The 58,262-nt window shown below is 45.9% G+C and overlaps 5 protein-coding genes across 6 annotated transcripts; 2 read left to right on the top strand and 3 right to left on the bottom strand.

The window, feature by feature from the left end:
* Positions 1-1,303: 1,303 nt before the first annotated feature.
* Positions 1,304-2,723, bottom strand: LOC121600160 (surfeit locus protein 6 homolog). The gene is made up of 4 exons (XM_041928499.1): positions 2,359-2,723; positions 1,870-2,259; positions 1,629-1,783; positions 1,304-1,549 (listed from the first exon to the last, which is right to left on the bottom strand). The coding sequence occupies exons 1-4, from the start codon at positions 2,459-2,461 to the stop codon at positions 1,328-1,330; spliced, it is 870 nt and encodes a 289-aa protein (XP_041784433.1). The 5' UTR covers positions 2,462-2,723; the 3' UTR covers positions 1,304-1,327.
* Positions 2,724-2,886: 163 nt separating this feature from the next.
* LOC121600134 (26S proteasome regulatory subunit 6B) lies at positions 2,887-4,654 on the top strand. The gene is made up of 4 exons (XM_041928464.1): positions 2,887-3,023; positions 3,134-3,217; positions 3,308-3,858; positions 3,947-4,654. Exons 1-4 carry the CDS (start codon positions 2,991-2,993, stop codon positions 4,515-4,517), a joined length of 1,239 nt encoding a protein of 412 aa, XP_041784398.1. The 5' UTR covers positions 2,887-2,990; the 3' UTR covers positions 4,518-4,654.
* Positions 4,655-4,744: 90 nt separating this feature from the next.
* Positions 4,745-15,659, bottom strand: LOC121600165. 2 transcript variants are annotated; one of them, XM_041928516.1, is made up of 5 exons: positions 15,456-15,659; positions 13,141-14,869; positions 12,843-13,022; positions 6,519-6,634; positions 4,745-6,430 (listed from the first exon to the last, which is right to left on the bottom strand). In XM_041928516.1, exons 2-5 carry the CDS (start codon positions 13,484-13,486, stop codon positions 6,362-6,364), a joined length of 711 nt encoding a protein of 236 aa, XP_041784450.1. In that variant the 5' UTR covers positions 13,487-14,869; positions 15,456-15,659; the 3' UTR covers positions 4,745-6,361. The 2 variants fall into 2 exon arrangements, with proteins under 2 accessions (XP_041784450.1, XP_041784443.1); XM_041928509.1 differs by lacking the exon at positions 15,456-15,659 and having other exon boundaries at positions 13,141-15,443.
* Positions 15,660-34,298: 18,639 nt separating this feature from the next.
* LOC121590623 lies at positions 34,299-40,185 on the top strand (the record flags this gene model as incomplete). The annotated part of the gene is made up of 4 exons (XM_041910440.1): positions 34,299-34,407; positions 34,543-34,728; positions 38,106-38,428; positions 38,529-40,185. Coding segments are annotated over 3 exons (411 nt in total), but the record flags the coding sequence as incomplete, so codon positions are not given.
* A 193-nt stretch (positions 40,186-40,378) lies between these two features.
* On the bottom strand, positions 40,379-57,668 carry LOC121587705 (O-acyltransferase like protein). The gene is made up of 13 exons (XM_041904751.1): positions 57,410-57,668; positions 56,490-57,317; positions 52,047-52,240; positions 51,748-51,968; positions 51,248-51,540; positions 50,624-50,703; positions 49,455-49,553; positions 49,011-49,354; positions 48,458-48,652; positions 48,042-48,211; positions 47,756-47,932; positions 41,905-42,101; positions 40,379-41,589 (listed from the first exon to the last, which is right to left on the bottom strand). Exons 2-13 carry the CDS (start codon positions 57,229-57,231, stop codon positions 41,473-41,475), a joined length of 2,829 nt encoding a protein of 942 aa, XP_041760685.1. The 5' UTR covers positions 57,232-57,317; positions 57,410-57,668; the 3' UTR covers positions 40,379-41,472.
* Between the last annotated feature and the right edge of the window lie 594 nt (positions 57,669-58,262).

Raw genomic sequence — 58,262 nt, 5'->3', positions numbered from 1 at the left:
GTTGCTTGCAGCATGCGCACAGTGGACGCGACTAAGCATTTTACTATGCCATACAACATTCCACACACTCGTCCCACTATGGTGTGGTGGGGTGATGCCGGTCGGTTGACGTAAACGCGTCAGCGTCGGGCACAAAAGCAGAGAGTACGGCACAACGCGTGTTCCGCCACCCTGGCAACCCGTGCCTACTACGATCTGGTGCCTTGCGTGTGACTGCGTGTTGGTTCTTCCTCCTTCCAGTAGGGGTGACTGTGACGAGCGGGACATTTAGCGGCTCCGAAGGGTAAACATAATAACACCCAGATGGGGACGGCCGTTTTTTTTTTAAACATTTTTTATTCTCGTAATGCTTATGCACACTGCCGGCGACACTGGTAATCATCGAGAGGTCACGGCGCCACCACACCAAAAGGGTCAAGTACGTTAAGGGCGCCCAACCGACTGACTGGCTCGGCTGCAATGCATGCAAACTGTGCACTGTATGTGTATTTATCGTGGACTTTTTTTGTGGCATGCCCACCCGTTTGGACGTCTCGTGCACAATTTGGTCCGTCAGTGCCCCACAGTGTTCCGGCGTGCCTGCGTCAGCAGGTCTTGTCTGCGCCCAGTATAAATAAACGCGGATCCTGAAACTAGCTCATCCTGTTTAAATATAAATAAGACAAACGATGAAGTGAGGAGAACAAAAAAACAACCATAACACTACCGTCACCTAAATATAAAGTACAGGCGCGTCAGAGAGGGTGGCGGCGCTGGTGGGGATGGTGTGGCCCGGACGTGTCTCAAGTGCAAACTAGAAGGAGGGGATACGGCGATTAAAAGGCGTCGTGTCCTTTCGCCGGTTTGGCGCGACCTGTACGCCTACTCCAGTAGGTGCCTCTTTCGAGCACGCTCTTTAACCGGCTCACGCCACACACTCGTGGACAGCGGCCTATGACGTACGTTTCGTAAATGACGAACAAAACGAAACGGTAAGCAAATATTTTTAGAGTTCATTCAACTGGTGCGGAATGAAAAACGGAAACGGAATGGGTCGCAAGTTTAGAGTGGAGCAGTGTTACGGAAGCTTCTCGTACAGTGGTTGTCGCTGTATCCATCATCATGTCACATCATTACCGTGTGTGTGTGTGTGTGTGTGTGTGTGTGTCGCCCAACCAGTCATCCATCCCCTTACCTTCCCTTAGTTTGTTATGATTATTATTGGCACGCGCGCTCATTAGAGATGCGGAAATGGTGGAATAAGTGGAAAACCTGCGTGGATGTTCGGAGGAGAACGCAATAGTTTACTATTGCGTTAGTTTAATAGAGTTCAATTGCGTATATATTTCTAGAAACCAGGAATTACTCGTCCTTTCTTGGCCATCTTCTTCAACTTGGTGTTCTTTTTCTTCTGAGCGCGCTCCTTAATGTTGGCTGTACGCTCCTTCTGTCGCTGTTTCTGCTGGTGCTCGATCTTTTGTGCCCGTTCCTTCCACTGTTCCTTTGATTTCTTAATCTGCTTCTTGCGTTGGACCAGTTTCTTCGTGAGCAGTTCCGGATCGTCGCGGACCTGTGTCGGGGAGAGAGTTACAGAGGCAAACATTAGTGGCACCATTATTTCTAACATAATCCAGCTGGACAAACATTACCTTCTGACCCGACGTTTTGGCCATTGCCTTCTCCCACGCCTGTTTCTTCTTAATTTCTGCATACTTTTCAATATCGCCCGATTCCTTCAGCTCCGCAAGCTGCTTCTTGTTATCCAGGACCTTCTTCAGCAGTTTCCTGGTGTCTGTTTCAATTCCTATAGGGGATAACATGAAGAAAAAAAACGGCAAACGCATTACTAGGCCTGTTTGTCGAGGAAATGCCATGAATCCAAAAACATACCCTTCTTCTTTACATCGCTCTCATCAAGCTGCACCTTGGAGAACACAATTTTGCCCTCCGCGTTGAAAATTGGCCCCGCTTTCTTTTCCTGCTTCACGACCAGCGGCTTATGTTCGATCAGCTTGCTCCTTTCCTTTTCCTGCTTGATCACCATCATGCTGATGTTTTTCAGCTTTTTCTTCATCTGTTTCTCCTTCTTCAGCTTCTTGCGCTCGACTTTGTGCGGGTCTGTGCTTGATTTGCGTCCCAAGTGCTTTGATACGATTTTGTTTTGCTTCACTATGTTCTGGTGCGTCCTGTCCTCTTCGGTATCATCCGTATTTTTCATGAGTGGTTTTTTCGGTTTCTCCACTGTGTCGAGCAGATATTCAGAGTCATCCTCATCTTCATCTGCAAAAAGAAACGTAGGATAGATGTTCGAGTGCGTTAGTTCGTTTCGTTAAACAGCATATTTACAAAAAGAAAGTCCCCGACCGACCCCGACCGTACCTTTCTTGGCTTCCGGTATGTTGAACAGCTCCATGTAAAACTCCATTTCATCGTTTATCGCTTGCAGACGGGTTTGCAGCTCGTTAGTCGCTTTCTTACCCATTTTGGATCTATTTATGAGGGACGAAACTAGACACACACGTGAATTTATTTAATGATACAGATTCCCGGCACAAATCGTCTTAATTTCCGCGTGGTGCCGATCAAAACAAATAGCACACAGTGGTGTAGTCGTGCATGGTACCGTTTTGGCATGACGTGTAGTGATGGTCACCAGAAAACAGTCGTCATCCGATCCAATCCGAGAACCTTTGTTCCGATATGAACCGAAAGCTAAACAAAACTATTTTATTGCAAAAATATGAACCAAGTTGGTAAACAAATGTGACTTTTATGCGTGCCACAGCATGCTGATAATATTTTCCACAATTTATTGCAATAAAATAAATCATTCCACTTCATTCAAAAATACACATGCGCTGTTCTGTTCTATTCACCTTGGCCGTCGCCGAACAAGCCAGCTGTCAAATTCTGTTGACGCTAGCTCATCCGTCAAAAATCATCCGAGTCATTGCATTATTTGTTGCCGTTGTCCGCTCTTTACTTGTTCAGTTTGCAAAAAAATAGTGAAAATGATTGACGCCGAGATGGTTATTCCTGATAAGGTAAGTGCGAGGGTGTAGTTGCACCTGTGGGCTTGCTAGCGGCAGTCGAAGTTAAACGTTAGTCAACGGAATTAAGCAACGGCGATTGGTTACCATTCCTACCCGCACAGGACGAGTCCGACACGCGAACAATGAAGGACGTAGTGAACCCGCTGGAAGAACCGCTGGAGGAGGATCTTTACATAAAATACAAGGTAATACATTAGTACAAATGTCGCTGTGCGTAGATTACAGTTCACCGCCCTTGCTAAACCCACGTCCACCGATGCTCGTCCACCCCACAGAAGCTGCAAAAGATGCTCGAGTTCCTAGAGGTGCAGGAAGAGTACATCAAGGATGAGCAGCGCAACCTGAAGAAGGAGTACCTGCACGCGCAGGAAGAGGTGAAGCGCATCCAGTCGGTGCCGCTCGTAATTGGCCAGTTCCTGGAGGCGGTCGATCAGAACACCGGTATCGTCGGTTCGACCACCGGATCCAACTACTACGTGCGCATTCTGTCCACCATTGACCGGGAACTGCTGAAGCCGTCGGCCAGTGTCGCCCTACACAAGCACAGCAATGCGCTGGTGGACGTTCTGCCACCGGAGGCGGACAGCTCCATCTCGATGCTGAATGCGGACGAAAAGCCGGACGTGCAGTATTCGGACATTGGTGGCATGGACATGCAGAAGCAGGAAATCCGCGAAGCCGTCGAACTGCCGCTTACACACTTCGAGCTGTACAAGCAGATCGGTATTGACCCACCGCGCGGTGTACTGATGTACGGACCGCCCGGTTGCGGCAAGACAATGTTGGCGAAGGCGGTCGCTCACCACACAACAGCTGCATTCATTCGGTACGTAAACAAGCGCCATGTTTCATGTTCAGCCGGACAGCTCAATGCAAATGTAATGCGTGTTTGTTTTCCCCCCCTATTTCAACAGTGTGGTCGGTTCCGAGTTCGTGCAGAAGTATCTCGGCGAAGGGCCGCGCATGGTGCGCGATGTGTTCCGCCTCGCGAAGGAAAACTCGCCCGCCATCATCTTCATCGACGAAATTGATGCGATCGCGACGAAGCGTTTCGATGCGCAGACCGGTGCCGATCGGGAGGTGCAGCGTATTCTGCTCGAGCTGCTCAACCAGATGGATGGGTTCGATCAGACGACGAACGTGAAGGTGATCATGGCCACTAACCGGGCCGATACGCTCGATCCGGCCCTGCTGCGTCCGGGTCGTCTCGATCGTAAGATTGAGTTCCCGCTGCCCGACCGGCGACAGAAGCGGCTGATCTTCTCGACCATCACGGCGAAGATGAACCTGTCGGAAGATGTCGACCTGGAGGACTTTGTCGCCCGGCCGGACAAGATCTCTGGTGCGGACATTAACGCCATCTGCCAGGAGGCGGGTATGCACGCGGTGCGTGAAAACCGATACATTGTGCTGGCGAAGGACTTCGAGAAGGGTTACAAGAACAACATCAAGAAAGATGAAACGGAGCACGAGTTCTACAAGTAGACACAGCAGCAGCGCTGGGAGTGGCGTGGCGGCATTGACGCTGGTGTATTCACGTTCGCTTTAAGGTTACACGAATGTACACGAATTCTGTGTGTGGGTTCGTCTCAATAAAATTAGCTACGATTTTGTCTGATAAACGTCGAGTTCTGGTTTGACTCGTTTGAAACATTTCGGACGTTACGGAAGCTGAAGCAATGGAAACACCTCCTCCACATGGATGCAACTATATAAGGGGTATGTATGGTATAGTATAGTATATATATATAATTTTCTTTGTTGTTTAACATTGACAATCCACAGAGTTTGTTATTTGGCATTTTTGGAAATGAAACACACACGCACACATACACATACATATACTCTCACAATTACTAAATGCTAAATGCTTTGAAACCGCGACAAACGGACCCGTCTCGATGGCTCGCCTCAAGCACACGAAGTGAAGAGAAGGCGAAGCCCTTACGTTTGTTACATTTTGAATGTTAGAATCTCTTTGTTATTCTCCCTCTCGTGCATTTCAATTGTATATTTGCGCGCACGAAGTCTATTACCAACGTGCTTTGTTACACATCTCTTGCTAAATTCGTCCCTCGTACACTGCATCAAGCAAACCCTCGAACGAACCCCACAAAGAAACCGTTACTTGGGTAAGGATAAAAATTACATGCAGCGCGATGAAAGTTGTATATATATATCATATCATATCATATCATGTCATTTCAACATCGGTATATAGGTATTGTATACATAGCTACTGCTCGTTTGCACGTGTATATAGTAATCGATTAATGGGATTATTTGTCCTCTTTTTTATGTACCTTTTTGGGGGGATTACCAAAGACCCGTTAGATTTAAAGTTTGCATTTATTTAAAAGTTTATTTCAACAAGATGCTTTGCTTAGCTACGCATTTATATATTCATTCCTTTATGACCCGTTATGTGTATGTGTTTTTGTTGCTTATTGCTCAATCTCATCTCATTGTATCAATCAACCGGTATTCGACCTAAACTGGTGTTGCGTTATGCTTAATGCTTAATTCTCTTCCTCCGACCCAACATTATGGCTATATAATTAACAAGGTTTTAGCTTGGCCAACCCAAAACCACAAGAAAATTCTCATCAACCCTCTCTCTCTCTCTCTCTCCCTCACTTTGTTACTACATTCCAAAACTGTTTGGTTATATGAAATCTAGCCACGTTTTCCTAACTACCAGTCGATGCCGCAAAGGACAGATGCCGCGTAAACAAAACAGTAAAACGCAGCCAGTGCCTTCGCCCGACCTGAACGCGATGCTGCGGCTGGGAAGCTGTTCAGATTTCATAGTCACTTATTGTCTGTGCGTGGGTCAGGGTGGTCCAGAGCGGTGCCCGGATACCTTCGCACACCTCCTTCTGCCGCTGCACCCGGGGTGCCTTCTTGCGCGACCCATATCTAGCCGGTGGTTTGCCGTCCTTGGCCGTAGCCGTCTTGGCCGATGTCGTCGTCGTTTCGTCAAAGCTGGTGGTACTGGTACGTCCATCGCGTGCTGCATCCCTTCCTTCCCGTGGCGATCGTGCTGATGCCGGGCTGATGACGCCGCTACTACACGCTGCGTGCGTTCGGCCCAGCCCGGTCAGATTCGTCTCGCTGTGCGAAACGGCCAACCGTTTGTGTTTGGTGTTGCGAAACCGTTTCCGCTTGCCACGGACCAGCTCGAGCACCGTATCGTCCCGATCTTTGCCGTACGCACCGTAGGCGGCGGTTGCGATCGTGCCGGTGATCGTGTTGGTACGGATCGGCAGGAGCGGTCCGGTCAGTTCCGTTGGGCTCGGTGCCCTCGAACCGACCGGACTCTCCGAATGCTAGCACTGCTCGTTGTCCGTGTCGGAGGGTGGATCGGTCAGCAGCATGTGGGCGGCGGGCGAATCAAGCTAAATCGAGCGAAGGCAATGTAGTAGAAGGAAAGGGAGGAAGATTTCTTCGAGGATGGAGCAAAACAGCACCAAACATCAACCTTACCTGGCTGCTGCCATGCGTATCACTCTTCTCCTCGTACACCGTATCCAGATCGAGGGAAGGGTATCCGCGGCTCAGGCTCTCCCTCGACTGTAGCAGAATCGAACGCTGATTGCCGACTGTTGGAGGAATAAGCAAAAAAGGACGAAGGTAAAATATATTTGCATTAGTTACGGAACAACAAAAAACGAGCAAGATGGTTGTTTCTTCAATCATCTGTAGTACAGATGTCTTCTGGTCGTTTGAATCAATGCGACCGCTCTAACGATGGAGGAAAGGACGCGAATGAAGGCATCTGCCGAATGCATGTCAATACACACACACACGCGAACAAAAAATCCAATCTTTATTACTCTTTTCCTTACGAAAAAGGATGTTTTCGTAACAGTGCGACGTTGTACGATGCATTCCGAACAGGCTGGGGCGGCAGATGGTTCTTTGTTCCCATTCATTCGACATGTCTTCCTGAAGTTAGTTAAACCCGACAGAGCGGAGCGTTCTGGAAATGCGGACCAAGCGAAATTGCTCCAGTGCCGGACCAGACAAGCTCCACAGCATTCTCAGAAATAGGCAGCAGCCCACCATGAATGGGTACACCGTAATAAATGCTGCTGTTGCTGGCGACGTTTTGTACTAAATGCTTCAGAGTGGGCTTGCGAGCCCGGAAGATGGGTTGCCGTCGTCCGTGCTAGAATTGAATTCCGCAAAAAGGACGCCTGGCTTCCATCGTGCACCATCATCTTTGCGGCAAGCTAATTTGAGCTTTATTCCACGAACGGCACTTTGAATACGAATTTAATTTAATTAGATGTGCCTTTGGATAGGTGTTCGGGGGCTCCGTGTGAATATAGCGAGTTGTATGGGAGATTGAGTATTTGAAGGGGCAAAGAGGTTGGATAATGCTCTAAAACAGTGTCTATAGGTTGTTTTATACTAAGAAATTCTGTTTAACATTTATTTACAACATTTGTTACCCCATATAAAGGTTAGGGTTGAAATTCTTCTTTCAATTGCTGTGCCAAACACCGTTGCCTGTACCCACTAGTGAAAGTGAGCTTGGCTTTCAGTGACTTATTTTTGCCATAGCATTATAGTCAAGTCCTACGTAAGGGGACACGGTCTATTCAGGACTTAAACCCACGACGGGCATGTTGTTGAGTCGTACGAGTTGACGACTGTACCACGAGACCGGCCTAAAGAGGGTCGAAATAGTTTAAATAAAAGAAAATAATCATAAACATAAACACCCAACACATGTAAACATGGCATAAGTTCAGGCGCTTATCAAAACAATACCGTTATTCTTTTTTTAAATATGTCCAACATTTCTTCCAAAAGTAAATATTTCCCCAAAAGTTAGTTTCAAGCCTTATGTCTACATGAATAATACAAGGAAGAAGACTGAAATAGATCTGTATGTCTATCAATCTTTTGCTTACTGCAGCAATAGCTCCCACACAATACCCTTCATTATCAGTGACCGAAACGCCCCCAAACACCGATCCTCCGCTGATGCGCTCAATTGAAATGAACGATGATTCTGCTTTTCCAGGGATACGTCTTGATTGAAGCAAGAATTAAATCGCCAGAAATAGAGCGAACTTTTTATGCGGCGAGAGCGAAGGAAGCACCGAGACCACTGAGACGCCCTATACAATCTATCATCGAGCCAGTTACCATTTGGTAATAAAGAATCAAATCGCATCGAAGCGGTGGCAGTTAGCATTGCCTTCCAACTCCATCCCAACCCAAACAAGCAAACAAACAAACAAACACGCACCACACTCAATTATTTTGCATCATAATCCTCCACCATCCACCGAATGGAAACAACAGAAAAAAGCAACAACAAACTAGTGCCAAAGTAAGCATTAGCGTCGAACCGACGATCACGACTTTCTAGGGTCAGCCTTCGGGTCAAACCTAAAGGGACAGCAAAATGAGCCGTTTAGCGCGCTTCCCGCAGAAGGCAAAGAGGCAAAACACAATAAAAACCAGAGCAACATTCTTGCTCCTTTCGCTTGCACAATCCTCATGTTGGTGGATTATGATGCTGGGAATGTTTGCCAACTTTATAATGGTACGAGAGTCGTACTGACCTCGCACGATAGGGCGTGTGCCTGGGGATGGGTTTGACGAACCCACCTCCCAACGGGCACGATCTAAATGGGAATAATTGCCACTTCGTTAGGTAGTCTCTCTCTCTCTCGCTTGGAATTGCAGGGAAAAAGAGCACCGGACCGAGCTGATGGTGAATTCCCTATTTTTTTACGTTACTTTGTCTCGTTAAGCGTACCTCCCAACCACACCACATCAAACACCAGGCGCCAGGATGCCACACCCGGAGAGGCCATGAAGTCGACCGAAAGGCCGATGTAATGCTGCGTTACGCGAACGAATCAATTATTTATTTATACACACTCGTTTATTTATTTACTTGCGCATTCATTACGCGCAAACGGTGGCGCGTGGTTAGTCCCACGCGAGCGTTGCTGCAACCGCAACCAAAGCTGCGAGTGAGTGAGAAAAGCTGAGAGTGTGGCCGTGAATAGTTGGCCGTCTGACAATGTTATCCTGGTCGCCATTCGGAGGTCGGGGGCGAAGGGGTGCCAGCTAATCAGATCACCATTATGGTGCGGATGGTTCCGCACAGCCGTTCGCTCCCGACAATCAGAAGCTCATTAATGTCGGCCACGTGGTGGATCCACGCGTCAAGTGTGTGATTGTGTGTTGCAGCTGTGCGTGAAATGAATTTGAATCAACGTTTGAAGTTGTGTACACATGCGGAGGGCTTAACGATAGTGTGAGAGAGTGAGATAAGAATTTAAAGAGAGGATGATGAGCACCAACGACGAATAAAGTTCACATCGTTTTATAGTTTATCTAGGATGGAGCATCAATGTGAATCCATCCATATGGACTTTGTTTTATCTGGCTTTAAATGAGCTTTATGAGGTTTAAGGCCATTGATACAACTCTCACACACGAAACTGGTACCCCTGTTAACCCTTGACGTATCGTTTGCATGGACACAGCTAAACATAAATCTTTCCCAGTATCAATAATACACCCACGGGGCAGGGATTTTCCGCCAAACCCACCAGGCCGATCCAATCCGCTACCGGAACCGACGGAAACTTCTAACGAACGATTTACCTTCCCTTTTGAAGGCGTATCAGATTCTTCCGCCAGCGAGTCCGGTTTGTTTTGGCTTTCAATCAAACAGTGGCAAATAGTGTACCGTTTACTCCGGCTCCGGTTCGATCGGTTTTCTGTTGGGCGCGGAAACTTTAGATCGATTGCAAACTGGTAAAGTTTTTTTTTCCTCCCATGTTACTGGCGGGGAAGTTTGTTCGCTGAATGGCAAGCTTTTAATTAGTTTCAAGTAACCCATTAAAAGGTAAACTATTACTATGCTCGTTTTTTCTCCCCCTTGCGAAGTGTTGGGAGAGTTGAACGTTGTTTAATGGTTGAAACTAGTTGAGTAATTATAGCGTGCGGCAGGAACCGTATCCGTATCGATCCTGTTTCTCCGATGAATCTTTGAAAGTTTTCCAATTCAATTTTGCCAAAGACAAATATAGAGACAGTGCATTGCAAATCAGCTTGCATTCCCTGGCTGGCAGCATGCCCACGGCCACTCCACAAATGCTGAAATGTGGATAGTTTCAGTATTGAATTTTGTTTGCGTAACGTGGTGGTTCATTTGGCCGGAGCTGTAGCGATTTTCTTAGAAGTAGGATCTATATGTATACGGTGGGTTGTTTGCAACGTTACCAATATCATTCCTCTCTAAGGTCGTGTTTCATTTGGGGCAAATGGAGAAATTATTTATCCGAGCCTGGGCTTTATTATTTAGCCTTTGATCCGCTGTGGTTCTGTGGTCTGGGTGAGTTTAGAGTCTGGGGTTTGTTATTTCCATTCCACTAATGGAGCGGTTCGGGATCTCCTAATGAATAACCTTGGGCCCAATAAATAACATTCCTTTTCATGGGTTGCATACTGTGGGCTCAGGGCACGTTTTCAAGGATACAAATATTACACTTATTACCTATTATTTCAACCTTTTTTATCGTATATGATGCCACACTTAGAGAATGACTAGTTTTATAAGAATATTTCACAACAAAAAAATCTTGAAATATGAAGTTGACTAGTCATCTTAGTAAAGCTTTTAAAATATTAAATATATAATTTCTGAAAGACCAATAATGATGATCGGACAAATAGCGTTATGAGGTCTAATTATATCGTTATATTGTGTCATATTATCCAATATGGTTACTAAAGTAGTCGAATAAATCAATCCTTGCTTGCTCAGATGGTTGTTGGCTCTATCTGGCATAGAACCAGCGTGTCTATCAAATATACTACTGGGAACATACAATAATTACGAGCTTTTTATTGTTAAAAAAAATATGTAAAAATTTATACAATAGTGTTGTTAATTCCAGAACGTTTCGTTCGATAATACAGGGTTTCCCACGATTTTTTGGTCAGTTCCCATGATTTTTTGGTGCGTTCCCACGATTTTTTTCACAAAGATTTTTGGTTCGTTCCTATAATTTATAGGTATTTTCCTATTAGATATCAATACAATTAGACCAAAAAATTCTGGGAAACGGCAAAAAATCGTGGGAACGCACCAAAATAATATGGGAACCCATCAAAAATTGATGGTAACTAACCAATAAATCGTGGGAAACTCTGTATATTGATTGAAACTGTCGCAACTTTCACATCACTATGGTCTGTACTTCCATACTATATATTTTGTAATAACACTATAATTACAACGAATCAAGCTACTCAAGCTTAAATAAAGTGCCCCAGGCAAGACAAATGGCTTACCATTCCTAAAGATTTGCAAGATAATTCAATAACACAACACTTAAACACACCCAATCAAACAGTTCATGAAAAATGATAACGATTGGTGATTCCGAACCCAAACTCAATCCATTGCAAATTCGCGTTTGCCTTATTTTTTTCCTCGCGTAAACATGCCAATGCGAAACATAGCCATCGTTTCACCCACCAGAAACATCGTTCCAAACCCCGATATCGCCACCCCGGGGGCCACGACGATTTGGTGCTCGTTATAGAGCGCGTCGCTTATTAATCTAAATAAAGGATCCTTTGCGCTAGATAATAAATCTCAATAAACCTTATTCAGCGCGCACACAGACACCGACACCGACACACACACATTGGCGGCAAGCGTACAATATCCTTCCAGTCTTTCACGCTGCACAGATCTCCCGCAACGGATGAATTGTCCTCCATTAGATGTGATTCATGTGCTAGCGTTTTCCACCGTTTTCCACACCGGATCGCATCCCCCCCATCGCCTCGCACGCTAACGATCTTCGCGACTGTGCAACTCCCTTAGCAGCAGCAGCGACTGCTTTTTAAAGACCCGGCAACCGCAGCCCGCAGGGAATTGTTAGCCTATCGCCCATGGGGACGGAGGTTTTGCCCAACAAACTTACTCCCGCGGCCATTCCGGGCCCCGAACTTTATTTACAAAACTTTGCCTAATTTCTATCACAGCTCCCCACCCCTAAACAGCTTGCACCACCCTTAGACACCGGACAAGCACGGCGACGGCTGATTGATGCACAAACAACGTGGCATTCATAGCAGGCGACCAATAGAACCTCCTCCCCCACGCGGGCGCCAACTTTGTGCAAATGTTGTAACGCGCCGTACACGCCGCGATGAAATAATTGAATCAATTTTGTTGACGCGCCAGAAAAAGTTTTGCATCACCAGCACAGCCAGCAAGTTTGGTTTGTGGACAATGTTTAATTAATTGAACTATTCCCCGGCTGGCTGCTGCAAAGACGCGCGCACTGCGAAGAGACTCCTCTGCCCGCATTCCAACGGAAACGAAAAGTGGAAACATACTTTTGTGAAATGCTTTCGCAAATTTCGCGAAAACCATCTACCCGAAATTCTTTGCTGCGCTCGTACCTCGTCGCGTTGTAGTAGCAGGGCCTACTGAGGGAAAACTGGAATGATGCTCTCATTCTCTCTCACACTGTCTTCTGTCTTTCACTCTACGCTACTTTCAGTTGTTTCGTTCCATTGTACTATCTTGTCACTACGGCGTTCCTTTGTACGCGTTCGACTGCTGCTTCACGATGAAGCGCTGTGCGTCCCGCACGCCTGAAGGCACACGCGAGCATACAAGGATTTTGAGACAGAGTTGATGTTGCCCTCCAAAAGAAACTATCCAAATTCTCCAAAGTAAAAAAAAGCCAGTTACCACTTCCCACACTTTCCCGGGGAAAAACGGCGGCGTACCACCGGCACAATACTTACGGTGGTGCGAATTGAAGCGAACGAGCGTAATGGTGTTTGCCTTGAGATCGAAGTTTCGCCGCCGGTCACGTTCGCGGGCAATCTTGGCACGGCGCCGCAGGCAGCAGATGACGAGCAGGGCAAAGATGGGGAAGCCAACGATACAGGACAGGATCGGTACGACGATCGTCTCCGGCGAAACTGTGAAGAATGGCGGGTAACGAAGCGGGGTTTTTGTTTGTTTTAATTTAAATCCAACAAAGTAAAGTAAAAAACTAGTACCACAACGTACATGGAGCACGAGACACCTGTCACTCACCTGTTGGATAGATTAATATGTCAACCTTTCGGGCGGGCTGTTCGGTGGGTGTGGTGGACGTTGCGACCGTACCGTTCGGCGCTCTCGGTGGCACGAGGGCCGACGCTAGCGTGCCACTGCTACTATTGCCGTGCGCCATCGAACCAGTTACGTGTGCGTACGATCGAGCCTCGGTCGGCCTACTGACGGTCGCGTTTCTGGGTACGGTTTTGCCGAGTACGGTACCATTGATGGCTTCATTCCACGGCGCTGTAATGATGTCCTTTGTCCTGCTGCTGCTGCTGCTGCGCTGTAATCGTTCGCTGGAGGCAGTCGCTTCTATAGCACCATCTAATTGCAATAACATTGTAACAACAGGCTCACGTTTACCACGAAAACACGGTTCGCACACGTTTCGTCGTTCGTTCTACAGTGTTCCGTTCCCGGGCAGCGCTTGCTGGCAGACGCTTGCTGCCTACACTCATTTAGCTTCTGCTGGGGCGGATGGGGCGGATGTCACAGCCGGGAAGCGGTGGGTGAAAATACGTAAACGTGCTTCAATTGATTGCGTCCCGTCGAGTGGGGCAGGTTAGAACAAACAAAAGCACAAAAGACAGGAGAGGAGAACTCCTCCATCGACCGATTCGGGAACACCGACCATCAGCAGCAGGGGTAAATAAATAGAATCGGTTCACTTTCGCTTTTAGCACAAAACCAATTTAGCTTGGAGCTTGGGGCCCTCCTTCGGGGCCGTGTAGAATCGAACGAAATCGAGTATTTGCTGTGGTGGAGAACAGATGGGAACGTCGAAAGACGGACGAATTGTTTTCCGTAGATAAGTTTTATTGCCTTTTTTCACCTCTTCCGGTGAACTCTTCTTTTGTGCTGTTTTCCCCCTCCGTTTTCTACCAACATCCATCCGCCAGACACAGGAAGGATCGCTTCCCTTTGTGTGACCGATCAGATAAACCTTCTTCACGTTCCATTTGCCAAATCAATCAATTTCGTGTGCCGTGCCGCACAAACACTACGCAAACACGCACACGCGGCGCTCCGTTTCCAACGTTACATGAAACTTTGACCGCACATACACACTCTTCACGCAAGCAAGATCAAGTGAGCCAAGCCCAGGAAACACAGGCACCATACCACGTGGGCTGCACTCTCTCTCTCTCTCGGTGGTTGTGGACGATATTTTCGATTAGCTCGAGCTTTTTGGTTGTTTGGTTTGTTTGTTGGGTTTTGTTTCTTTTTTTGTTCGATCGAAGCATTAGCTGGTTTTGTTGATTTATCCGCAAATTGCATGCAATCGTCGCACCATGCACCACACCACGCGACTCGCCTCAAACGAACCTTCACGAGCCTCTTACACAGCACTTATTACACCCCGCACAAAGCGACACAATTAACTGACGAGACAGATTCATTCAGCCGAAGTTGCCCATCCCAAACTGGGGTAGAAGCGCGCGCGCGTGTGTGTGTGTTTGCGGTCCGAAAGGTAACTTACACGCCGACGACGGTGCACGAGCGACTGGGCTGCTCCATCGCTTCATGCGGCATCGCGTATCACACTTTTACAGCAAACACTTTAATATTCACCATGCATCCAACCTTCTCCCATCTTGCTTCTTTGTACGTGTGTGTGTTTGTGTACGTGGGTTTAAGTGGAAAAGGTGAAATGGTAGTTAAACGAAGCTAAACGTACCGCACGGACAATCACATGTGTGGTCTGGTGATGATTGCGCGACGCCTACAGCGAACCGAAAGGGAAGCAAAGTTATATCATTGTGCTGGCTGATGTAAACTGTGAAGCAGGTTTAATTACACTAGCAACACGGAGAGCACACTTGTGTGGAAACAGGGATGCACAGTGGTTGACGATAGTTTTAGGGTGTTGTTTTGTTGAACAAAAATAATTCACTGTTGTTGTTATCGTTTGTACTTGCTGTAAACTAAGCGGGAGCGGATAGGAAAGAGAACCGAATCACTGGCGACCACGCGAGTAACTGCAAGCCAACACCAAACAGCAGCAGCAGTAGCGGCAGCCGTGCCGCGCTTCGGCCCTTTCCTTCCACGATCGGTACAGCTGGTCGGCTGGTCGCGGAAACGCAAACAACGAGCCGTTCTTCGGACTTCGGGGAACTCCCTTTCCCTACATGCCACTCAACCACCGGGTGCCACCGAATGAAAATCGATTGTGAAACACACGCGCTGGAAAACGCGAAAATCGGTCCACAGTTGAACCAATGCGTGTAAGCAATGGAAAGCGTGCGAGCGAGAGAGCGAAACAGGAGAGTGCGAACGAGTGTGAAAAGGAGAGCAAATGATACACGTACCCTTCTTCCTTTCTGCGGCCGGGCTACTTCGACGACGACGACAACAACTGGTGCGCGACAGCCAGTTAGTAAATGCTACTTCGGTCTGACTTCAGGCTGACCGTAGTTTTCGGTTGCCCTTCCTGTAGTGGGGGGGGGGGAATGGCAGGATGTGGTGGAAATTTCGAAATGGGAGATAGAACACATCAACAGCCAAAGTGAGACCGCAACTTCAAAGTGTGAAACAGAGAGATAAAAAAAGAACGAGCGAGAGAGAGAGAGAGAGTGAAAATGGGAAAATGAAAGAAAGGGTGAGAGCGAGAGAGGATTCGTTACATTTCGGAATGTTTTGTAGCGAAGCTGGATTGCTCCCCCCCCCCTCCTCACCTTCCTCAAGGACCAACACCATCCTCCCTTTGGTCCTTTCCATTCCCCCCGGGGAGCGCATCATCGTTGTTCTTCCTGTTCTCGCCTCGGTCGCTGGTCGAGCGTTTCAGCGTTCGGATGCGTTCCGATCTTGGCCTGACGCAAAACCACTCCCTCGTTATTGAGGTGGCATCGCATGCACAGTGCTGCACGGGTTTTTGGCGCGATGTTGATGAGCATCGAATTCAACCTAACAAACTTAACGGTCTCTCAAGAGACATCAAGCAATGAAAAATATATTTAAATATTATAAACTATTAAAATCTCCTAGGCCCAGACCTTCTCAAGTGTCATTTTGCAGTTTTTCAACATATCATGGCAGTCTTTCAACATATCATGCTTTAGTTTATGTTTAAATAAAGCTTTTAGTTTCTTTTCTCCAATTTCATGTAGGTATTTGATACAAAAGAAAGTGTTAAATTCTTTTTCAACATTTAACATTCAACTTAATGTAGAAATGACTCCTTTAATATTACTACTAAAAATCGACTGTATATTGACGTAACACATTAACTAAACTCTACTTGATTGAGTGTGAATGATCTAATGACATTTGACTTTAAAAAATCTGTTTTCTAATGGTTGATAAGTTGGTTGTTTCATACATTTTCTCGCTTTCAAGTATAACTATATCGTTTTGAACACTGTGGAGATTAACGAAGAATGGATTAATCACATGTGGAGCTGCTATGGTGTTTTAAAATAGAACTAAGCAATAGTTTTTGCTTATTTGTTTATTTCCATCTTAATAGCGATTTTATGGATTTGAAAAGTGTAAATTTCTGTCAAATGGGAACAGGAAATTGAATAAAAATTCACAGTCAACAGTTAACCCTCTCTAATCTGAGAACTCTCCGATTTGAAAACCCTCTCTTATTTGAACATTTTTGACAGTCCCTTCATTTTCAGTACATTTTTGCGGCTCTAATTTGGAAAACCTCTGCAATCTGTGTCCCTCTTATTTCTGTATGGTGTTGCTATGGTTATTGAAAGAATTATGCCCCAATCTGCAATCGTGTTCGTAGTTTCCTATAACAACAGCCAAGGCAGCATATTAAATTTTCCAAACACATTCTAGTTTGTATGAACTTTTCATTCATTTTCAACCTTTCTATTTTGAAATCCACTCTTATTTGATAGTCCCATCGGCTCTCAAAAAAGAAAGAGTTAACTGTAATATAAATGCAAAATGATAATAATGAAAAATAAATATTACAGTTAGTTGACTTGAATTGGGCCGACCCCATGGTACAGTCTCCAACTTGAACAATTTAACAACGTACCCGTCGTGGGTTCAAGCCTCGAATAGACCGTCCCCCCGTAAGCAATAATACTGGATAGCCTGTACAAGCCGGTATGTCCGCGTAGGACGTTACACTAATTAGAATGTAAGTTAGTTGAGATACAATATGACCTCACTTGTTGGGACAGTGAGATCGCTCTCGATAAATTGGGCTGTTTGTTTCATTGGAATGGCTTTGCTTAATAGCTCCATGATTACAATGCCGGTGTTTCTTCCTGTCAAAACTGCCTGCCTTGGTGGGAGATAACCCAACTATTGGCACCGCGCCAACGAGTGAACAAACCAACCGAAAAGGACTCAACCAGTGAGGCTCTACTGTAGTTCACATTCAAGTGAAAATCGTCATCCTATCGAGTGTTTTTGGTGGTTGTAGTAAATTGCTCATAAATTGTAGAATGGCAACTGGCGGTGAAAATTGCAACCGACCGTATCGCTCGTGGCGGATACCGAGCGGATACTGTGTGATCCATCTTCCGGTTTCGCCAGAGCATCTCTCGCACTCGAAATCCCAACGGATGCCGATCCGTTCATATTTTCCATCTGAATGACAGGTTTCGTGCCGTTGCCAACAGTATCATTATTACATACAGTGGCCGGCAAAATAAAGTGGCCACTACATACAATTTAACATGTTTTAATTTTTTTTCCGTGAAAAATGAAGTTATTGTACTGCTTTATTTTTTGAAACATTGTTTGTGATATGCTTAAGAATGCGCAGTACCATAGCATGACAAAAATGAGAAGTTTGCTTCAAGAAAAAATATTTTTTTCAAAATTGATCGAAATCATTGTGCCAAAATAAAGTGCCCACTTTATTCATTCTACAGAAAATATTTTTATGAACAAATATAACACCAATTTTATAATTTATATGCATTTCTCTCGCATTCTTTACATGTTCGAGGATCTTTGACGTAATTTATTTATTTTTTTATCTGCACATATTTGGCATTGGTTCTTCTTAAGAGCATTTCAGAGCTTTAACATATTTGGTATTTCTTAATCACGTCATTTTCACCACATTTGGATCAAAATGTGCACACTAAATCTCGATAGGATTAAATTTAAGACTAAGTGAGAGCGATTAAAGGAGTTTTATTCGATATGATTAAAAAAAAATCTTCGTGTATAACTTGAGTCGTCTTCTTGTTGTAACATCAATTTATTTACTAACTCCGTATTTTTCACAGAAAACAGATAAATTCACATAGTATGCTTATATAGGTATTAGCTTTCATTACGCCGTCGATTTAAACCATGCTCCCCACTTCTCGTATAGGAATCCCCTCCCTGGTCATCACATTGCACTTTTCATACATATTGGTTTGTTGGATCGCGTCTAGATATTTTTGAACATCAGTTCTAATTTGGACTCATCTGTCCAAATATCAGTTTTTCAACAATTTAACGATATATCTGCATGTTCTTGATCATATTGAAGCCAATTGGCTTTGTTAGTCTTGCTGTAGATCGGAAGAGGACCTTGAAGGACGCCACATCTAACGGACAGTAAATTACGAAAATGGCAATGTGATAACTAGGGGGTGTTCATCTTTAGGAGTAGCGGGAAAACGGGTATGAATCGAAAATACAACTATGGCTGATACCTATTTTAACATTCTTCATCAATACTTTGGGAAAAAATGGGTTTTGGAAACTAAAAACATGTTCCTACAGGCTAACATCTCAACACACATATTCAATACAAAAAACATTTCTCAACTAGTATCGTAACAAACACCTTGCATGTCCTCCATAAAGTCTAAATCTTGGTGCCATCGAGAATTTGTGGCAGATTATAGGTGCGAAGGTTGATAAAACTGGTGTAACAAACAAATAAATTTAAATTTAATACCCTTGATAACGCTTGAGAAGAATCAGATGCAAAAACTAGATGCAGAACTAGATAAACCATTAGAAATGGGAAAAAAATACGCCAAAGATCCTCGAACATGTAAATAATGCGAGAGGAACGCTTATAAATTATAAGTTGGGTGTTATATTTGTTCAGAAAAATATTTTCTGTAGAATGAATAAAGTGGGCACTTTATTTTGGCATAGTGATTTTTATCAATTTTGGAAAAAATATATTTTCTTGAAGCAAACTTGTCATTTTTGTTATGCTATGGTACTGCGCATTCTTAAGCATATCACAAACAATGTTTCAAAAAAATAAAGCAGTACAATTACTTCATTTTTGCCAGAAAAAAATTAAAAAATGTAAAATTGTAAGTAGTGGCCACTTTATTTTGCCGGCCACTGTACATGCCTCGCACTCGGACGGGAAATTGGCTACACACAGCAACTACGGGGATAGGGGGGGGTGAGGGATAGCTTAGTGGCCTTGTTGGTGTTGTGTAAGGGATGGGGGACTGGGATGCGAGAAAGAGCACACGCAGGGCAGGAGAGGGGAGGGAAGCACGCAGCACGAAAACAAAAGGGAAAAAGATGCCAGTGAGCAGCAGCAACGGCAGCAGCAGTGTGTGGTAGGTGTAAATATGATTCCTTGCAAACTGAACTACAATACCTCAACCCCCGTTAGTGCCGTTCGGCCCCGGCCACCTTCGGCAACGCTGTTGCCCTGCCGTCTCCTTACTTACGATCCATGCTTGCTTCGCCCAGTACAGGCCCCCTCACACCACAACCTTAGCACAATAAATCTCCACCCGTGGTGCTGGCAGTAGTAGAAGCCGCCGATCCGATTTAGCAGCATTGGAGCGGCGACCGGGGCTACTTTGGCATTTGGCTTGCGGCTTGGTTTTTGTGGTGATTATTTTCCGTCCGTGTTGCGTTTCATTCATTTCTGCCTTTTTATTTTTATCCTCCCTCGTTCGGTCGTGTGTATGTGTGTGGGTGGGTGTGTATTTCTTTCGCCGTCTCAGGACCGTTGCGACTAAAGACGCTGCTATATACTAAAGGATGAAGCTTTCCATCTGGCAGAGGGGGTCGTGGCGTTGGGGTGTAGAGATTAGAAAAAGGCAGTGGCACAAAAAAACGGCATTGAATGGCGTGAAAAGTATTACCAGCGAGGAGGAGCAGTAGAAGGAATGTTGAGTAGGAGAAGCACAACAGAAAAAAACACTTCGCCCGGGAAAAAGACGAAGTGGATGAAACCTTAGTACGACAACAGGAACATGAAGGTGGCACACGTTGACTAATGGCTACCAGATGGGCATGGGGTTGTGCTAAAATATAAAATACGCTCCCGGGGGGGCAGCGGGGGATTTGTGGGCGTCTTACCAGAGTGGTGGGTAAAACCGACACACATTTGCAATACACTGCAGACAGGCGAGGCGAGCAACATTATGCACGCACGTGTTAATGACAGCACCGAAATGGAGGTGGCGGGAACGTTGGAAAATTCGTTGCACTACACGTTACCTTGGCTGGGGGTATTTTCCGACATTTAGTTGGGTTTTCCGCACATTGCCACCTCTTTTATTCGTTCTCTCTCTCTCTCCCCCCCGTCGGTCTTCAGGAGCTCTATGCCTTGAAAAAGCAGAGCGAGACAATGCTAAAGGAGACGGGAAACTCATGGTCCCTTCACTTGTTTCACGGAACTGTAACTCGCTAAAACAAGCGAAAAACTTATTGCATAAAATGTTATCTTTGCTGTCGGAGTTTTTGAATTTCCCAAGAACTGAAACCGGAAAGACGGAAATAAATGCCTCGAGGGATAAGGTACAAATTGAAAGAAACACTATGGGAAAAGAAAGGAAAAAGTATGCTCGTTTTTGGAAACTTAAATTCCCTCTGCAAAGGAAGTTATAATTGGGAAAGAAATGCGTTTACTTTGAGCACATTCCCGGTGGAATTGTTTGGTGTGCAATGGAACCAACCGAGCCGCCAAACTTTACTTCCCTAATTTCAATTCGAAACTCACAGAAATCCGCCAGAAAAACAATATGAAATTCAATTCACCAACAATCGATTGTCAACTTCAATCTCTGCGCAGTGGCTCGATTAGCAACAATTCGACCATATTGCTGGTCCGATGAAGCATGAAGGGATTTTTGGCGTTCGTCTACCACACTACCCCGCTAGATGCTAGACCTCCCTCTAGATGCTAGATGCTAGAGTCTGCAAGTAGCTAGCTAATCGAGATAAATGAACCATGCGACTAATCGAGCGTACAGAATCGGGTCGGTGGCCACCACGGGCAGCTAACAAACGGTGGCGGATCGTAGTTTTCACTCTGCTCACTTACACTGTTTACTCACCGGTGTTCACTTAAAAAGCGTCCCCGTTATGTGCTTACACGGCTGTGCTTTTTTACCTTTTTTCATTGTGCCACCGAAAGGCACAAGTCCTCGAGCGACTGCTGCTTCTCTCGAGGACGATGCCGACTAGCGCAAAGTGGGGGGAGTGGTGAAAAGTAAATAGCAAAAACCACACTGACACTCACACACACCCACACACACACACACACACACACACACACACACAGTCACACAGCTTGAATGGTGGGCAAACTGGTTTAGTGAACTAAAATACGAACGTCATGCATGACCTATCCCTCCCTAACCCCACCATTCTCCATCTACATGTGAAAGTAATAAATGGAGAAAAGGAAAGGAAGGCGCGAAAGCGAAGGAAAGGAAGCCGTTCCTGGCTCAACGACACTGTGTGTGGGAGAAGTTAGTGACATCTTTCTTTTTTTTTTTTGTTGGCCTCCATTTTTCGGTTGGGGAAATGGTTAAGCGCGCCTAGGAGGAACCGGACGAACATGCTGGGGCATGGCTAAAGTGGACGAAATATGTTGTCAATCGACCGTTAAAAGGACACTCGACACTCGACCGTTGGCAGTGGGGAAGCCCGCGGGAAAAGCGACAAGCAGCAGACACCGAGCAGCCCTGGAAGGGGATTATCCTTGCGCTGATGACGTAAAGCGGATGAGATGAAACTGTGTCATCGAATCGGTGGCCTGGTGGGGACTGGAACAGTGCGGTACAAGTTTTGTGCGACGAAGCTAGTGGGACAATTTATCCGACGTATACGAAAGAGTGGAATTTACTGATTTATAGGGGTTTGCGTTCTACTACAGTAATGAACTGAGGTTGATGGGTCTTGCTCTTACTTTGATCGTATGCTGAATTTTGCACCTAGTTTAACCGCATACATGCTACAGCCTTATCAAAAAGACATCACGGAGGAATTGCAGTGTTTTAAATATCAGGGAGTAGGACTTTAAACGTAATATGTGGAACTGACTATCCTGCTATTAGTAATCAATGAGTCACTGAAAGCCAAGGCAGACCTTGACCGACATCGGTTGTTGTGCCAAAGAAGCGCAGAGAGAAGCATCAGTATTTTGAGACCGACAATATGGTCACAGACGTTTCATGATGCCACAGTTAAAGACGTGCGGAATAAGGGTCGGAATGTCGGGTCGGTTTTCCAGCATTTTAATACCACGGATTAAATAAATTGTTTATTATAAAACAGTGCGTCTAATCTAGTGTTACCTTTATCTTTGTTACTCTACACAATATCCTATAATGGATGACAAGACAGCTAACATACATTTTCCAGATTCGAGTTGGGATTTTACGGGTCCAAAACCTAGTGTTACCAAATCGAAAAGAGTTTACGGATTCGAATTGTAAGTACGATGTTGACAGTCGCTTAACGTGTTCGAAAAATAGTGTCACGATGTTGAGCTGGCTTGAAAACCCCTGTAAATTAAGTGGCTTCAGCAATTGTTTGGTGGACGCATTATTAAGCATGGAACGGAATGGAACACATAATGGAAAAATAACAAAAAACTGTCGACTGTTGAACGAAAAAGTGAAAAGACCAAATTAATTATTGCTTTCAAATTAAATTTAAATTTAACAATTATTATTCCAGTATCCCAAGCCGAAACATTGCACAAATCTGTCGTTAGAATTCAATAATCAGTAGAAAGATTTGCCATTTTAGTGCGAGTATTATTTAAAATAATTGAAAATTGAAAATATTACTGACACGTTACAATTAAATTCTTAGAGGGTAAGTCACTCGAGCTACCTGATTAAACAAGTTTTAAAATACATTATTTTGAAGGAATGAAGGAAAAACCTCTGTTTAGAAATCACACTTGCTCTAAATAATGACCTAAAAAAAGAATCTATCGATATAAGATTTATCCTAATAATTCTGCACTAAAATGTACACAACGCGCTGTGTGGTTGTGTTATCAGTGTAATAATTATAGCATCAGACTTTTTTTAACTAACAAAAACAATTGTAAAATGTTCAATTAAATTTTCAAACTGTTGCTGTCCTGCTACCGACCAACATTCCCGCCGCACTGTAACTAATCCGATGTGCTGCCCCATTCCAAACATTTTTGTGTCATGTTGTGCCCAAGCAATCTGCACGTTCTGCGTCGTATTCACGCACACTATTTTCTGATGACACTTTTGCGAGAGGTTTTAATGGGAGTGAGCTTTATTTTCTTCTTTCTTTTCATCTGCTTTTCTTTTATTTTCATCCACTCCAGCAACAGCAACAGATTTATCATGCTGCGGTCCGGGTTTGGGGTTATTTTATTGTGGCTTTTTCCCATTTTGCCCAACCGTCAGCAGTCAGCAGGAAGGACAGAAGAACGTGTGCAAAATTCAGAACATATACTAACAGCTCCTCCCAACAACAAAAAACCCCCTCCAAACCCACCCTATCACTGCTGGAACTTTTCCCCAACCTAGACGATGGTAAAGCTCCGTTTTTTTTCTCAATAAATCGGGAGATGGGCAGCAAATGAAGAGCAAATGTGATTACTATAATCCACCGTGCCAGGTTGGCAATTCAATTTTCAAAACTTTTACCCCTGCCCTCTCCCGTTCGTGATCCCTCTACCGTCACGAGTGAAGCATTTTCCCCTGTTATTTTACATGTCTGCCTGGGAGTGTACCATCACTGGAACGGTAGCAAAGAGTGTAGTAGATGCTGTTGAAGTTTTGCCTCGCTTTGATGACTTCAAATGCATCTTGCCTCACCCCGGCACTGGCGACTGGCAAGGCAAAAGTGAGCCGTAGCCGTTGAATAACATTAGCTTACGGTATGTGTATATGTGCGCGCCAGTTGCCGTCAGCAGAAAGTGCTTTACTCTATCATTCGCGGGCTGAAGATTCCGTCAGCATCAGCATCGCGGCACAGAGCCTGGGAAAAGAAAAGGATACGGCAACGATACGAAAAGGGTTGCAGTGTATAGCGGATGTAGTGTAAAAAGAGGAGCAAGAAATACGAATAAACACAGTTTATGCCTTTTTCCCCCCTGGTCCCTCGCATTCAGGCAGGGGTTCATGCAGCTGCGGGCAGAATGGCAGGTACGGAAGGAAGGCGCAATTGCTAAAGTTTTTCATCAGTGGAAAATGCTACTCAACGACTACTCCCATCAGAAGGGGCCGCTGCCAACAGAGCATATGAAATGTGTTGTGTTTCTATTTTCCACTATAAACTTCACAGCCATTGCATGTCTGCGTCTGAGTGAGGGTGAGTGTATGTGTTTCTTGAGCGCATAAACTTCAGCTTCGTTGGAGGTAATCAATCTACCAAAGAACTTTGACGGCTATGACTCTTTGTTCTTTCGGGTGCTCAATAACGGGTGCCAACCAGTGCTGCGCTATTTTCCTTGTTTTAACTTTTCCACAAGGGGTAAAATGTTAAAAGCACACCATAAAATGCACTTCAACGAACAGAAAAACGTTGTTTTTTTGTTTTTGCATTTGAAACCTATTTTTACTTTTGACTTTTAAAAGCAAACAGAAATGGAGCTAAATGCCACGCGCAACACACATGTGAATAAAATCACAACCAATCAATACCAATCGCAAACAATACATTCTGCGCAGGTGAAATTTGCATCGCCATCCGAAGCGCCACGGACCATAACTTTTCACAGAAGCAATAAAACGATCATCTGTTCAACTTAAACCAAATCTACCAACCAAACCACATCAACAAAAAGAAAGAATGAAAAAACGATACAAGAAATCGATACAGCAATTTAAATAAAAGTGCCATTAAAAGTGGAAAAGTGAAGAGCACACAAATGGGGTTGGGAAAAAAGGTTTTCCCTGAATGACGGAAGTGTGCAGTGTGCGAAGAAACGCTACCTACACACCACACCAAGGTCATTCGATCGTTCGCACATCATGAATTGTGGTCCAATTTTTCTGCCCACACCCCATCCCATTCCCAACGCATTACAGTCACAGGGTTTAGCACTGAAAGGCTCACCCCGGTAGATGGTGGGAAAAGTATGGAGAAAAACGGCGAGCGACAGGAACCCCACTGCGCCACCGTTTACGGACCGGGTTTCGCATCATCCGTGCGCCGTCAACACATCATCAAATATTATTGCAATCAACTGACGAGATTTCAATATTGCTCGCATGTGGCTGGGCGAACGATGGAAAGCAGGCAAAGGCACACAGAGAACGTGAAACAACGCTCGTGGGTCTCGCTCGCATCACCGCGCCAACTTTGATGGTCGACATAAAAAAAGCCCTCCCCGCTCAACCGGTGACAAGCATTCTGCCATCAGGGACGTCACGAAATTTGACGATATTTGACGTCTATTTACCTTTTTGCCCGTATTTGTCATCATTTTTGGTGATGCGATGTGAACAAGAAAAAAAACAGAAGCACCCCGCGAACGACTCTGGATCATGGGTGGGCTTTCTCATGCCCACGGTGCCCCGGCCCTTTGATGTTGTCAACGTGGTGCAAAGAAAAAGAAACTCTCACACACACACACACACTCCGAGCGGGGACTGATGTTACGGCTCGAAAACATGACGGCAACTGTCCCGTTTTCGGGCTGGATGAATCGGAAAGGCAACAATTAATTAGGAATTCTGCATAACTTTTCCAATCATCTCTTTCTCTGGCCGGTATGCTCAGGTATCCGTTTCGGGGCGCTGTCGATAAAATATGCAAACTTTGCCCACTTTACCAGCCCTTCTCCGCTCGACATGCCCCAGCATTGTCCGTTGTTTGGGGTTTGCCTTTTCCTGCCTTTATTCCTGCGCAGTGTTGTTGTTTTGTAACGCTTTACAGGGTCAGCAAATGGGTGGTTTTTTTCCCTGGGAGGGCCCGCGCTTACGGTAGCGTATCGTTGCGTGAAAATTCCCGCACCGTAGTGTTCTAACCTAGAAAAGGGCGAACAGAAAGGGGCTAAACTAGTACAGACTTAAGTCCCCTCCCCCCAAGCACCAAACACCAAAAACATGGAGTGAAAAGAAAAGCAAAAACAACAACAAAAACCCTTCCCATTGTGGGGAACCATTGTTTAGCGCCGCTCCAGTGTAAAGATAACAACGCGCGAGCTTCGTTTCGTGGGTTTGACTTTTCCGGTTTACTGGCACGTATGTGTGTGCGTGTGTGCACGCACCTTGCTTGACAAAATCAAAGTCAGGCCGGCACGGTAAACCAGAACGCACTCCAAAGATATAGGTCACACAAAAACAGTAACAATACACGGACATTATCCCGAGAACGATTCCAAACACCTGTACCGATCTAATCCCAAACCGGCTTCAACAGTAGATGGGGAGGTAGATGGTAGGCTATGTGCTGTGCCAGCTGCCAGTATTCGCCTTTTGAATGTTGTAAATCCATTCACGTGAGAGAACGGGCGGGCGCTTCCCTAGCAAAACAGTCAAAGAGCCTCCACCACAGAGCCGGGGGGGTTTTATAGTTTTAAAGACTTACAAAATGGGCCAACCGAGCCGGGTCCTAGTGCGGCCCAGTTCCGAAAAGTCGAGCAGTCAACACACCCCGCAACACTGCTGTAGCATTTGCTTTGTGCGCTACACACTCACTCCGTGCTCTCCGGTGGCACGAGCAGTGTTCTCTGTACGGGATTGCGTGTCCTTCGAAGTTTCCAGCAAGGTTGACTTGGGTACACACCAACGATGTTCGCTTTCCACCGAACAATGGCTAAAGTTATGTAAAAGGAGGTATTTGAAGCACCGCCATTGTTCGGACAGCAAATGCACCAAATTGTTTGTGTACTCGTGTTATGTTCTCGACTACAACGGCTTTCCCTGCTGCTGCTGGAGTCAGCTGTCAGACGTTGCACAAACTGGGAAACCCGTTTGCACCGGGATCGTAGCATGCTGAAAGCCCGCACTGTATTGCAACCTACTACCGCCATGGCAACCGACAACAGGACGTACGTTTTTGGGAAGGTTTTGGCTTTGACAGATTTCGAAACGGGTGGCAATCGTAATCGTACGTTCGTAGACGGAGAGAAAGTTGGTCTGGCTGGCGCAAGAACGGTTCGACAAAACGGCTTATCAAACCGACAGACACACACACACACATAGACTGTCACTGCGTTTAGCATTAATTTTACAACCTCTAGCAGAAATCTCATCCACTCCGAAAGCGTAAAGAATGCCGTCTACCAAAACGGCTAGCGATAGCGAGGAAGAGGGACATAGACAGAGCGAGAGAGAGAGAGAGAGAGCTGCACTAGATTCACAAGTTGTTTTAATTTCAAATTTGATTTAAAACTCATCCAAGTGGAAATTTATGGCAGCTGTCGTTGTTGCACTGCTGTTGTTGTGAGGATGGCAAATTGTCACCTTTCCTCTATCGCTTTCTCCGTCCCGTCCCACGCCCAATGGCTAAAAATACAGTGCCCGATCTGGAAAGGATGCCACGCGTCGTGTGATTCATTTGCTTCGAATGAATATTTATAACCTGTGCGCTGCACATGTCCGTTCACCCGTCCGCATGCAGCCGATAGAGGGGTACAACTTTTCCCTAGCAAAAAGGATAATCGATGCATTATTGATTTAAAGCAGCATGTGCAGCGGGACTCCAACGTTGGCACCTTGATAGCGAACAATCACCCAAAATCGGATTAGAGTGAAAGTTAGTCGCTCTAACTCGATTGGATTAGAAGGCGGCGGGGGGTTCCCAACACGCTCAAACACTCCCCCGCTACCACCGATGCCAACGACATGCCAACAAGGGCAACCGAGCTCTACCATTTTCCAATCATTCAGCAATCAAAACTAATTTGCACACCGCCGGTCGTTATAGCTGGAGCTGTAATTTTTTGGGGGGAGGGTTGGTTGGGAGTAGAATTACTGCTGCTGAACGAAGCTAAGCCTTCCCCGCCTTCCTCCCGAGCTCTTGCCCGATCGATCGATCGATTCGTCCACCGGGATTGTTCGAAGGAGGCAAATCGGGAGCGCTCGATGTGAAAGCAATTTTATGCCAATCAAAGACGCTTTAATTTAAACCCATCAGCCCCCATAATCGATAAAGTGTCCCGCAGGATATTAACGTCGAGTTCGCTTTACACGCGTGTGCGTATGGAAATGTTCGGCAAATTCCCATCCAGCCAGCATCCACGCCACGTGGCGAGAGGATTTGCCGGTACGGCATGGGAGCAAAGCGTAGCGCAAATCAAAGCAAGCGTAATGCATATCATGCGCCCTCGCTCTGTCGTTCACTGGCGAACGCTATTTCTTTCCTTTTTTCCCTCCCGTGCCCAATAGTGCGTGTTTCAATCCTATTGTCCTGGGGGAGATTTTTCCTTTCGCTTTTCGCGTAAAGGTCCATGTGACGTGCGAAGATATACACACACGGCGTATCGTATTTAGGAGCTGTTTGCCAAAAAAATCTAACGCAAAATTGAACATGAAACAAAACCATGCTAAGCAAGTGTGTGCTCAATCACAACGTACCACCCGATTCGGATGGGACAAAAAATCCTTCCAAAATCGCGCTTTGGTCGCGACACACACACACACAAAACTGTATCGAAAGACCGAACAGCAAAACAATTTCCAACTGTCACCTTCCTAAAGGAGGGCTAAGCTTGTTTTTGTTTTTTTGTCTGTAAGCCTTACTTGTAACCTAACTTTTCTACTTTCTTTCTATTGTTTGTACACAATTCGGTTACACTAGCTGTGTATGGTGTGTGTGTGTTTGTTGGGGTGCCAGTTTTTGTTCCCTTTGGTGCCCAAAACTTCTGGCGGGCACGGTACACCAAAATGGGCTGTGCATGGAAACTTCAATCGAATTAAAGGGGCAAACCAACGCAGGCAGTAAAGTATGCTCCACGTGCCCCTAACCCTCCCCCCCAACCACCCTCGCTACCACTCCGTACCGGTGACGGCAACATGACCCTACTCAAAGTGATCCTGCATTATTTGGGCTGCGTTATTTCTTTAAGCACATTTTCGTTGTTTTTTTTCTGTTTTGCTCCTCTTTTCTCTACCAGTTCCACTCTGCCAAGCGAGGCTAGGATAATTCAGACAATGTGTTTGTGAAAGCTTTGCCCCATACTGTTTGCCGGTGTTAGTGAAAGGGTGAGTAAGATGCTGCCACCGTTTCTAGACTGTGTGGTTTTTCTAACCCTTTCTCCATTCGCCCTCTCCCCTTTTTTCGGCAGTGCATGATTATGAATAAGCTATCGTCGAGCGAGCAAGAGAGAGAGAAAGAGAGAGAGGTGCGAAAATTTGGCCAAACAAACTGTAATCATTGGAGTGTGGCAAGGAACAGAAAACAACCGGCTCACATTAATGTTTAATGTTGGCAAGAGGCACGCGCCTTCTGTTGCATAAATTAATCAAGCGGGGAGCAAGTCCGTGACGTATGAGGAGACCCTTTTCTCACGTGCAGGGGCGGCTTAGTTAATTTCATTTAATGTTTTACATTACACATCCTTTCATGGTTTGGTTGTGTGAGGTCTGTGTTTATGTTTTTATTTTTGAAAAAAAAAAAACATTGTCGCTGTTTCATAGGGACACACATTCATATAGCTCATGCAATAGGGTACTGTTTAATTTAAATGTTGTAAGAAAATATTGAAATGAAAATACGAAAATCTACTAAAAGCGTAATAAGGCGTAATAGGATATTATGTTTAATGTTTGCAAAAGGAGAACATAATTTAAATAATTTAACCACACTTTGGCCCTGGAAGCAAAGGTTTTAATACACTCAGTTGCGTGGTACAAATAAGGCTAGCTAACATGCGAAGCGCCTGACTCGTGTTGGTGAACTCCACTGAAAAATGGATCAATTTGATTATGTTTGTCAGTGGTGTCAGTGTCTTCGATTCCATTCACCAGCAACAATAATCGGCGCATGTTTAAAATTGTAAGTGTTATTAGTAGTACCATACGTGCTCGACGGGTCGGTCCCATGGTTCAGTCGTCAATTTTAACGACTCAATAATATGCCCGTCAAGGGTTTATTGTTTATTTGTCATTACTCTCCGCCTTACGGTTCAATAATTTACTTAACCTACACCTAAACCTGACGAAACGCAAATTAACACAGTGCCTGTACTAGGAAGGAGAAAATGAAAAAGATTTAATAGAATGTAAGGATAGGGAAGGGAAGGAGCTGGAGAACGAATTAAAGTCAAATAAATGGTACAGGTTGTTGAATCGACGCAGAGAGACAAGAAAAAGATCGTTTGAACCATATTGAATGCGCTTTGGAAGACTAGCTAGGAATGGACGAGAACGGAGGGAACGGGAAGGGACATAAAAGGGAATGCGGGATAGAAGGGAAGACGCATCAATGTCACCGAGAAGGAGTCCTGCGATAAAAATAGCCTAAGCGCGACCACATCTGCTTTCAAGCCATTCCACGCCCAGCATACGGGTTCATGGGTTCAAGCCTAGAATGGACCTTCCCTCCCCCCCCCTAGCAAAGATTGTGACTATCCGGCAGCGTGGTAATGAATTAAGTCTCGAAAGCCTGTATAGGGGCCAGCTTGTTCGGGTAGGACGCTACGCAAAATTGAACAAGAAGAACAATAGATGCGCTCGACGGAGTGATTGACGACGCTACGTGTGAATTCATACAACTAAACGCAAATTCGTTCATTCGTGGCGACGATCGTCGGAGACTCATTTTCATTCACTTAAATGCATAGACGTTGGAGGTCCCATGGTACAGCCACGAACTTGAAACGACTTAACAACATGACCGTTCTGGATTCAAGCCTCATATGGATCGTCCCCTCGTAGCAAGAATTAACCATCGTGTTGCTCGAAATCCTTTATAATTCGGCACGAGCGCGTAGCTTGTTACGCCAATAAGAATATGCTAAAAATAGCACAGACGATAAAATAATATCCGTTTAATGCCCAAGACACTCAAGAGGGTCATTTTAGCGGCAAGAGATTTTCAATTTTAATTCCCCAAAGTGGAACTGCATTGCATTTTTAACTGCCATTTACTACCACCACTCACGAATTCGTACACTTATCGCGATGCTTGATTAATTTAAGCTATCTCATCTGTTGCCCAGACTGGGCAATTTTATTTGGAGCATGTTCGGGTTTTTATTCGTTTTATTTTTATTTTTTGCGATTCCACCCCAAACGTTATTCTCTCCGCGATCGGGTTCCGCCCGTTCGCTTTCCGTATTATTTTATTTTTGATTTTTTGCTCTTTGCCACCACCGCCCCCTTTGCGATTGAAGATACGGTCAATTTATTAGCACCCACCGAAATAATACCTACTTTCCATCGCTCCATCCTCCCTTTTGTTCCCATAATTATGATGCCGGGATCGCTAAAGAATAAAATGAAAGGTTAATCATCGGCCACTTTCCAGCAGCAGCTTGCCGGTTGGTAGCTCATTTACATTTCCACCAGCAAACCAGACGCACGAGCGCGATCATTCTCCCAGCGATCGAAAGGTGGAGCTGCTGCTGCTGGTGGTGGTGATGCGACCGAGATGCTTTTATATGGCCTTCTTTAGCCGGTCTTTATTTGCCCATTTTGTAAGCTATTTTTATGGCACGGTTCGACGTTTTATGAGCCTCGCACAACGACCGGTTCAGCCGGGTCTCGTTCACACCTCAGACACGACGGATTTGACGGATGTTGAAGTGTGGAGGGGGGTTGGTTTTTCTTCAGCTTTCAGTTTCCCCGTTGTTTACGGCTAATTATCTGCCCTGATGCACTCCCGGAATCGGTACCATTCATGCTGCGTCGCACTGAAATCTCGACAAAACCTTAAACGTAAAAGTCCCAGTGTGCCGATGTTCCGTTCTGTCTTCAGGCCCTTTCAGGCACAAAGCTTGGTCAAAACAGCTGTTTTCCGCGTCCAACAGCTTCCCCGAGAGCAGAGCCCGGGTGTAGTAAAGCGGAGTAAATGGAGTTACTCCTTTTTGCTTAATGGCCGGCGGACGTTGTTGGCCGTGTTTTTATATTCCGGTTCGGCGCGCGGTTTTTCCTCCGCCACCTATCTATCGGACCACAGCTGCTACCGTTCTCACCGATTACTTTCACCTTTTTCCCAATGCAACGCTCACCGATCGAACCCGACCGGACGAACCCCTTTCCACACAAGCCTCCTACCTTGCGTTCAACGTTGCCTTGACGGAAGGACACGTCTGCGAGCGGGTCGATTCGATTGTCCCAGACTCCCAAAGGTCGGCAAAGATTTTTACAGGTTCTGCCAGTTACAAAATCGCATCACATTCACATCTCAATAAACACCGGAGCATTCAATGGCGGAGAAGAAAACAAACGCCACCGCTAGCAACAAAAAAAAGCACCTACATTCCCTCGGGAAACACGGAAATTCGACACCACGAGAGAGAGAGAGAGAGAGAGAGAGAGAGTAGCACCCACAGGAAGGTTATTGCTCTACCGTTTTTGTTTCCTGTTATCCGGTTTCTTAAAGGATTCGCTAGCGAAATGATGAAGCAGGCCTGCCAGCACCAGCTACGCTTCGCACTGTATCACTCAGTTCGTGCCTGTTTTGTTCCGCGTACTTCCTTTTGTCCGATCCTGATAAAAAGGGGAATCGGCGTCCCGAGGGGCGTCGTGCGCATGCACCAAACCTAACCGCGGTCGGCCGGTAAACCGAACCCATAATGCCGAACACGAACGTCCCTTTTTCTTCCCTGGTCGAAGAGCAAGTCGTCCGAAAGCTTCCCGTTCGAGAGCTTTCGCCAGCGTCATACCGTTCGCAACGGAAGCACTACGCCGCTTGGTAGTAGTAGCGGCTCAACCGTCCTGCGGTTCCGGTGGAATTTGTCCTGCAGCAGTAGCAGCAGTAGCAATAGCCGATTGCGTTTTCCCGCCGCCAACAGTCGGTTGTCGGCACCGTTGTCGGGTTAAAAAAGGGTACTTAACGTTTCGACGAATGGTTGTGTGTGTTCGATGCCGGTGAAAGTGAAGTGACCGTGTGCAAAAGAGCATCCGACAAAACAAACAAACTTCCCTTGCCTCTGCCATCGCGCTCCGTAACACGCGCTCAAGTAACACGTGCCGTGGATAAGTGTTTGCGTGCCGGAATAAGTAGATCAGCTCGAAGAACGCACACACCAAGTGCTTTTGCCGGGACCGGGAGTGATGGCCGAAAGGAATGGCGCTGTAAAAGGATCGCTTTAATTGATTCTGGCAAAATCGCTCTGTCCCCTGTTTATCCGCGACCGTTTTGTCGTCGCCGTCGAGAAGAAAGTGCTTTCAACATTCTTTCCCTCGTTCGAATCGATTGTACTATTTTCGGTAGCACATACACACAAAAAAGGAAGCTAGTGTGTGCGGATACGGTGGTGCTCTTTGTGAGTGAAGTGCTGTTTGAATGTTTGGAGCAGCAGCTCGTTTTGCATAATTCAACATTCGCAAACGGAACGGGGTTGTGAGTGTGAGTTTAGGTGCTGCGGAGCCGTGAACCGACCGGCGGGTTGTGCACGTCAATAAAAATTAAGGAATTTGTGCAAAAACTACACCGAAACACGCGCGTGTCGATGGCGGGTCGATATTAAATTCTTCCAAACCTCCACACCCACTCACACACAGCCACACAGGATACAGGATTTGTGACGGTTTTCCGTCACGGCACAAAGTCCCATCAACACGCCATCGTCAGCCAGACTAGTTTCGGCTCGTGTAGATTTTTATTGTAACCACAAGCACAGGCCAAAAGCTTTGCCCAAAACGGATCACAAGCGAGTGTGTGTGTGTGTGTGTGTGTGTGTGTGCGTTCGAGAATCCAATCAACGAATTCACTTCCCTCCCCCCACTCCCCTTCGTGAAACTTGTTCATAAAACACCGGCCCTCCATTCGTGGAGCAATGAGTGCTCGATGCTGTCTGGACAGTGGCCACTCCAACAACACACAGTAATCTACCGTGCTGCTGTCAACAGTGACGCGTCCGCCAGCATAGCGCCACGTGCATCCCCCCGTCCGTCACCATTTCGAAAGGCTTCGCTACAAATGAAAACACGAAGCGACCCACCATAGTCATCTATCCCACTGGTAAGCCTGCCCTGGATGCCTGGCCACCGTTCTGTACATTATGCCACTCGATTACGTTTACCAACATAACTGAACCAACTAATGCTGGCGTTCGTTTCGTTTCGCTTCGATGTGTCCCGCACGTCAAACGCGCAGTGTCCCCGGAGACGGTGATCATACCGATTGTGTCCTGCATCATTGGCTTCCCCATCCTGGCGCTGCTGGTGATATGCTGCCTGCGGCGGCGGGCCAAGCTGGCAAGGGACCGGGACCGGCGCCGCAACATCGACCTACAGGATCACGCAGTCAGTCTGGTGCGAATTAATGCCATACATAGGTTCAGTGAGTTGACACGTAGATATAAGCAACACTCTGTGCTTCTGGTGGTGGTGGTGACTAACCACGCTGCCCGCTACTATCACCTACTCTGTTCACGCTAATACCATCTAATCACAACAAAACAACAACAACAAAACTTTCCCCAAATACCAGACCATCGCTACACGTCGTCACCGTTCGTTCAGGTTTAATCATCCATTCGAGAGGCCTGTCATCAGCGAGGAATCATCTTTGACACGTTCTTGGTCGGTTTGATGATTCCCCTTTTTTATGTTGGAGAATGCTTCCTTCTATCATCATCATCACAGATGTTAACGCCTTCTTGCATCCTGCTTGGTCAAGGGAAGGATGAATGGACCGACTGTTCGCTAACCGTTGATTACAGCCATCTTGGATTGCTTTTCAACGTCCACCAAGGGAATACACTGACTCTGGCCTACTAGCAGGAGCAAGTCCTGTTGCTGCTGCTGATCCTGTTGCCTGCCTGCTAAGATTGTCTTTAAACATTCCCGAACAACGTCCCTATTGTGCATTATCTTGTGTGACACCCTGCTGAACTCTTGAAGTAGTAGTGTAGTTTTTTTTTTTTTTGTTCTAACACGACGTCACCTTGGGCGGTTTTGTGGGCTTCATTACGAGCCTCGGTGTCATAACCCCAAGCGTTACTTACGCCTGTTGTCATCGGAGTGCTACTTTCAGGCTGCTTCTAATTTAACCCGCCCATCGTCGGCCGGATGCAATGTTTATTATGGTTTTTCTTTTCTTTTTTGTAATAAATTGTGAGGATCGTTTCATCCTCGCTGTTTAGTTCAACCCAAAAGCCTTCCGTTCCAATTTTCACCCCGATCTCCACTTTTCTCTTACCCTTTTTCTTGTGCGTTCTTGTTCGCTCTTCTTGCCTTTTGAAAGCTGTAATTTGAGCGGCGTTACTTCAGGCGCTTGCCGGACACACGAGCGGTTGAGTTATTTATGCCGTAATAGGATTCCTGTCATCTCCTCTCCTTTCATTCACGCCCCACACTTTCCTTCCGCTTCACGCCTCGAAAGGGTTCGCCAGCGCGAGACGCGTTAAAACAAAATAAGGATTAATTGAAGCACCTTGGCGGAAGGAACACACACACACACCTGACCGGCCACAGCGTCAGTGGGCGAGCAAATGAGATTAAAAAGTATGACCGCCCGCACATTTTAATGGTGCCGGGTGGTTGAAGAGTTGCGAGTTTATTTATTTTTTACCACAAAACAGTTAGATAAGTTTTGCAATGTTGCACAGTATTTACGTTTCATTATTTATTTATCTCACCCAATCGCACTTGGTTGTTGTTGATAGGATGTGGTTTCGGTAGTAAAACGCAAACCCTTGCGTTGTTGGGACGGCTCGCGATTGCCGCCAACGTGTAGATTGGCGTGAACGTTGTTCGCTTTTATTATATCTCTTAGCCACCATTTACAGGCTTTCCCGGGAGTGTTTGTTTTTTTTTCCTTCCTATTTTTTCGTTCAATTCTCGTTTGTACGGTCACATAATTACCCGCCTGACGGGAACAGTTAATGGTGGGTTAATTTCCTGACCTTTCTGCGACTGCTTGACCTGTTATTTATCATTTTTATTTTTTGGGCTCGACAATCCTTTTTTCAATCTTCGAAGGAAACGTTTATTGATCCCTTCGTCCCTTTTTTGAATATCCTTTTTCTTTTTATTTGGGTGCGTTTAAATGTGGGTATGGCGATACTTTAATGCTTGTTGAAGTTTCAAATTCCTTAGCTCCCCTGACGCGGTTAACCTTTTACACTCACTGCACTTTCGATGAATTGGCATTTGATTGGATTAATAGCCATCTAGAAATATATTGAAGCAACTAAGCTGTAGAGCAATAGAGTCTGTATTCGGTCAATTTGATTTAGTCAGCATGCAACATTAGCAGCATTTTGAACAAATATTTGCTGAAAATGTCCACTTTGATCGCTTTGATGCTGTACTATTTGAAGTGAAGCTTTCATTTCTCGTTCAAGTTACTTTATTAAATGGCACTGGGCAGCAAAGCTTCCCTTAATGGACGGCACAGTGCAAACAGCATCCGTAAACGATAACGGCCAAATCATTCGCTTTGAAGCAACAGAGTTCGATGAATCGATAGCCATCAGTCTAATTTATTGATTAATTACGATAACGGCATGCACGAAAGGAAGATAAATCAAACCACCATTTGCAAAAACACGGTTCGCCACTGTGCACAATATACGAAGCAGTGCCGGTTTCGATACGTTTTCGCTGTTGCACCTGCATCGCATCGGAATCGAGTAAAAGTTCCGCGAAATGGAAAACCATTTCACTAGTCGTTCGACAAAAAGCGCTCCCCTGCCCTCCCGTTTGTCTCTGCTTTGTGGTGATGCCATCTGAAACATTGCACTGATTTAGGAATGTGCTGATTGCAAATACATTCACGAGTGCACACTCGCGCGGAGGCAAACTTGTTTGATGTAGCAATGTGATTATTGGTAAGTGACACAAATTCAATTAAGTACGAACGCTGGACAAATGGGAAATAGAACGCTTGCGTAAATGGTGTCAGAAAACATTTAGATCAACTATTGGCTATTGGCAGCAGATCCTCACTGTACTTCCCAACACCTGTTCATTGACAATGTATAAGTAAAACTGCAAAACACTCGCTACTCCAATTCGCTCGCTGCTGGCTTGCACTACATATTACAGAGAATAACATAAATAATTAACATCGACAAATATAGTGTTCGGTGCCACTCAATGCTGCTTCCTTTGCAATTGTGCCACAATTATCGATTAAAGCTTCGCGCCAGCACAGCACTATAGCTGTAGCATCGCATCTGGTTCGCTGCTTTCTTTCACATTTACTGCGTGCTTACACCTCACAACTTCAATTACATCTAACCACACATTTCTTAATTTATTCCACACATATACATGTACACACACACATACACACACGCTCGCTAGCTTGCCATCTTTTTCAACGATAATCTAACTTCAATTTCGCTCTTACGCAAGTGGTATTGTAGTACGTTTAGAGGAAGCATTTCCCCAGCTAGACATGCTTAACGTTAGTACTTAGATATTGTGTATATACTGGGAAAAGAAAAAAGTAGACGAAAATAGCTCGTAACGGTGCTACTACTACCACTACCATTGCCATTGCCACTACTACTACTCCTGCTGCTTTTGCTACTTTTACTACTAATTCTACTGTTTCTTCCACTGTTATTACTTCTTCTTCTATAATTACTACCACGGTTCCATTTATTGCTGTTAAGCTTATACTAACTAATCCCCTTTCATCTCTCCTCACATTTTCCCTTTTTTCTCTCCCTCCCCCTCTCTTTCTTGATTATATTTCTGATATAGATTACAATGCCCCGCGAGCTGTCAGTTTGTGTTCTGAGAGAAGTATAAGCCACAGCATACCCTCGCTGGAGCTGGACACGATCCTTGAAGAGACGTTCTGTTCGGTGGAAGTGTAGCTGAAGGTCACGGCGTCTCCACTGGCATAATGGTGTGGCTAACGTACGCATCTCCTCTTCTTCCCATTCACCTCCGTTTGGCTGTGTTCTTAGTGAATGTGCATTATCACGCGGTTCTTCATCCACATACACCAACCACACCTTCCCGGCAAAACCATCCATTAATAGTATAACGAAAGTTAAATATGCTCATCTATCCATGCGTCGGTGAGTTTGTTGAATCGTTGAGAAAGTTTTGTGCTGCGTGCGCTGTGTATTAAAGATATGTTCTTCACTTTTTCTCCCCTTCAACCTCTTCAACATTAAGGATCTGACCGATGGGAGCGTCGCTGGAGCCATCGAAGAAGAATGCTCACACAGTGGAGCTCATGCAGTCAGCACCTCCCGTTAGCCGTCGCCAGCATATCATCTAACGGCTTCAACCATCCAGGGTAGATGTAGTGTTTTTAGAGATGAACAAATAGGACTCAATGTTTTTAGAAAGTTTACCCACTTCCAGCCACATCCCTCATATCGCAACCGTGTACGATGGTGTAGTGCACAGTCACCAAGATCTTCATCCATTCTGCAACGTGTAACAATCCTCGAACGCTTTAAAAGTAACCGACAACCGTGAGGTGTAGTGTTAGATGGCTAGAATATATAAGGCAAGCTAATTGGGCGTAGCATATATAACCGGCGTATTACGGTGCTACCGGTGAATAAGAACCACACTGTTTTTCCCCCATCTACCCCCTTAAACAGCCTTCTTCAAACAGCCTAGCTGAGAGTAGTGGTGTACTAGTAGAAGAAGTTAGGGCTCAGTACCACACATACTCACACACACACACCAAATCCTAACGACCTTACCTTTTTCCAGAAACCCAGCTGTGAACGGTATGGAATGGCTTTACTCCAAACCTAAACTTTTGAATGCTTTAAAAACTCATCAAAACGTCTCGCTCCATCAAAGTCCTCCAAAGTGGTAGAATTAAAATGGGTAGATATTTATGTGAAGCTGTCCTGTCACTGCTGCTCCCGATAGTATCCTGACAACACATTATCGAACGAAAAAAAAACACACACACACATAAACACTCATATATTAAAGTCGGAGGACACTCGCACAAAACTATACACCATTCCAATTCAGAAGCATATCAGGAGTTTGTGAGAAGTTGCTACGAAACTTTTGGACTTTCATATAACGCTCCTCCCCTGCAGACCGAACGATACTATATCATCGTTCTATAGCGCACAACAGACACACAAAAAATACAAAAATCCCCGTGAGAGCTTTTATACACCATCCAGTGGATGTGCAAATTATCCTTAATGGAAACAACATCCTCAACACGCTACACCTACCCGCCAATGATAACGAGTGGCTACGAAGTATGAATTTACAGGTGAAAGAAGAAAAGGTTCTCACACTTTCGGGACGGTTGTTGTTATTGGTGTAGGTATTTAGCAGCAAGGTGGATGGTTTGGTTTGTGTTTAGAAATTGGATCTTGTTTGAATATACAACATAAAAGCACCAACATAAGCGGAGAGCCAGGCAGGACGTAATGGTACTCCAAGTTCCAACCAAACTGCCCGACTCTGCTTCTGTGTTATGGTAGAACTGGATGCACAAAACTAGCATACTAGAGCCCTTGGGTTATAATTTAGAGAAACGAAATATAAAACAAAACTATCCATCCACAGCTATTCAGCGCCCTCCCAGCAAAACAACGGAAAAATGGAAACAAAACAGTGAAACATATCGAATGCTTCTGATTTCAATTTTTGATTGTATTGTTTTTTCATCCTCCTGCACTTGTTGATCACAATTGTTCGATAACAACCATAGAGATTGCGTTCATCCCCATTATAAAATTCCTCAAAACAACAAAGCCCTCCCTAAACCGCCCATCCTTCATTGCGTTATCGCACAGTGACGAGATACAGAGAAAAATAAAGGTATGTGATTTGTGTAAAGTTGCTTTCGGTTGTCGTGTGTGTTTGTTGTACTGTATTGGATGATAAGTATTGAAGGAAGTTGCTTAAAGGCTTGTTGGGTATTATTGGGTAGATTTGTCTGGGATCGACTGCTTCTACTCTGTCGTCTACTCCAAACAATCACACAAGCTAGCCACAAAATGGCTCAACAACAATAGTGTAATCAAAACCAAAAACAAAAATGTTTTGTTGAAAAGGTTGTTTATTGTTGATTGTTACCGTTAATCTACAGCTTACATCACACATAAAAACTATCCAATGAAACATTCTAACCTAAACGTAACGTGTTAGTTGGTATTGTACGCACCGTGATGGTCTTCACTTGCCCTGGAACACACCAAAACACGCTGTGGTAGTCACACATTTACAAAGTCAATTACCAATGGCGCATGGTTTGGCGCAACACACAACAACAATAACAGCGCAAAATTCACGTCTCCAATTCCCGAACCCAATCGGAACACAATTTGCACGTTACGCATGTTATTTTTCCCCCCTTTACGGCCCACTTCCGCGTGTCAACAGCTATTTGTTTTCCGATGCCATTGTTTCGGTGAGCAGAAGTATGGATTGATACGATTAAAAGTTTGTTCGGGAAAAAACAGGGAACACAGAGCACGGAAAGCGCCATAAATAAACAGCCAAATTAAAGATGGCAACAAACACATAAACAAGATGGACGGGGAGGGTAAAGAAGGTCGAGACTGGCGCGGGGCAGGATTGGAGCAAGCGAAACAATGTACAAAGCAAAAGAAACACACAAATTTTCCCGATCAGTCTTTGACACGCGCCTCCGTAAAATACACTCAACGCTGAAGATGATGCTGCTAGGTCGCTGATGATGATGGTGATGATGATGTGTATGCTGATGATGATGATGGCGAGCTTGAAATACCGATCACATGCCGCAGAAGTGTTTCCTCTCTCGATTGCACGATAGCCATTTTTCCAACCACGCACCATCACACCACGGCTGTCTCTCTCTCTCTCTCACACTCTTTTCCCGGCTCCCACCAAAACGCGCTCTCGTGCGACTCACTTTCTCCATGGTCGACTGCGATTGGTTTTTATGTTTTCCACCTTCCCCGGGTCGCGATTTGGGCACACGCGGCCGCTTCTTAAGATGACCGTGAAAACTGTACTCCAGCTAAATAGGGTCAGTTCGTTTGAGTGGACACGCGCGTCACGCGTACGCGTGCGATTGTATTTTCGGTCTGTCGATTTGTCTGTCTGTCGGTGTCTGTGTGTCTTTCATTTGAGAAAGACTGTTTCACTGTGCTTTCTGGAAGAACAGCTTTAACAGCTTAATGACTGGCGCTTCGAACATTAGTGACATTCCGAACGCGATCAGAAACGAGATGACCGCATTACCGAAGAAGGCCGTGATCTGGAGATAAAATGACATTGAACAAGAAGAAAAAAAACAACACCCGAAAATGTAGACGGAGAGAATGAGAGAGAATGAGTGGGAGAAAAACATGATTAAAATCGTGGACACTCGAAAGGGGTTGCGAGGAGGTCATCCTCTAAGCACGAAACAATAGAATTGAAAAGCAATCAATTTTGAACGGGTGACCGGAAAATTGTATCCCACCGGATGATTGGTTTGGGAGTGAAATTTGGAATTTTCAGTAACCCCCTGCTCCCCTTTTTTGGGACTACTGATTGGGGGGGGGGGGTGAGATGGCATTGGGTTACTTACGATGATGACGTGCTGCAGGTGCATCGGTGCCTCGAGCTGGAACGAGGTAGCCATCATGACGACCGGATGGATCAGGTAGGTGCAGTAGGCGAGCCGGCTCAGCGGGAAGAACCCCCGGTACGAGAGGAGCCCGTTCACAAAGGGCGAGTAGCCCCAGCAGCAGGACAGCGTGATCCACATCAGCGCCAAACCCCAGGCTGTGGGAAAATGGAGAAGAGCGTTTCCACCGAAACGTTTACCATCATCATTGCGAGCGCATGGAAAATGGGAAGATGTTTTGGTCAAAAATCGATTTATACGAGAGTGTGCAGTGGGTGGGGATGGTGGCGGCGTGTGCCTTGCTGTGTGCGGGTACGCCTTGCAAACACCGATAGCAAAGCGCGGCGATTCAATTATTGATTTTCCCGTCAACGATAATAAACAAACTTAAAATGCGTGTACGAACGAGCTGCTCAGAGATGTTCGTTTTGCTTGCCAGCAGGGACCGGCAAGGACAATGGAACAACTTTCCGAGCAGGAGGGTTCGCTGCCATCGCAACCAAGATGCGAGAAGCGGCAAGAGGACGGTCTAACCGATTACTTGATTACTGCAGCTGTTACACATGAATAATTCGAAAGCGGTTGAAATTAATGCGATTACATTTCGGGAGAGTCGCATATCGATCGGTTAGAACTGCTTGGGCAGCAGCAAGCAGCAGCAACAATGCCATTTCCGGAAGCGGAAACTGAATCGGTAGTTTTGCTAACAAACCGTGTTTCCCTGAAGTGGGGCCGATCAAGCGGCGCTTGGATGGATGGAAAAGTTCTGAACGCGAATCTTGAATGTCATGCAACTTTAGCAACTTTGTCAAGAACCTTTGGCGAGTAACAAACAAGCTAATGTTTGCCTTTCGCCCACGAACAGCAGAGCGCCTACTTTGCCATACAAAGGTGAACATTTTTCTCTTGGCGCTGGCAGTAAATCTCAATCAAAACTTTTCCCTTTCACCTCCACAAGGTAATACTACTTTCGAGAATGATTCCAATCCCTCCGGCACAGGGGACACGGGTACAACGGGCAACGACATTACTTCAACATTCGTGGAACAACAGAAAAGTGGAATGTCAAAGCCAGACCCCCCCCCCCCCCCTGATGCAATACAATCCGGATTGCCGGTGACTAATTAACCGTCCCTGCAGGGACACTCCTGCAGTATATGCAGCGCCCAAACTTCATCGTGATCACGTTCAATTAAGACACCATCAAATCCAGAGAAAAGGGAAAACCAACAAACCGAACCGGGAGATGTCTCCAGGTGTTAGTTTGCCCCATACCTCACGGGTGCTTCTTCGTCCGCCTCCGTGTGGTTACGCAGTGGAAAGCTGCGCTGGAACGGTTCCGGGAGCCTATCGAGCGAGCGCAGGAGGAAATGTGATGATGATGGTAATTGTTTTCTCGTCATTCTCTCTCCCTCCCCACTCAACGCTCAAGAGCGGCAAGGCGACAATTGTTTTCTTTGACGTCGCTAACGGTGTGGCTGTGGTGGCGCGTAGTAGGCTGACAGGTCGCAGCAAATTGAATTCTTTCGGATTGGGTCAACGGTAATTGTGGATGGCTTTTTACGTTTTGTTTGGGTTTCTCCTCCCAAGCACCCAAATTTAGAAAATGGAAATTTATTGTACCGCCCTACGTTAGGTCGTGTACGCGCGCAAGGGGTGGAAAACTAACTTGCACCAGTAACGGTACAAGTGAAGATATTTTCAATTCAAAGCATGAATAGCTTTCGACGACGGGGAGAAGGGAGGGATTGATAAGGTTCCCATCAAGCCCAAGGTCTTGTGCCAAGTTGGAAAGCTCAACCTACCAACTTTCAGCTGACGGGACACATTTCTGCACCGTCTTCGGAGCTCGTGTTTTGATTGAAGCCATTGAAAGATGTCTATCGCCGAATCGAATCCAAGCAACCAGGTCCTTCCGGAAAATCGAATGGAGCGTTACTTTGTGCTTTTGTATTGGTGTATTTTTAAACAGGGAACGGAGTCTTTTTTTTTACACATAGGTAAATAAATAACAGATATAGGGTAGAAAGTGTTTCAGCAAGAGGTGTTACTTACAATCGATGCCAACACTTTAAGACAGATAGAAAGTATGTGAAATCTACTATTGCTTTTGCCATTTTTAACAAGTACTGTCCGATAAGTTGTCAATAATGCACTACAAAGCCAGAGCTTATTGCTCACTCTTTGCTTCTCCCTCACTTTCCCTCTACATCCAATCTGGGAAGAGAAATTCACTGTACTGAACTATCACACACTCACCCTAATGTCTCCATTGCTTTTCTAGGGTTTTCTTGATGTTACCCATCTCTATCTCACCCAACAACGTCAGCTCGATTTCCCAACCGTCCAGAATGAAAGTCATCATCACGCTCCTTCGCATTCCTCAAACTCCTTTGGCTGTGCGGCAGCGATACAGCGTGTGTACTGCTGCCCTACACTTTTGCACTTATGGTCATCATCAATCGTTTCAAATTGAACAGTGCACACACGCGCGCACAGGCCCTTGGGAGTTACCAGAGGGGAACGAAATTTTACCCAAGGAAATGGCCAGACTAATGCCAGATAGCCGTTTTTGACGAATCAAATCGATCGGAAACGGAACGAAGATTCACTTTTTTTCCTCCCGCTTCCTCGGACTCCATTCCACACTACCTCACTTCGGTTCGGTTTGGCTTTCTTCTGCTGGGGATGATGATCCACTCTTCCCCTTCCGTCCCTTCCGTAACGTTGACCCCAGCCTCACCGGGCCGGACCCAGTAACGAAGGTGTACAATTTTGAGTAGCACTTCAATTAGTCGATTCGGTCGCTTCTAATGTCAGCTTGTCGAAGGCAGAAGGTAGGACGGACGTGCGTTGCTCAACGCTTTTCCCTTTTTTCTTTTTTTTTTTTCTTTTTTTGAATCACGACACGGAAAGCGAAAACGCACCACACTGGAAGTGACCACCCCCGTCCTATCTACACCTACCCGTTGTTGAATGTTGAGAGTAAAGTGTATGCTTCTTAGATCGTGGAGGAAATGCCGAGAAGAGAGGGTCGACGTATAGCTTTAAATAAGTTACTGAAGGAAATTGAACATCAACTCGGGCGAGAGTACAGTCATGGGAAGGGAAACGTCCACTTGCTCCGGATGCACTTCGACTTGAAGAATTTTGGTTTCATTCGCCGACTTTTCCACTGTACATTTTGGCAACACAAATCAGTGTCAACAAGCTCTCCAGCTCATGGTACATGCGTCCACACACCGCACGAATGTTGGCGACTCTTGGCGGTTGAGTGGTTCGAAGAAGGCATCGGGGTAGGTTTTTTCCCCAGTTTCGGACAATTTCACACAAAAAAAGGGAATGCACAGGTAATTTCTAGTTGCTGTACCGAAAATTTTCTCCTACCAGCCATTTCACACTTCCTGAGGGTCAGGAGTGGCCTCCCGGCACCCACCAGCACACGGTACGCCTGCATCCATCAGCGTTTGAAGTGCAAATTATCATCATTTGTATCGCCACTCGAATCCACCTGGCTTCAGCTTACACACGAAGCGTCTTCCGAGGGACGACGCGTTGGATGCTTTGTTTCTGCTGAAAGGCAACATGAAGGAATAGGAAGCAGAGAAGCTTTTTCTTTTTGCCTCTTTGTCTCCGGTGGACCCGTGGTGGATAATGAGCCTCCACTCCACAGCGAAATGTGTCTGCTGGCTCACGATTGTTCGCTGGTGTCCAATATCCAGCCCGTCCAACTATTCACCCTTTTGGACGCACACTAGTGCGGACGCCGGGAACTGCGGACGGCAACATTTGCATTTCAATGGTAAGCGTGGACGGTAAAGAGTTTCATTAGAACAGAAGGCTGAAGTTGCTGGAATGTGCGCTAGTGCGTCGGACGCGCGTTTGCCATTCCCGTAGGGAGAAGAGGGCCCGATTTGCCCTCTAGCGGAACAGTTCACGGATTGTCATCCGAACTGGCACAAATCTCGGGAGAAAACGCCGCACCACGGTGTGCGCTGTTCTGTGTGAAGGAAAACTTTACCACCCCCTCGCAACGGGATGAATGATGAATATTCTCGGGAACAATTGAAAGCTGTGCTCAATGTTGACGCTGATTACGGTGGCCAACTTTTTGCGTACGCTCGTTAACAATGTTCATGATAGAAACGTACTTTGGAACAATGTTAACAGCGGCACGAGACGGCTACTGTTGTGTGACATTCTGACAACTAGTGAATTTAATTTAACTCTTCCCGACGTGACGTTTTGGATTCATTACCGCACATTTTCCATTTTCCGGTAAATGTTGTGCCGATAAATATCCACAACACCTAATTATTTATTCATCAATCCAATGTGGAAATGAAACATGAAGCTTATTATTCGACTGATTTTAATGACATCTCACCCCTCTCTGCAGGCTGGTATCAAAATCGACTTGTAAGCCAATCAGGTTTGACCGACACACAAGTCAACTCCTGTGCTACATTACTCAATACAGTAGGTGACCGCTAACTGAGAGGTAAACAAGCTCCAGTTAACGAACAATGTTCGCTAACTGGAGTGACGTTTCTATGGATTGATTATTTTGATTGGCGTTGGCTGGAATAAACATACCAAACTTTTTTTTCATTTATGTTGATATAAAGTATAGTAATTCGTGTAATAACATAAATTAATAGCAAACGTAGGCAAAAGACCCTAAATTTGTTTGAAAAATGCACATTTGCGACAAATTTCTCTTCATGAAATTCCGGATGTTTCATGTTTTGACGTTTAAGTGTTCGTTAACTGAGAGTAACTCCAGTTAGCGAACCTCCAGTTAAAAAGCACTCCAGTTAAAACACATCCAGTTAGCGGTCACCTACTGTATATGGATTATAAATTAATGATCGATAACACCAGCACAGATTCGCTACCGGAGAATGTTTCATTTGTTAAGTGTGTGTGTGAGGTTTCAATACCTTTGCAAAAACGAGTTGACCCAGTGGACAACATGTTTTTTTCTGTTTGTTTGTTTCTTTAAATAATTAACCGCTTCAATCAATCAATGTAACTCCAAGCACAACTCATTTCCCATGATTGCATAATTCTGCCCTGTTTATATGTCAGCCAACAATGATGAACTACATTGGCGCTTTTACGCGGATTAAGTTTTTTTTTTAATTTAGGAGCTCATAGATTCCTTTCCTATGTTGTGATTAAACGATAAGTGAAAATGAGGTGTTGGATGTAGTTAATATTATTTTTTCTACTTCCAACCAGTTTTTAAACCAATTTTTATCCAACACAGAGATTTTTTATGTGAATTTACACACTTTTTCAAAACATAAAATCATTGATTTTCTGATATATACACCTCCCCCCGTCCCCCCCACCGTTCTTAGGTATGGAGTTATAGGGACACAATGAAAAGAGTTGTAAAGAGACTTTAATTCCATGAGAGTCAATATGTTTAAATTGGAAAATTTAATTACCTTTCGTTTGATGCATACAATTAAATATGGAAATGCGTCTTTAAAAACAACTTAAACATCAAAATTTCAAAAATAGTAACCGACAACAAACAGATAAACACAAAGTAATAAACATCAGATAATTTCATAATTTGACCTCGGGTACTTGGTGAGTGAATACCGCTGTAACTGCTTGTAAAAGAATGTACTGTGTCACTTTTCTGAGATGCATTCCGATGCCAAATTTACGGAAACCTTTCAACCCTTCAAACGATTACTCCTCCGCACATGCCACAATAGCAGCATTTAAAAAAAAAGCAGCAAAGCCATGACACATTGCCACTTTCCACTTCGACTCCAAAATGTGTCTCACTTACCCGTGTGTCCAACGCTGACATACCAAGCCGTCCAGTGTACGCTTAGCTCACCGTTCCACACGCCAAAGATCAGCGCAATCAGCGTCCCGGTGGAAATGGTCCACAGCAGCAGCCGCAACGGTGGCACGATCCTCGGTGCATTTGGACGCCGGTGTAAAATGTAGCCCGTTATCATGCCTGTCAATGGGGGGGGGGGGGGTTAGGAACGGTCAAACCGGCACGGCAGAACATTAGCTTGTCATCGGATGTAAAAGGTCGGGTGACCGAAGCTGGACAGCAAACTCACCGACGATGTACGGTCCGATACGCTGCCACGGTTTGTCGTACAGAATGTCGAACGATTCGAACGGATCCGCCACCTTGTACGTGTAGCGATAGTGCAGCGAAAAGTAGATCGACAGCAGCCACGAACCGCCCAGGCACAGGAACAGCAGACCGGCGGCGAGGCGGAAATTTCTACACGCCGTAGACGTAGAAAGAAAGGCAATAGCAGAGACATGAAGGCACAAAAATAGGTCCATTCAATCGTCAAGTGCACCCAGTTCTGTCGCGCCAAAAGGTGGACCAGCGGTGGACGGGATGGTGGATCGCGAGGGCGCGTTCCAAAAATAGGCACAAAACCTGCCGCAGGCCGTAGTGGTACGAGGCAGCAGCAGCAGCAACATTCCACTGCCGGCGGCAAGGTGCGTGGTGCTTGCTTACCTGGAGGAAATCATCAGCAGCACGATCGCGATGACGTAGAACTGCATATCGTTCGCCAGGTACCAGGACCAGATCATGCACATCTCAGTGAACGGGAACCAGTTGTTGACGTAGAGAATGTTGCGCCACCAGAACCGATCGCAGGTAATGTGATCGATGATGCCGGGCGTGAATACGGATCGATCGTACGTCCATCTGGAAACAGGGGAACGAAAGGAAATCATCAGCCATCGACGAGCTTGTACACGTGTTCTGCACTGCACGGGCTCGTTGGTTGAAAAGCGAAGACAACAACGCTCTCCCCAATGGCCTTTCGTGCGAGGGCGACTGCACGCTATCTGGAGCGTAGACGATCGAAGCCCTGCTGACCCAATGCCCGGGAGGATTAAGACATTTTGGTCGGCTGGGGAATTGGATCGTCATTACCATGACAGGCGGATGCATAAAGGGAAAATGGCTGCCCGAAGCCTGCTCTGCAGCGAAACCGAAATAACCGCAATCTAAAAGGGAAGGAGGAACCGGAACGGGGTTGAAACAAGAGGACTAAACCTACTTTAGGATGATTTCGTTCGTCACAATCGTAAACCAGTAGACGGGAGTTAGCCGCAGGTAACGGTATAAGATCGAAAGGCTAACTTTACGCGTCGCTACCCCAAGGGTTGCATCTCGGTGTGCACCGCCCGTCGATGGTTCACGGGGCCCGGTACCGGCCGCAGCAGCTGGGCTGGCCCGCTCCTCCGCCTGCTTGCCCGTGGTCGGTTGGCCCGATTTCGACACCGATTTGAGATACAGGTACACGATCAACAGGCCGCTAATGAAGAAGAACGTGTCGACCGAGAAGGATGCATTGCCGACGAGCTGATACAGGAAGGAACGTTCTGCAATCTTGCGCCCGAACTGGAATCAGAGACGGAAACGCAATTAGGTATTAGGTCCAGCTCTCGGTATGGTCGGTAACAGAGATTTGATTACGTCGTTATGCAGCATTGATACTTACTCGATTTTCCGACACGGCAAACAGCTGCAGATAGGTGTGGACGAGCACGGTCCACAGCAGCGAGTAGAGCCGCAAACCATGCACACACGTCAGCGAATCCTAAGGCGAAAGATGGATACATACGATGAACATTTCTAGCTTTCAAACAAAAAAAGGGACACCTCCGTGGAATGTTCGAACCATGCTTTTCAATCGATTACGGTGCGGGTTCGCCTTCCATGGCCTTTATCAGGGGTGGTTGCTGCCCCAGGGGTATCATTTATATTCGAAAACCAACCGATTCTACGAGTACATTCGATTGATTGCCTTTTCCGAAGAAACAAAACGGTTTTTATTATCGAAATGGTCCATCAATGGGTCTCGGTGAACCATTCGTCACTGGGTGCCGCCGTTAGGGTGGACCCAAATGGGAGCAGGAGAAAAGAAAAGTGAAACGACCGAAAACTGGCCGTCTTCAGCATGGGTTAGCATTAATGACTAACCAGGTTCGGACCAAAAGGTTGTGGGTAGCAGCAGCAGCAGCAGCAGCAGCAGCACACAAATCAAACATTGAACGATTCGTGGTACACACAGAGCATGGATGTAACATTTGCATCATCCTGATCCGCCCCGCAGCTTAATGTTCGTCTCGCTCCTCTAGCGAGCAGAGGGCAGAAGCTATTCATCCCATTCCTAACCGACAGGAAGCTCGTGCTACACCCCACCGATCAATAGGGGTGCGGTATTGATCGGATTTACGCAGCGCTTTGGTTCGACTACCAATCATTCATCAGCTGTATATTGATCGCTCTCACACAAACAATCACACACACACACACACACACACACACACACACACACACACACACACACACACAAAAAGCTTTAAATCTCGTTTGATTCTGTTTGCACAGCGCCTCGTCGTAATGGAATTAGCATTCCAGTAAGGATCCATGAAAGATTCTATCCGCTTTCGCTTTTGCTGCTGGCAAGACAATTGCTCCTGCTGCTTCTTGCACAATCAACTCCGATGGCAGAATGGCCAGTCGGGTGAGTGAGGGCCAATCCTTGCTACGGTCGTCGTTGTACGCTTGCTGCTCTCGCACGGGCGTATCCGTTACTGTGCTTCCTTCGCACTCCATTTCATTCCATTTAGGTGACACACAGTGGCAGCATTCAGTTAGCCTTACCTCGTTGGCACGTTCCACCGACAGGATGGAGGCTGCATTCGGTCCCACATTGAAGCAGGCCAGGATGTCGTGCAGTGAGACTGTGTGAAAACAACAACAAAAAAGAAGAGCTATGAAATATGCAACGGCAAGTAACGGTGCAACGATGGACCTACAGTGCGAACTTCAATGCTCCTCCTGTTACGTAACCTTTGCCATCAGAGGTTAAATCATTGGTAGAAAAATAAGTATAACTATGGCATTCACTTCTCTGAACTAAATATTTAACGATTTTTTTTTTGTACTTTTTGCACTATTTTCTAGTCCTTGTTGTTATTCGATAGCAAACAGATTGTTAGAGCAGGGAAAGAAAACTTTAGTTTGAATTATTTAATTTAATTTAGTTTCGATTGAAAGGTCGCCATTCAGCTCGCTCCAAAGCTCGAGAAAAGTTACTAAACTAAACTGCAAGCCCTTCAACTTCCTTTTTGCACCGTCTGTTACGATACCGGCTGAACACGTACAACTTAGTTTCCCAAAACTTTTGCTCACTAGCCTAAAACCAACCAAACTACAGCACCCGTACACACGCTCTCCGGGGGGCGTTCGATCGGCTCATGTAACATCACTTGTACAAGCACTTACATCGTGTTCCCTTGCGATCCTTGTACAGCGCGCCGTCCGCAGCAGCCGGTGCCTGCTGCCCATTACCGCCCGCCACATTGTTGTTGCTTTCCACGTTGATTTTGTGCATCTCGAGCGCATCTCCCATGCGGCCACCGCCGTCACCGCACTCGCGCTTGATGTGGTGGTTCCCCTCGGCACCAAGCGGCGGACCGTGCGCCTTCTTCGAGTACCGTGCTGCCTTCGGCTTTCCATCCACACCGGTACCGCAGGACGCGTACACTATGACCGCGCCCATCACCGTTAGGACCGTGCTGAAAATAGGCAACTTAATTATTAATGAAATTTATTACTGCTTTAGCACCGCCTCTGCCGTGCGTGCGTCTATGCTTGCCGCACATCTGAATCATGGCGGTCTGTGTAGCGCCGCACCACCGTGCTCGTCGCTCCCGGGGAAACATCCCGGTCCCAGCATGGTTAGGATATTAATAGACATTGAAAGGCACAATATAGTTACGTACAACAGTGCAAACACTTTCGGATCGCTCCACAGATTGTAGCTGCCAGGGACGGGACGCACGTGGGCGATGGTGAGCGCGCTCACAGCAGTCCCGCCGGTAGCCACCACGTTCAGGGTGCTGTTGTTCAGCAGGCTCAGTATTGGATCGCTGCGTAGCAGCTCCGAGATGTCGTCTATCGTGCAGGACTTGGGCAGACACTGGCCCAGCAGGATCGAGCTGGACTGAAACGAGCACGAAACGCGCATTACGCACAACAACAACAACAACACAGGGCTACATGTCCGGTATGGAGGGCTTACCTGTGCGGAGAGCAATCGTTCGAGCTGGACCGAAATTTTGGCGACGAAAAACCGCATCTCCAGCTGGCGGGCGCCCGGTGGCATCGGGGTGAGCCGCAGCACACGGTTCACCTCGTCGCAGAACGTGAGCGAACCCATCCAGAACTCGTTGCCGAAGAAGTACTGCCCACCGTACCGGCCGCTGGAATCGCTCGCTGTTAGGGAAGGGAATAATAAGGAATGGGATAATAATTATAATTAATTGGTTTTCAAAGATAATAACAAAACTCAGCGAAAAGATTACATAATGAGAGAATGCTCTATAGAGGTGGTTTGGGCCATTATTTGGTTTCAAGGTGTGATGCATCTTCTGCTTCTTATTTAGCGGAACAATAGCTTGCCAAAGCAGCATATATTTTGTACTAAATTCAGATAACAAAGGTTTTTTGAATAATATGAAAAAAACTGTTTAAGTTGTATTGTAACAAGTTAAAATTAATATTTAAACATAGAGCCTCATGATAATCCACGAAAACGACTAACCAGCTTTCGTCTTATAATATTCAAATATACTCTCAGATGAGCACTGAAAGCTTTCATCAAGGGCCATAAAATCAACAAATTCATAACGAGTACTATGTTTTAAAAATAACCGGAAAATAATAACATGTAAATTTGAAAGCATAAGACTCATTCAAATTCCTTTACAGTTTTTAATACACCATGCTACTAAATTAAATTTATCATCTTTGTGTGGTTATTATCACGATCATTGCACATGCTCCCTGCATTGTATGCACTCTTGGAATTTACATGTAGAAAATATTTTTTATTCAAACCTGTGTATAGTCCAACAACTATTCAATAGAAGTATTTACATGCTTGTATTTTTTATTTAACGTTATGAACGTTATGTGTGTTTTCGCAATCAATATTGTGATAGAGCCTTTCAACACCAATTTCTAGCCGATTAGCTACACTTGACACAACCAAATTAGAAACAGCTCAATTACATGATAATCATATGGATTTATTGCTCAGTTTGGCCTCTGGATACGCGGTTTGCAAATGAAGTGGTCCCATCGCCGCATTCGATTGTGGTGCTAACAAATTACAATTTAGCAATTAACACCTATCACACCCATCACGTTATCGTTATGATCATGTTACTTTTTATGCATAAACAATACCCACAACATCACCATTATGCACTGCCAACCCATACACACACATACCCGTGCGCTATCGAAGCGTTAAAACTACCGTTCAACTAATTGAAGCTCCACCAATTTCGCTCACGCGCGATACCGTTCTAGTGTTGCTGCATTTATTATCGTTATTATTTCATGTACTCACCCGCTTCAACGGGTTGTCCATCGGTACCCACCCATTTGCCGCTGCGAGGATAGGTACGCTGTCAGATAATTGCACAAGGCTGAACAGCGTGTTCTATTAGCGCGCGGCATTACTAAAAGCGGGCATCAGGTTGGATCGCGCCATACATAATAACCGTACTCGCATTACGCCTGTCCTAACCAAATAAAAAAAAGAAACAACAACAACAACCCCAGCACCCTGTCGGGACACTCTGTATACGTATGTGGCTGCCAATTTGGAATCGGCCTTTAAGCTTTCAAAGCTCGCCTTCGCCGTCCCAACTCGCTAGCCCTAGAACATCAAGAACCGCCAGAAGAATGTAACACCCCGTGCTGGGGGGGGGGGGGGGGGGGCGAAAAAACGAAAAGCGCCGGCGCCCCGCGGGACAGGGAGGAAAAAACAAAGTGCGTACAAATGAAGCCACCGGTGCGTAACTGTGTACCAATTATTACCGCTTTTAAGCGCGGCAAAAAAAAAAGACCTCACCAGCCACTGGCGGGGAGCAGAAAGTAGTGCACACGAGCTGCTGAAAGGTGTGAGCGTGCATTACCTCATCATGCGACTTTCAGCCGAACGGGTGAAACGGAAAAAAATGCGGCAAACTGTGAAACATCCTCAGCCTCACCCCGCTCAGTCGAACGGGTCAAAATGGTCAGAATTTTTCGTGCCGAGCAGAAGCGGAAGAAAAGCGCCAACGAGGCGTACATACAAAAGCATCCTCAAAAAAAACCAACCAATTTTACATCCCGATCAATCGCACTCTAATTGGACGGCATCAACCGCTTCGGACCTCGGCACTTATGGGTCCCGCGGGACAAGACAAAAAGCCGAGCTGGTTTCTCATTAGACAGCCGGTTTGCGCCGTTGTTACCGCCACTATGGGGTTGGGAGCTGTTCATGCTCATTCTTCTCGAACAGCGGTGGCGGTGGCGGCAGCGCATCGACAGAACCGTTGCCGCTAATCTGCATGTCGAAGTTGGGATGGGTAGGTTGGACACCAAACCGAACAAGAAAAAAAAATCCCCCCCGAGAACAATCGAGCGAATGAACGATACCAAAAAAAGCTCACTTTTAATTAATAAATATAAATAAAAGAAGCTAACTTTAGAACCAATTGCACTCGGCCAAACGCCATACTTGTTAAATTCGTGTTTTGAAAAGATTGTTACACCAGGTCACCAGGTAAACGAGGTTCAGATAAGAGGACAGACTAACTAGCAAAACGATGGAGAGAAAATGGAGGAAGAAGAAAAAAAAGCTCGCATCCCTAACCACCAATTCAGAACTTAATCTCAATTATGCTGAGGGTTGGCTTTTTTTGCTTTCTTGCTACGCGGTTAAACGTATAGTACGTACTTTGTGATTACGAACCCTGAATGCCAACGCGCCCACACACACACACACACACACACACACACACACACACACACACACACACACACACACACACACACACACACACACAAATCTCTTGACCTACATGTTAAGTAATTGATCTTTTTTGCCTCAAAGTTTGGAATAAAATCTCTTTCCCGCATGGTTCCATGATTCAGCAAACATGCTTAAGTTATGGTCTAGCCAGCATATACAAATAACAAAAAAACTTTGACTCCCATGGGGATTTCGTAAAAGTATCACAATATCATATGAAAAAGAGGGGAACACATTACGCTTTCAGTAATTATCTTTTCTTAGAAAATATAGCTGAACATGAATCAAAGCTAGATAATGCTGTTGATCATTCTTGAAATTTTTGTAATATCACTATAATTTTGCTCAAGACTAATGGCAAGAAAGAGCAGCTTCAAAATCATTTAAATGGATTACGAATAACAAATGTTGTATTCTGCACACCTTTTTCTTATCACAAATAATGTGAAGAATAATGTGAGACATCAGTATGATTTTCACTGTATTTTCAGTATCAGTATAATCAGTATTTTCAGCTTAATTTCAAGATATTTGCAATTTACTGTAGGCAATAAGTTGTTCAAAATATTCCGCAATCAGGACGTTGCCTTCTAATATGCATTTAAGCTCTATAGCTCTAATATGCATTTAAGCTCTAAGTTTTGATTCACTGTTTCACAGGGTACGCTGCCGGAAGTGGTTCTTCGAATCGCGTATGTTGTTGTATGATTAGACGATTCATTAATTAGAGCTGCACCTTCTGTGCCCCTCACGGCCATAATGCATCATCGATCATCTCCCATTTAGGATCCCGTTACCAGCAACGTTTCTTCCGCCCGATGTTGCAGCACCAAAAAGCTACAGCGAAAGGCAGGTTGAGAGACGGAGGAAGAGCGCTAAAACCATAATTACTCACACACATAATCAGTTCTCGTTACACGAGTTCTTTCCCTCACCAACCTAATCTCAACATAAGGTACGAATGCCTACACAACACAGTCGCCAGAGTTTGATGGATCGGGTCCCGTTCTGTGTGACTCAAAATAATTTATTTTGCAATAGATCGCTCACAAAGATGACAAAGTGGACAAAACGATGCACGATGCCATTTGATAAGTAGCGGAACGCTGTCAGTGGAAGGAATTTCAATTGACGTTCGCGATTTCTTTGTCTGCGGAAACTCCAGCAGCCATGAAGTCTATCTATCCGTATCTATCAATCACGGTGTGAAATGAACCTCGTTTGCGTTGTGCATTGAGGTCCACTCAGGGAGTGGCTAAACATAATAAATCGACCGCATAATACGTGCACCCCGGGTGCCATTTCACCCTCCTCCTGGGGCACTGCCTGCCATACACACACATCGTTGCACATGGATTATGAAACGGGCAAAACGGACCGTACGTACGGGAAAGCATGGGCCCCGTTAACCACCACAATCAGACTTTTCATATTTTCACACCATTCAGCTCGTCAGCAATGTCCCTCTGGTCGGGCATTACTGCAAGGCATTAGCATCGATTCCTCCATCGCGTATAAAAGATTCCGTTCAAACCCATTTGGAAACCCTAGCCTTTGCAAACTCTACAGCCTTCATCATACCTCGGCACACACTGGTTGGCGACTTCAATTGCGTAATTCTTATCCCTGCTGCGCATGGAAGCTTTTTAAACTTACCCTTCAACGCCCAGCCTCGCTGGCGGCGTAGATCGCGCAAGTACAGGCCCACGTGGGCCGCACACTGTTCGCTGACGCGTGCCTTCAGCTCGAGGATGTTCCAATTGCTATGATCGAACAGACCGGTGAACAGCTGGAACAGGGTGCTTTCCTCGCTCAACCACCGCTCCGCCGGACGGTGATTCCCGACCAGTGCCGCTGCACTGCCGGGCGCATACGCCACCGCTGCTGCCGTGGAGGATGACGACCACGCTGCATCGGCGGCCTGGTGCTGCGGCGCCCGACCGGTTCCGACGGACCGGTTCGAGTGAGACTTTCTGGGCATCGGTTCCGGGTGCGAAGTTTTCGCCTTCCGTTTCGGCACCCGGAACACGTTGTCCGTGTACTTGTACACTGGCGGCAGACCGGCGGCCGAACGCACCGAGGACGTTTCGTAGTTCGGCAGCACCAGATCGGCCTGGTTGGGATCGAGCCGCTGGTCCAGGGTAGCCGCAGCACTACCATGGCGATGAGTTCCGGTCAATTCCACCTCCTCCGAGGGAGCCGATTGCGTGTGATACGTTGCATAAGCTGGCCCACCATGATCTGGCACGCCGATGTGCCTGCCCGGAAATGGCGACAGTCGCGCTGCATCCTCGTCGCCCGTCGCCAGGTGCAGCAGCAGCAGTACACCACTCCAACGCGCCAGCACCGAGATACGACGTTCACGTAACCGACCGATCCGGATTGGAACGGTCACCATTGCACGGCACGGTATGGGGCAGAGGGCAGAAGATATTCACCACCACCACGCCACCACTCGCGTTACAGAACGGCACAGCAAACGAGCTGGTTCCATTCACAGAGGGATTCACAATCAAACAAATGACGTAAAAACTTTAAGCCCTGATTCGTTTTTGTAAACCAAATTCACCTCTTACCACGAAACAAATGCTCACTTCAGAAGATTGCGGGGATCTTCTCTTGTTAAGAATGCTTCTATTAGATTCACACTAGACCCACACAACACACTCGCTGTACTACGTTATTCTGCCAAAAACTGCAATTTTTACAACTATTGCTAGCGATTTGCACACTACACGGCACAATACGGCACACGTTCACCATTTGGGCCGCCCGCAAAAAAGAAGCACTCTAACTCTAACCGCTGCTCCGTTCGCGCGATGTCCTGGTCGGGTGAAAGTGATTCCAAGACTGCATGCACCAGCAACGCTGGCACGGTGCAGCTGGTCGGGATCAAAGCTTGCACACTCTCGATATTAATAACGACCGGTGGTGGTGGTTGCAGGCCAGCTACGATCGCCTAATGCACAACTGCAACCGTTCGAGTACCACACGACACGGCCAGCTTGTTTACTGGCCAACTTGGAGGGCTTACGTCTTAGTGGAGTTTGGTTTTATTTTTTGCTATGTGTCTATTTTTTACGATTTTCAGTGTGTGTGTGTGTGTGTGCTTATCCGAGTGCGGGAGAGCTATGGTGCGTGCCGTGGTGGTGGCTAATGCCGGTTCGTGTCGCGATGCAATTGCAATTCGCCTGCTGCAAAACAGTGGTGTCCGTCTGGTCTGCCTGCAAGAGATGCCCGATCTGCAGCGTAATGCCCTCCCCCTCCTGATGATCTAACACGCCGGGTTTCGGTATTGCTATGGCTGCTGGTGGACAGGGGTAAATTGGGAGGCACTACTGTACCACCAGGAGAAAGAGAAGCGTAGCCGAGCGGATAGTTATGTTTATTTTTATTAAAGCCATCTGCATACCAGTGAGTGAAGGTTTT

This window comes from Anopheles merus, chromosome 2R (assembly GCF_017562075.2).
Source record: "Anopheles merus strain MAF chromosome 2R, AmerM5.1, whole genome shotgun sequence".
In the NCBI taxonomy this organism is placed as follows: domain Eukaryota; kingdom Metazoa; phylum Arthropoda; class Insecta; order Diptera; family Culicidae; genus Anopheles; species Anopheles merus.
Note: the sequence above shows the minus strand (reverse complement) of the source record. Positions and strands in the feature narration are given on the sequence as shown.

Coding starts and splice junctions, on each gene's coding strand:
- LOC121600160 (XM_041928499.1), bottom strand. CDS start 2,461: ATGGGTAAGAAAGCGACTAACGAGCTGCAAACCCGTCTGCAAGCGATA. Junction 2,260..2,358: donor CATACCGGAAGCCAAGAAAG/GTACGGTCGGGG, acceptor TTCTTTTTGCAG/ATGAAGATGAGGATGACTCT. Junction 1,550..1,628: donor CCAAAACGTCGGGTCAGAAG/GTAATGTTTGTC, acceptor TCCCCGACACAG/GTCCGCGACGATCCGGAACT.
- LOC121600134 (XM_041928464.1), top strand. CDS start 2,991: ATGATTGACGCCGAGATGGTTATTCCTGATAAG. Junction 3,024..3,133: donor AGATGGTTATTCCTGATAAG/GTAAGTGCGAGG, acceptor CTACCCGCACAG/GACGAGTCCGACACGCGAAC. Junction 3,218..3,307: donor ATCTTTACATAAAATACAAG/GTAATACATTAG, acceptor TCCACCCCACAG/AAGCTGCAAAAGATGCTCGA.
- LOC121600165 (XM_041928516.1), bottom strand. CDS start 13,486: ATGTTATTGCAATTAGATGGTGCTATAGAAGCGACTGCCTCCAGCGAA. Junction 13,023..13,140: donor CATATTAATCTATCCAACAG/GTGAGTGACAGG, acceptor CATTCTTCACAG/TTTCGCCGGAGACGATCGTC. Junction 6,635..12,842: donor TCGCTTCAATTCGCACCACC/GTAAGTATTGTG, acceptor TTCCTCCAACAG/TCGGCAATCAGCGTTCGATT.
- LOC121587705 (XM_041904751.1), bottom strand. CDS start 57,231: ATGGTGACCGTTCCAATCCGGATCGGTCGGTTACGTGAACGTCGTATC. Junction 51,541..51,747: donor CCGAAAGTGTTTGCACTGTT/GTACGTAACTAT, acceptor GCCTATTTTCAG/CACGGTCCTAACGGTGATGG. Junction 41,590..41,904: donor ACCTGCAGCACGTCATCATC/GTAAGTAACCCA, acceptor TTTTATCTCCAG/ATCACGGCCTTCTTCGGTAA.